This window comes from Myxocyprinus asiaticus, chromosome 34 (genome assembly GCF_019703515.2).
Source record: "Myxocyprinus asiaticus isolate MX2 ecotype Aquarium Trade chromosome 34, UBuf_Myxa_2, whole genome shotgun sequence".
Lineage (NCBI taxonomy): Eukaryota > Metazoa > Chordata > Actinopteri > Cypriniformes > Catostomidae > Myxocyprinus > Myxocyprinus asiaticus.
Window position 1 is genome coordinate 33,640,262 of NC_059377.1, and position 72,089 is coordinate 33,712,350.

The 72,089-nt window shown below is 36.1% G+C and overlaps 6 protein-coding genes and 1 pseudogene across 9 annotated transcripts in view; 5 read left to right on the forward strand and 2 right to left on the reverse strand.

Moving 5' to 3' along the window:
• The window catches only part of LOC127425678 (growth factor receptor-bound protein 10-like), an 80,735-nt gene extending 73,892 nt beyond the window's left edge, over positions 1–6,843 (reverse strand). Inside the window, exon 1 of one of the 2 annotated variants that reach the window (XM_051671887.1) lies at positions 6,724–6,843. The gene's annotated coding sequence lies outside the window, so the exon portion shown is untranslated. The remainder of the gene's footprint in view (positions 1–6,723) is intronic. The other variant, XM_051671888.1, reaches the window with a different exon arrangement.
• An 11,410-nt stretch (positions 6,844–18,253) lies between these two features.
• Positions 18,254–22,176, forward strand: irgf1 (immunity-related GTPase family, f1). Its single transcript, XM_051671892.1, has 4 exons — positions 18,254–18,508; positions 18,822–18,884; positions 20,284–20,848; positions 21,093–22,176. The coding sequence occupies exons 3-4, from the start codon at positions 20,284–20,286 to the stop codon at positions 21,719–21,721; spliced, it is 1,194 nt and encodes a 397-aa protein (XP_051527852.1). The 5' UTR covers positions 18,254–18,508; positions 18,822–18,884; the 3' UTR covers positions 21,722–22,176.
• A 3,757-nt stretch (positions 22,177–25,933) lies between these two features.
• LOC127424982 (interferon-inducible GTPase 5-like) lies at positions 25,934–26,519 on the forward strand (annotated as a pseudogene).
• Positions 26,520–26,897: 378 nt separating this feature from the next.
• On the forward strand, positions 26,898–34,025 carry LOC127425680 (interferon-inducible GTPase 5-like). The gene is made up of 3 exons (XM_051671891.1): positions 26,898–27,025; positions 32,308–32,878; positions 33,059–34,025. Exons 2-3 carry the CDS (start codon positions 32,308–32,310, stop codon positions 33,682–33,684), a joined length of 1,197 nt encoding a protein of 398 aa, XP_051527851.1. The 5' UTR covers positions 26,898–27,025; the 3' UTR covers positions 33,685–34,025.
• A 10,510-nt stretch (positions 34,026–44,535) lies between these two features.
• Positions 44,536–47,678, forward strand: LOC127425684 (translocon-associated protein subunit beta-like). The gene is made up of 6 exons (XM_051671905.1): positions 44,536–44,661; positions 45,442–45,599; positions 45,801–45,899; positions 46,285–46,393; positions 46,954–47,031; positions 47,132–47,678. The coding sequence occupies exons 1-6, from the start codon at positions 44,656–44,658 to the stop codon at positions 47,240–47,242; spliced, it is 561 nt and encodes a 186-aa protein (XP_051527865.1). The 5' UTR covers positions 44,536–44,655; the 3' UTR covers positions 47,243–47,678.
• Positions 47,679–48,559: 881 nt separating this feature from the next.
• si:ch73-109i22.2 (SH2 domain-containing protein 2A) lies at positions 48,560–56,455 on the reverse strand. 2 transcript variants are annotated; one of them, XM_051671890.1, is made up of 9 exons: positions 56,351–56,442; positions 55,240–55,442; positions 53,863–54,038; positions 53,608–53,697; positions 52,116–52,290; positions 51,678–51,968; positions 49,659–49,992; positions 49,251–49,399; positions 48,560–49,150 (listed from the first exon to the last, which is right to left on the reverse strand). In XM_051671890.1, exons 1-9 carry the CDS (start codon positions 56,376–56,378, stop codon positions 48,989–48,991), a joined length of 1,608 nt encoding a protein of 535 aa, XP_051527850.1. In that variant the 5' UTR covers positions 56,379–56,442; the 3' UTR covers positions 48,560–48,988. The 2 variants fall into 2 exon arrangements, with proteins under 2 accessions (XP_051527850.1, XP_051527849.1); XM_051671889.1 differs by having other exon boundaries at positions 48,561–49,150; positions 49,251–49,402; positions 56,351–56,455.
• A 3,276-nt stretch (positions 56,456–59,731) lies between these two features.
• The window catches only part of LOC127425682 (death-associated protein kinase 2-like), a 28,097-nt gene continuing 15,739 nt past the window's right edge, over positions 59,732–72,089 (forward strand). The window contains exons 1-5 of one of the 2 annotated variants that reach the window (XM_051671893.1): positions 59,732–59,877; positions 65,617–65,794; positions 67,185–67,406; positions 68,052–68,190; positions 70,626–70,830. In XM_051671893.1, the coding sequence (XP_051527853.1) occupies positions 65,733–65,794; positions 67,185–67,406; positions 68,052–68,190; positions 70,626–70,830 (628 nt within the window). In that variant the 5' untranslated portion in view covers positions 59,732–59,877; positions 65,617–65,732. The remainder of the gene's footprint in view (positions 59,878–65,616; positions 65,795–67,184; positions 67,407–68,051; positions 68,191–70,625; positions 70,831–72,089) is intronic. The other variant, XM_051671895.1, reaches the window with a different exon arrangement.

The window sequence follows — 72,089 nt, forward strand, 5'->3', positions numbered from 1 at the left end:
AGGCATAAGAATTCAACTTAGAACATGTTTATAGTTTTAAAAAGACACAAATTAATGAATAATAACAGTAATACAAACAGTACAACACCTCACATATGAAGGTACAAACGATTTCCTAACTAACTTATTTATATTTGAGGGAAACTAAAGCTATGATCTGACGTAGGAGCAACAGAAATTCTCTTCGTAGAAGAGGCAATGGTTTCTATACAAAGACTCGCTTTAGGTACAGATCTTGCAGACTGGATTTTAAAGATCTTGACATTGATTTTCTGACAGAGCTTTTCTTTCTTTGCATGTTTGTTTGAGAGAAAATCATGAGTTCTTGTGATAACAGGCATCAAACCAATTAAACATTAAAAAGGTCAGAAGATTTTCTTCTGAAGATAACTTATAGAAGATAACTTCTATAATAATAATAATAATAATAATAACAGTCTATTAGTCTACTGGTGTTGGTAAAAGCACCAGAAAATAGATGGTTTTCTAAGAAAAGAGAATAGGAAAGGTTCTCCTATGGCATCAGACTGTAAAAACAATTCAGGTTCTAATTATTTCAAGAAATAATGGCAAAATATAAAATCTGAATATCTATGAAGATTTTGTTTGGTTTTAGAAAAGTTAACTTGAAGAAGGGGCTGGTCACATAACCTTCCTCATCTAACTAGACAATGTAGATGTAGAAACACTATTCATGAAATATTCACATAGCATATTCAGTATATACTACAAGTGTTATGCACTCATGTTCTCCTTTTTTTATACCTTAAATACGCTGATGATCAAAATTTTGATGCCATTATAATGAATTTGCTACACCATACAAAATCAATTTAAGCGCTTGTCTCCAGTTTGTTGGATGGCCACGAGGACAGTAATTCCCAAAGCTGTGTGGGTGTTGAGAGGCCCAGCATGTTAGGGTTGCTCGAGATTACACAGCCATCTATGATACACGCCTCTGGAATTCCAGGAGAAGCGGTTATAAGATGCACCTCTGAGATACTGTAGATAAGCTGATACTCAACACTTTTCTTGTTGAGGGATTGCATAATTCAGATAGCATCTCATCTGGTATAGAACTGATGCCTCATATTTGATATTTGAAGAGGTCTTCATGGAGAGTGTTTGGTCAACACTATCCCACAGCAAAGAAAAATCACAAATGAGACCTCTTCAATATCTCAATAGTTTCTCTCTTGCTTCTCAGATTTATTTCCCCTAAGAAAAATACACCATTAAGCTCACATGTGTGTCTCTTCTTGAGTTTCAGAAGAGATCTGAACATTGTCTTAAACTGCACTCAGATTTGTTCAGAAACCAAGTCTGCAATCAAATGTCAGAGAATTCAAAAATGTATCATCAAATTCTTTTAAGACCAAATTATCTGAGCTATGAAATTCACATTACATTTCTACCTATTTACTCTATCTGGAGGTTAACAATTGTCTCAACTGCATGTACTTTAATTTCCTAACAAATTTTAGGAGAAACATCTGAGACAGCATTGATACATACATAAAACATAACTGAGAACTCCACAATGTCTCCTGAGCTATGAAAGTACAACCTCTAAGCAATAAAATGTTCCTCTGTGCATGGTCTCAAGCAAAGCCAGTTTCTTCTAAGGGTTAAATTTGACACAAAGGCCATTGAAGGTATTCTGAATTGAAATTTCCCACTGAAAGACTCGAATGAAAATGGTTTAACCACATATGTAAACACTCATTTCCAAACACTGGGTAGCCATGTTATGTAAAAATTCCACTGCTCATGTTTGACAAATCTTTGGAGTATACAGATGTTTGGTGTACCCTGTTTCTCTTTTTTCCTCATTTAAGAATCAGAGAAAACCTTAAGTGAGTGACTTTCAGCATTACCACAGAGGAGAGCCACAGTCTTAACCTACCCTGTAAACACAAATTACACATTAGTCATGTTTAAGGGGCTGACAAGAAAACATTTGCACTACTTTAGCTTTCTCAAACATGTAGACTGGTAAGCCACAAACAGCAGTGTATTACCAGAGCTATTCAAGTTATTTGAAGTGGTCGTGACCCACAGAGATGTGTGTCAGCATCTTCGAAACGTTCAGGTATGCAAGTACATATGGATTTTATGGAATGGTATGACACATACCAAGTGTATCACTATGTGTTACTTGCAACAGCTGTTACAAAGACTGTAATATTTGCCATTCAGGCCTTTAACCAATTATAAGTGAGTTGATGAAGTGTGGATCTTCAGATTAAGAAGTTGACAACTCAGCAGAACCAATCTGATTTTAAAGTTTTTTTGTAAGAACTTCAATTTCAATACATCATATCATTATAGTATGTTAAATGAAAAGATGACCCAAAATTATTCATTCACTCTCATGTTGTTTCAAACCTGTAAACTGATATTTTTTCTCTGTAAAACAAAGTAGAAATTTTTGAAGAATCATTATGTACTGTAGCTCTTGCCATACAACAACAGTTCATATTGGCCGGGTGCTGTCAAACTCCAAAAAAGGAGTGAATAATGACTTAAATTGCTGTCTTTTCCTCACACAAAACTATCATATGGCTTCTGAAAATTTGAAATGTAGAACACAAGTCATTTGAGCTCATTTAGTGGTTGTGCTTTTTGGAGCTTGAGATCCGTGGCAACTATTATACAGAGCCCCTGGCCTAGAGGATAGGGAGAACATTTATTTTCTGAAAGTTTTGCTTACCCTCACAAGAAGTTTTGCGTTCCCTCTCAATAGTTTGCATTCTATGGCAAAAAATGTGCGTTCCCTAGCAATACGTTTAGCATGCCCTCATAATTATTTGGGGTTCCCTCACAATAAATTAGCTGTGGTTTTACTACAGTGCTATGGTATTTGTAGTAACAAAAAAAACAACAACAACAAAAAAAAAAAAAAACCATAGTGACCACAAAGATTTACCATGGTTTACTACAGCAATGTTTTGTGGTAAAACCATAGCCACTAAATTTACCATGCTAAAAACATGGTTACTACAGTTAAACTAGAAACACCATGGCTAATTTTTGGTAAAAGTATGGTTTTTAGTTTCCACCAAAAATGCTCTTATTAAAGTTAACCATAGTTTCACTATATTAAACCTAGCTGTAAACCCTAAGAAATTAGCAGAACTTTTTTAAGTTAATAAACTCCCAGGTTTAAGTGAATACAACTTTCATATTTTAATTTGGTACCCCACATGCATGTAAATTGCTCATAACTTGATATATTATGTAAGGTAGTTCTAGCTAGTACTAGCTAGGTTTCCTCTACTTGAAGTAATTAAGTTGAGATTACTTGTTAATTGTAAACTCAGCCAAAGAGTTCAATTTAAAGTCCCATCAAAATGTATGAGCATTTTAATGGCACTTTAAGTTGAACTCTTTGACTAAATTGAACTCTTTGGCTGAGTTTAATCTCAAGTTAATTAATTCAAGTAGAGGGAACCTAGCTAGTACAGTGAATTCAAACATACTGTAACACTATGCTTTAATTGCAATTACTCAATGAGTACAGCAATGTAGAACATTTCTAATTTGTATCTGTCCTCAAACTAAGCTCAATCTCCACTATTCACCATAATGGTAACCCCCAAAACTCTAATAAACTCTTCTTAATACCAGTAACTATGTAGCTGTAGTAAAATTATGGACAGGGTTGGGAGTTTTACTTTTGAAATGTATTCCACTACAGATTACAGAATACATGCTGTAAAATGTAATTTGTAACGTATTCCGTTAGATTATTCAAGGTCAGTAACGTAATCTAAATACTTTGGATTACTACTTCAGCACTGGTAGATTTTTTTCACTTGTTTTGACTATAAAAACTCCAGAACAGTAAGACAAAATACACACGTTAAAAATACATTCTCTGAAAAACCTAAATATCTTATGCAGTGTTGTTTCTAAAACAAGATAAATCAAACTGATCTTGTTTTAAGGATTTTTAGATATTTTTACAGGAAAACAATACAAAAATTATTATCAAGAATATGATTTTTGCCCTAATATCAAAAGTCTTACTAGAAAAAAAGAAATTATGATCCAACAAATTTTCTTTATAAAAAAATATGATCGTGCCTGGTAACGTGCATGTAAAATGGCTAGAAATAGCATTTTAGCTTAGCATAAAGCTGACAGTTTACACAAGGTTTATTTCTATTTCTTCTGCTCCAAACTTACTTCAAACGTACTTCTCTGTCTGCTCATATGAATGTAACACATCATAAGAAAGTGTTTCACCGCTGTTCAAATGCACTTTTGATCGCATCATTTATATGTATAAATGTTTTCCATCTGAAAGGACTAAATATTAAATGAAACAAATGAAAATAAAATGCAAAGTAATCTCTTCAGTAATCAAAATACTTTTTGAATGTAACTATTCTAATTACCAATTATTTAAATTGTAACTGTAGTGGAATACAGTTACTTATATTTTGTATTTTAAATACGTAATCCCTTAACATGTATTCTGTTACTCCCCAACCCTTACTATGGAAAATGCTGTGGTTATGGTTTTACCATAGCTAAACCTAACATAGCAAATCCATAGTTAAAAATAGTTACTAAAAGAACATGGTCAATTTAGTGGTTACTTTGGTTACTATGGTTACTGTAGTAAAACTATTGATTGTATCCAAACCATGGTTTCTGCAAAAAAAAAACATGGTTACTACCGTCATGTTTACTACAATTTTACTATAGGAAGGAACCCAAAATAATTATGGGGAAATGCAAAATGATTTCAGAAAATAAATTCCCTCCCTGTCCTCTAAGCCAGGATCTCTGTACTACTGTTGTTGGCAAGAACTGCAAATATTCAAAGATTAAAATGTTTTCCTGTTGTTTCCAATGGACAACAGGTTGTACAAGTTTGGAATAACATGAGGGTGAGTAAATTAATTCTCCTTTTTGGGTGATCTATTCTTAACTTCTTAATGGTTTTGATTAGCCACCGCTGAACTCAAACAAAAAGGCGATTAGCTTTACCAGATTCAGTCCTGCTTACAATCAAAAGGTAATGCAAGCATGCACAACTGCCTTTAATCAAGAGTCTAATCTTTAAGGGCCTAATATAATCCTTTTTTTCAAGTTTTAATTAGACATTAGTAGTCAGCATGACTTGGACACAACCAAGTAAGTAACGCTAACTGTGCTGCATCTTAAAATCCCATATCAGTGTGTGTCAAGACACAAAGAGGTTTCTATCTGCTTTCTGGCCACCCAGATCCAGACTGATCGCTCTCCAAAATTCTTCACCCTCTGCTAAAGTTTACAGGCTTAAAAGTGAACAGCACATGGAGTTTCCTCCAAGATTCAAGGCTACCTCGAATCCGTTAGAAGATCAAAGTATTTTTAGCCCTCTGCTAATCCACAGAACATGATCTTTTTCTCTCTAATAACACTGCATTCCTCTCATTCCTGTTGGTGTCTGGCAGAGGGGAACTCAGGAGGCTTCAAACCCACATTGTTCTTGTGCTCGGGGTGCAAGGCCCACAGAAATGGAGAGTTATGGCAGAAGCCGCTGTTTGACTTGGCTTATGAAAGGGAGACTCTGCTCCACCCTGCCTGCCATCTGGCTCAACCGGCCTTTTAAGAATAGAGTACTGAGAAACACAAGAACAGCATTACCATTTTTCTGACAGGACTGCAAAACAACACAGCACACTTTCCCTCGCACCTGCAAGTCATTCGTCAACAAATCAGAGATGCCATAAAAAAGACTTGTGCAATAATCAGCTCAGAAATTAAATTTTCACCCGAAAGGAAATTCCTCCATGTATTACGGTCTCCAAGACTAATTTAGGCTCTGACATATTGTATTTCCATCTTTGAAGTTTCACAATGTGGATTTATGGACAAAGCTCTGTTGGTGTTCTGGCTGTTATTTTAGATCTTTTATCCAAGCCAAGTAATCATATTTATCACAGGACATAAAAAACGTTGCACAAATGCAGCTGTATATAGTGTATTTCATTCTTGGATCATCAAATATTTGACGACTCCACTCCTTTATTAACTTATTAATATATTCAGTTATACTTTAGACATACTGGCCAATAATATAACATCCAAAAGATGTTACTTCTTACATTAATTAATGTGTGAAACAATGTCTCTGTTCTTTCTCCAGGACAACAGTGTACAGGTTTGACATGACCTGAGCAAAAATTCTGTATTCTTCATAAAGAATTCATAAAATAACATTCAATCATCATTTACTCTCATGTTGTTAAAAAAAAAAAAAAAAAGTTTATTTCTTCTGAAGAACACAAAAGAGATGTTAGGCAGAATGTTAGCCTCAGACACCATTCACTTTCATTGCATTGTTTTGTCCATGCATTGAAAGTGAATGGTGACTAAAGCTGTCAGCCCCAAACATTATGCCTAACATCTTTATCTGTATTCCATGGAAGAAAGACAGTCATACGTGTTTCAAAAATCATGAGGGTGAGTAAACGATGACAGAATTTTCATTTTTGGGTAAAAATACATTTAATACTCTCAGATCAGAGAGCTTTCTTGTACAATGAACTTGCAAGAAACAATTAGAGACACAGAGAAGGAATACATAATATAATGCCCTATAAATAAACAAAGAAATTACACATTAGGCTTATGACAGTATTTTAGCCAGCTGCAACTATCAAGATCAAATTATGCCCGTGCAAGAGATGGTCTTATAAAGCTGTAAGAAGTAGATTTTGTTACCTAGATCTCTGACTTGCGCATTTCTGTGATAAATAGACGTCATACCCTTTTCCAGACATCCTTCAGCTGGTCAGTTCACACAGATTGTTTCCCGTCCCTTCCCCACAACTCCCAGAGAGGTTATCGCAAAGTGACTTTGAATGAACTCTCTCACGTCAGTATAATATACACCACATAAGCACAGGATAGAAGGTTATCGCCTGTTATTTCCGTGTTCTCCACCAGCTCTTGTTGTGCGTGATCTTGTGGCCTGTTGTGCTGACCCAGTCTAACAAACTATGACACATCCTGCATGCCACAGAAACACGTCTTTTAATAAGCACACATTAACAACACAATGTATGCATGTATGTGTGTACAATAATTTTTCATATATATATATATATATATATATATATATATACAGGGTTGGGGAGTAACAGAATACATGTAATGGGATTACGTATTTAAAATGCTAAATATAAGTAACTGTACTCCACTACAGTTACAATTGAAATCATTGGTAATTAGAATACAGTTACATTCAAAAAGTATTTTGATTACTGAAGAGATTACTTTGCATTTTATTGTCATTTGTTTCATTTAATGTTCAGACTGTTCAATTGGAAAACACTTATCCATATAAAAGATGCAATCTAAGGAGCTTTCGAACAGAAGTGAAATGTGTTACATTCATACAAGTTCATAATGTTGTGAGTGAAAAGGTGGATATGACGTCATTGAGGAATTTTCCCTTGGGAGCTTAATAGGGGAGCTACATCACGTTTCTACAGCTTAACAAGAACACAGTTAGAAACACTTTGACAGATGAAACATAAATCCAATAAATACATGATTACACGCCTTGTCAAAGTTTTTTATGAGGTTAGTGTATTTTTACAAGAAATGCTAACCAATGTAGCTTTTAACATCATATAGAAAGCTACAACCAATATATCTATGATGAAAATGCATGTTGGAGCATAACTTTTCTCTAGTAAGACCTTTGATATTAGAGCAAAAATGTACTGCAAAAATCTTATTCTTAATGAGAATTTAAATATTCTTTTTCTGTAAAAATATATTTTTTAAAATTCCTTAAAGCAAGATAAATTTAAGTACGTTTTCTTACATTATTTACTTGTTTATAGTCAAAACAAGTGAAAAATTTGCCAGTACTGAAGAAGTAATCCAAAGTATTTAGAATACGTTACTGACTTTGAGTAATCTAACAGAATATGTTACAAATTACATTTTACAGCATGTATTCTGTAATCTGTAGTGGAATACATTTCAAAAGTAACCCTCCCAACCCTGTATATATATGTATATATATATATATATATATATATATATATATATATATATATATATATATATATATATATATATATATATATATATATATATATATACAGGGTTGGGAGGGTTACTTTTAAAAGGTGTACCTGGTGCTGTTTTGAAGGCAAAGATGGTCACACCAAATATTGATTTAGCTTTTTTTTATGCTTACTGGATGTGACGAGGAGGAGGGTGGGGCACTCACTAGGGCTAATCAGCCGAGGAGAGGGATAAGGCCGAGCTGGATGTGGCAGTTCGGGAGAGAGAGAGCCACATGCAGCTGCCGTGTGTGTGTTTGTGTTTTGTGTCTTTTTGTTTAATTAAACATTACTTTGACTGTTCAGCCAGTTCCCACCTCCTCCTTGCCCTTTTGAACCGTGTTACACTGGACTTTGTATGACGTTAATTGATAAATTACAATTATTTATGGCATTATATTTGAACACATACTCATTATGCAACATTTTTCCCAAGTGCCTAAAACTTTTGCACAGTACTGTGTGTGTATATATATATATATATATATATATATATATATATATATATATATATATATATATATATATACATACATACACACACGATAGATTTTTGTGTGGGTGCACTGCATCTGCAGGAGCAAATGTTACTGATCTCTCTGAGGTGTGAATAATAGCCTATGTTAGGTTGTGTGTGTCACACATCACAGTGAGCAGAGAGTTGGGAAACAGTGCTAAAGGAGGACAGAACATTCTAAAATGCTGGAGACACCTTTCTTGGAACACAGTGTACACAAATGTGTGAGTGTAGTAAGAGAGAGTGATAGGCTTTCAAAGTTATTTTAGTGTGATATGATATCTATTCCCAAAAGCCACTGTAATTTTTAAACACTCCTTAAACAAAAAACAGAGTCCACTATAGGTTTCAAAATAAAGCTTATAACAGTTACAGTGAAACATGCGCGCACACAGCTGTGAAGTTTATTGATGTTAGGACAGAGGTTCAGTAAACAGAGAGGTCAGATAAGGCCAGAGCTGACGAAGCCCCACTGATTACGATTTCCCCCTCTTTTCTCCATGTTCTTCCCATCGAAAGCCTCACTTCATCAACAAAAGGACAAATGGCGGATATTCAGAAACCTAAAGAATAAAAATATCCTCCTTGAGAGATAAGAAGACCTTAATACAGGTGTCTTTGCCTGTTAATTAATCAAAGGTGTCCAAACGAGGTAAGCTATAAAAGTCCAGACAGCAAATCTTCAGAAAACATACACTGAACATGTACATAAATCCAGAATGCAACAAGGTATAGAAAATACTGTACTTCTATAATAACTCTTTATACTCTTTACTATATAAAATACTTTACAAGACACTTTAGATACAAAATATTAAACCCAGTAAATTACTTCCCTAAACAATTTTTCAAATGACTTTTAACCATAGATGTTGCTAGACACTATAATGTTATCTCAGCCCCCTAAAAATCTATGACTCTGCAAACAGCATGCAAATCTGTGATCACCCATTGTAGCTTTAGTTTGCAGCGCAAGACCGCTTTGGTGACTTTTCTTGTTTGTAAAGACTGACTATAGCCCGAGCTAATAGCATTTGAGTGCAGGCTGTGAATGAGCGTTTCATTGGTTTGACCCACTAAATGAATATTCCCCTTCACTGAACGAGCAAGGATCAGGATCTGCTGACTTACTGAAGGAGAGGAGGAGGACATTTGTTAAGTTCGGTAATCTCTTTTAACAACTAGAGAAAGGGACTGGATAATTAATGAGTAAAAATTAAGTTATAATTTTTTTTAAGGCTAATCTTGTTGTCTTTTTGTGTAGTCATGCACGGCAGTTCAAAATATGATAGAAATGCTTTGATGTCATTAGTGGGGAAAACGTTTATACTCTGCTGAATTCTCTTAGTAGAACTATAGACATGCAAATTATAATCGTGAACGACTCGATGCTTTATCAATTGTTTAATGACTCGCTCAAAACACATAAAAGATGCTCATTTGTTGTCACCTACATTTTACATTTCATTTTACATTTATTTTACATTTAGTCATTATGCAGATGCTTTTATCCAAAGCGACTTACAAATGAGTTGAAATATGAGTGTAAGTAACTACCTACTGGTTAAGGTATGATTTAAATAAAAATCAGTCCACAAATCTGAAAATGACAGAGAAACATCATCTGGAGTTAATTTACTCCAATAAATAAATGTGACATTTTTAGTCATAGGATTTTGTGGTGTTTGAAATCACTTTAATCCAGGGCCGTAGCTAGTGGGGTGAAAGGTGTTAACAATTCTAGGGGCCCAAAGTTCCAGTGGGCCCACAACAAATTTGAAACTGTATTTTTTTAATAGATAATTGGCCCAGAGCAATATACAGTCAGGGGGCCCAAAATTCCTTGCTACGGCCCTGCTTTAATCTAAAAAATTAAATGAAGAAATTATTGATTCATGTTCTATTTTTTGTTAATATATGTAGAACAAAAAGGAATGGTTAAGACATATGAAATGTTTCCTACTGCCAGTAAATAATCAGATACAATAATATATGGTTTGTCTATATTCTTTAAGCAATTTGGGTTATTTTTATAACTTAATTCAATGCTTATTATAGAAAATTACAATATTCTGAATGAATATTAGCTGGCAAGCTTGAATGATGTAAACACACTTTAAAATAACAAAACACTGTCTTTGCAGTAGAGTGGAATACATTAAATGTGAACATAGTGTCATTGGGGGCTGAGCCCTCCAAGATTGAAGTCCTAGAATCACCCCTGCTATTAACCAACTGATTTCAAGGAGATTTTTAGTGGATGTATGAAGCCAAGCCAGTCATATGTACAATTTATAAAACCACTTACATTTACACATACTGTATATACATGTACATCTAGCTATTTGTTCTATGATTCATAATGGAAGCCTGTTTTCTTTTTCCAGTCTTCAGTGTTTTCACTCACCGGTACCGGTCTGTATTAAGCAGATATTGTGATGTTTTGCATATTAAATTTGAAAAACTTGCCAAATAAAAAAACATATGGCTCCACAAGTGGCATGATGACCATCTTTTGACAATGTCCCACCTGAGTGGGTTGACGACATGAAGTGATGGCCCGGGTTTAGTTATGTTGATATCACTAACATCTTAAGTTGTTATGGCAGTCCTGCACAAGTGCACAAGTTAAAGGAATATACCAGGCTTGATACAAGTTAAGCTAAATCGACAGCATTTGTGGCAAAATGTTGATTACTGCAAAAATGTATTTTGATTTGCCCCTCCTTTTCTTTAAAAAAAGCAAATATCTGGGTTCCAGTGAGGCACTTTCAATGGAAGTGAATGGGGGCCAGCCCATAAACATTAAATACTCATTATTTCAAATGTATAGCCACAAGACATAAACAATATATATGTTTACATGATTTTAGTGTGAGAAAATCACATAAATAAAACACACACTTCCAAGCTCCCCATGTCATGAAGGTAAAATAGTGAGCAACGATGCTCCCTGATTTTTACTTTGCATTATGGAATTGTTTTAGGGAGCGAACGTTACAGTGCACTGGAATGATTTTGCGCTTGAGATGGCCCTTAAAATGGCCGACTCCCTTATTAGTGCCCTAACTACTTGCTGACTGAGCTGATTGTACACACACACACACACACACACACACACACACACACACACACACATATATATATATATATATATATATATATATATATATATATACATATATATACACACACACACACACACACACATATATATATACACAAGGGCCCAAACATTTGGAATAATGTACAGATTTTGCTGTTTCAGAAGGAAATTGTTACTTTAATTCACCAAAGTGGAATTCAACTGATCACAAAGTATAGTCAGGACATTACTGTTGTAAAAAACAGCACCATCACTATTTGATAAAAGTCATTCTAGACAGGCCCCATCACTGCCAACACCTTATCCTTGAGTAATTATGCTAAATTGCTAATTTGGTACTAGAAAATCACTTGCCATTATATCAAACACTGCTGAAAGCTATTTGGTTCATTAAATGAAGTTTAACATTGTCTTTGTGTTTTTTTTTGAGTTGCCACAGTATGCAATAGACTGGCATGTCTTAAGGTCAATATTAGGTCAAAAATGGCAAAAAAGAAACAGTTTTTCTAGAAACTCATCAGTCAATCATTATTTTGAGGAATGAAGGCTATATATTGCTTGAAATTGCCAAAAAACTGAAGATTTAATATAAAGGTGTACATTACAGTCTTCAAAGACAAAGGACAACTGGCTCTAACAAGGACAGAAAGAGATGTGGAAGGCCAGATGAACAACTAAACAAGAGGATAAGTACATCAGAGTCTCTAGTTTGAGAAATAGACGCCTCACATGTCCTCAGCTGACAGCTTCATTGAATTCTACCCGCTCAACACCAGTTTCATGTACAACAGTAAAGAGAAGACTCAGGGGTGCAGGCCTTATGGGAAGAATTGCAAAGAAAAAGATACTTTTGAAACAAAAAATAAAAAGAAAAGGTTAGAGTGGGCAAAGAAACACAGACATTGGACAACAGATAATTGGAAAAGAGTGTTATGGATCTTAACCCCATTGAGCTTTTGTGGGATCAGCTAGACTGTAAGGTGCATGAGAAGTGCCCGACAAGACAGCCACATCTATGGCAAGTGCTACAGGAAGTGTGGGGTGAAATGTCACCTGAGAATCTGGACAAACTGACAGCTAGAATGCCAAGGATCTGCATAGCTTTCACTGCTGCACATGGAGGATTGTTTGATGAGAAATCTTTGAAGTAGTTTAAGAAGTTCTGAACATTTTATTCAAATTTGAATAGTAATATTTCACATTATTAATGTCCTGACTATACATTTTAATCAGTTGAATGCCACTTTGGTGAATAAAAGTTCCAATTTCTTTCTATAAGAGCAAAATCTGTACATTATTCCAAACTTTTGGCCACCAATATATATATATATATATATATATATATATAGTGTGTGTGTGTGTGTGTGTGTGTGTGTGTGTGTGTGTGTGTGTGTGTGTCCATGGAGTGAATTAACCAAACGAAGTGCCACAATAAAATGTTGCTGATATGCTGAATGTCAAATTTATCACTAAATTGAACCATGTTTAACTGAAATCTTATATGTGACTGTAATTGGATTATAACAGTTTGGTTTGTAATCATTACATTTCATGATTTAAATTGTCCTTCTATTTATATTCTATTTATATTTAAGATTTTGCATTTCTATTTTTTGTAGCCTTCAATTTGCACATTGTTTGAGGACAACATTCGGCAAAATGTGAAATAATGTTTTTAAAATACAGGATATTAAAATTGGCTTTCTCATTTGATTATCCAAAGAATTAATCAACTGAAAATAACCTATTATCAAAATATTGTTTTATAATGTGTTGTATTAAATCATGAGTGATTTAATTATGTCATACCAGCTGGGACATATTACCCTTTGCAGGCTCACTATTGGCTGATTCAGTGTTTAAAGGTGGCCATTTTGAGTAAATATCCCTGTAGTCCTTATTTTACAACACTTAAGTGTCACCTTGGTCAGCACTTAAGAATTAGTCTTAGACTTTGCTGAAAGTTGCTTTTAGCATCTTTATAAAAAGCTCCTACTCTTAAGAAAGTCTTACTCTTTGCTTATAATTTTTGGACACTTAAGTCAAAGCTTAAGGCTATTCTTGAGAGCATTTTTGAGAAGTTTTATACATACAGCCCTTGAACTCATTTTTCTTTTAATTGTCCATTTGGATCGCTCATTTCGGTAGTTTTTGCATTGCTTCTTATGGAGACCAGAAAATACAAAACAACATTACAATATTGTGTACACTGAACAGATTTAGAACACCCAGCATTCCCAAACCGATTCGTATTCTACTTCTAACAATAAGCAACAGTTGATTGAGCAGCTAGTGTAGAACTGTTCCTCCTCAACAGCCAACACACTCATCAGGAAAACAAACTGTTTAACCATGACACCCTGTCTCTTTTTCCTGGTCCTTGGTGGACCTGTGTTAGATGCTGAAGACAAAACTTCTTTGCACTTCCATGTTTTAACCCAAACACTGATAGCTTCACAATAGAATGGAACACAAATTCTTCATCAGTCTGATGCCATTATCCCAAACATAAATCTGTGAGACCCATGGAACATGAATCCATTTGTAGCGGTCTAGCAATGTAGGTAGTAGTACTTGCAGGGTTGACCCTTCACCCTGGTCAAGCCCCTTTGTAATTTATGGTCATGGCAAACAATATACTTTAAGACACCTGTGTTGCTTTTAGACTGTAGGAAAATTATGTGATACATCAGCACCCAAAGGCAGCAAATGGGACAGCAAACATCCTCTTAAAAAAAATAAATAATAATAATTATGTATGGTTAACACATAAGCCTGTTTTTTAACAGTGTAGGCAATCTCTACTTACATGAAGAAGAAAATGATCCCCAAGGAAAATTAAGGAGCATAACAACAACAGGGGTTAAACTCACCACCAACTGTTTGGGCGTTGTTATATTCATCGCTGAGTTTTTTGTCCAGAGGGCACCCTGATGTATCAGATGGCACAGTGATTTTCATCCTGTTAATCCTAAATGTTCCTGATCATCTGCTAGCACATGGTGCTACTGCTAGCAAGGCCAAAGTAATGGGTTTGATTCCCAGGGAATAGACATAATGATAAAATGTTTGCATTGAATACAGTGCAAGTGGCTTTAGATAAAAGTGTCCATAAATGTATGGTTGCAGCCATGTTGCAGATCCATGTCTCAGTACACTCTCCATCATGGTATTAAACAGTCACATTTGTTCCACTCCATTTACCTTTACAAGGGGCAGTCACAGGCTATGAGCTCATTTTCCCCTTCTCAAAGTAATTTAATGACAAACTCTTGATTTAACAGAAGCTTTTAGCAAAGGTCATTGTGTCATCTTTGCTGTAAAATTATTGAACACCACCTGAGTCCAGTACCTCCACCTTACACACACAGAGAGTCTCAGCCATATCAAAAGAGAAAGCAAATTTAGAGGTCTAAAACATAATTTTAAAAAGGTAATCAACAAGGGAAACAAACCATAAAGATTTCAAAGACTCAGCAGGCAAAGGACTAAAGGGTTAGTTCACCAAAAAATTAAAATTTTCTCATATGGGGAGTTGTTAGATGGGCTATATCTCAGTTAGTTTTTGAGTCAAAAGTGAAATTACGCAAATGCTTGTTTTCTCTCGCAGTGATTTAATCTCATCTTAAAGGGTTAGTTCACCCAAAAATCTCATCATTTACTCACTCTCATGCCATCCCAGATGTGTATGACTTTCTTCTGCTGAACACAAGCAAAGATTTTTAGAAGACTATATCGGCTCTGTAGATTCTCACAAAGCAAGTGAAAGGGTACAAATATTATGAAGTTCAGAAAGCTCATAAAGGCTGAATAAAAGTAATCCATATGACTCCAGTGGTTAAATCCATATCTTCAGAAGTGATATGGTAAGTGTGGGTGAGAAACAGATCAATATTTACTGTAAGTAATTTTTTACTGACAATCTCCACGTTTACTTTCACATTCTTCTTCTTTTGTTTTTGGCGATTTACATTCTTTGTGCATATCGCCACCTACTGGGCAGGGAGGAGAATTTATAGTAAAAAAAAAAGATCTGTTTCTCGCCCACACCTATCATATAGCTTTTGAAGATATGGATGTGACGAGGAGGAGGGCGTGGCCAAGCCGTGAGGGTGCGCGCCCGGCGCTGAGTTGGCCAGTCAGTGGGAGAGGGATAAATGGGAGCCGGAGACGCCAGTTCGAGAGAGAGATAGAGTGAGAGAGAGGCGCACAAGCTGTGTGTGTGTGTCTGTGTGTTTTATTTTGTATTTAAGCTCCTTTGTCATTAAAAGTTTACGTTGATTGCTTAGCCAGTTCCCGCCTCCTCCTTGCCCATCTTGTGAACTCGTTACATTGGTGCCGAAACCCGGGAGGGAGGAAGGATGCGCTGTCAGAGAGCCCTCGTCACTGATATAGGGTCACAGCGCTGTGAAGGTATGGTCCAATGGTACTGGAGTGGTTCACCAGAAGGCGGAGGAGCCCGCTGCCATCCACCAGGAAGTGGAGGAGCTGTTGCCGGATGCCAGGGGGCGGAGGAGCACACTGTTGTCCACCAGGAAGCGGAAGAGCTGCTGCCGGCTATCAGGGGGCAGAGGAGCCCGCTGCCATCCACCAGGAGGTGAGGTCCAGTGCCATCGGCCGGCATCGCGGAGGACCGCTGCACAGTTGGCTGAGGACCAGTCGACAGTGTGTTCGGGAACCAGCGAGCCAGTATTTTTCTCTCTCTCCTCTCTCTCTCTGTCTCTCCCGCTCGGACTTTCTCTCTCCCTTCTCCCTCCCCTCATCTCTCTTAAATTCTCAAGAGGCGAGGAGGACCATCAGGTGGCGGAACGGCCAGAAGGGCAGTGTCTCCCCTCCAGAGATGGGGGGGAGTAGGCCAGTCCGGATGGTGCCCTGGCCTGAATCGGACGGTGGAGGAGTGTGACAAGGAGGAGGGCATGGCAGGGCCGTGAGTAAGCGTGCCTGGCACTGAGTTGTCCAGTCAGAGGGAGAGGGATAAAGGGGAGCTGGAGACACCAGTTCAAGAGAGAGACACAAAGAGAGATGCACGAGCTGTGTGTGTGTGTCTGTGTGTTGAAGATCCTTTGTGTCATTAAAAGTTTACATTGATTGCTCAGCCGGTTTCCACCTCCTCCTTACCCGTCTTGTGAACCCGTTACAATGGATTTATCCATTTAAATCATATGGATTAATTTTGTGCTGTCTTTGTGTTTTTCGGAGCTTCAACATTTTGATACCTATTCACTTGTGAGGACCTACCAGTGGCGGTTCTGGCTTACTTGAAGTTGGTGCCCTAGGCGAGATCCGACGTGGTGCCCCCCTTAACTTCCGAACCCCTACCCCGCCCCAAAAAAACACAACAAAATTATTGATTTTATAATGTTAACTTTTTTTTTACAGAACTATGCTTTAACACAAAATATATAAGAGGGTTAGTTCACCCAAAAAATAAAATTCTATCATCATTTAATCACCCTCATGACATCCCAAATGTGTATGAAATTCTTTCTTCTGCTGAACACAAATGAAAATATTTTTTTTCATTCAGATCTGAAAGTGTAAGTGAAGATTTAGAGTAAAAAGGGATTTTCGATCTATTTTTCACCCACACCAATCATATCACTTCTAAAGACATAGATTTAACCACTGGAGTCTTATGGATTACTTTTATGCTGCCTTTATGTGCTTTTTGGAGCTTTAAGGTTCTGGCCAACATTCAATTGCATTGTATGGACCTACAGAGCCAAGATATTCTTCTAAAAATCTTAATTTGTGTTCTGCAGAAGAAAGCAAGTCATACACATCTGGGATGGCATGAGGGTGAGTAAATTAATTTTCATTTTTGGGTGAACTACTGTTTAGCAATAACCACCTTAACAGAAATGTAATAATGTGACAGGGACATCTGGTGGACATTTTTGGCATTTTCATGACATTTATACTTCATAGGTTGCTTTTTGGGTATTTGGAATATTTATAAAAGATATATTTATGCATTGCAGTATAACAATTTAAGGTATTAAATGCATTTTAGTCTTTCCTAACATGCAAGATCTATTTATGTACTTTTTTATGTTTACTGTATTTTACTGTATGTATACTCACAAACATTTTTAGAACAATTTACTAAAAAGGATTGCATTCTTTCCACTCTCAAGCATGCCGCAATGTTTTTCCATTTGTAATTAACTGCAAACTTGGGCTTGTGCGATCACACCACTGCCCTTTGAACATATGAAGTGTCTTTTAACGCTCTGCATCAGCAAGAATAGCTGTGATTGCACAACAGGTTTAAAACCTGAACAATATATTTAGATCAGGACGTCAACACTCTATTAATAAGAGATTTCACATTGGATTCCCCTTCTATTAACGATAAAGAAGGTCATACATAAGCATAAGGCTTTGAATCATGTGTCCAAAACCATATATGGCAGGTTCTAAAACAGGGTTGGAATAAATTAATATTAAAATAGTTTACTTTTTTTAACAATCCCCGCCCCCCCCCCCCCCCCCTTGGGCTTGGGTGTTGAAGAATATTCTATCAGTCTAAACCTCATTTACAATACGCTAAAAATGTTAAGCATCAAAGCGAAAGTTCAACCCTATGCACGATAATGTCTTGATCATTTTGTTTAACAAATGATGACGCCAAACCCGGGTCAATATTTATTTGACTAACTATTTTTTTTATATAGTGATTCATATCAGTGAAAGTGAAAGTATGAGGCTTGGGTGGATCCTGTTTTGTAGCTGTTGCTTAGAAAAGACTTTGCAACGGCCTTCATCATTTGTGTCATTGTGTCGCTTGCTCAGAAAAATTTGGTAAGAAATACAGCCTACTGTATATACCTTTAATACTTTTTCACTGATCGAACTTAGAAAAGCTCTTGATAGCGATATCGTTCTTATTGTAAACTGAAACTATCAGAATGACTTTTCTTCATTTGTCAGAAGCCTTGCTTTTAAGTAAACAAACGTAACATTGAAAATGCATGACAAAGTAAGCATTATCCAAAATACTATTCATGCATTCACTGGAATATGCTTGAGGTATGCTTACTATATACATTTACACATATTGAAAGCCCTGATTAAATATACTTAACGTCTATTTGTGAATTTGACATTTTTGAAGGAAACAACACTTCACTTCTTGGTCTGACAGTTCTTCTTGGGTTGCTTGCTCTGAAGCATAAAGGTAAGATTGTGCAATTTTTATCATGATTTTATCATAAAAGTAAAAAGGGAAGAAACTTGCAAAAAACAAAAAAAACAAAAACAAAACAACAACAACAACAAAAGAACTTTGATAAAAACACATTAAACTAATGGAAATTTTAAAACTCAATAGCCAAAAGGCTATTATTAACCCTTAAACACCTGGGTGCTTAACCAAACTTTATTACATACTCAGGTCTTTCAAGACCCAACATATACTTTATATCAATCACAAATTGATCTACAAAATGCCCAGATAGTGTCAAATTTTCAAAACATTTTCAAGACAATTAGAAAATAATAAAATAGAATATATTCTGATATATTTTGTGTATTATTTTTCATATATCAAAGAAATATATGAAACATATAAGCAACACATATGCATGTTCTCAGGCATTTTTTGAGTCTATATACACACAATATGCACACAACTTCAATAAGTTCAGTAGTGCACCCAAATGATCATTCATGCGTTACACTTGCTATAGTTTACTTCTACACTGCTCCTTCATCAAATATAAATATCAAATGTAAATCAAGTCAATCACTGACACATCGGCACCACCTTGAGTAAGAAAAAACATGTATGATATGTATGTGTACACGCACATGGAATATTGATAATTACATATTGCCACACAGAAAATCAACGTGTTATAGCAGTCATTTGTATGAATATAGTACTCATTTGTCTTGTAATAAACAAAGAAATACACAGTATGTGTTACATTATAAAAATATGGAATCAGTAAAAAAAAAACAAACAAAAAAAAACAGACATTATTACATATCTCAGGTCTTTAATGACCCTATACACTTTTGGTAATCAAGCAGTTATTTAAAAAGAAATCGCTTTTTTTTGGGTGGGGGGGGGGGGGGGGGGGTTACAATATTAAGAAGAGAAAGGTTGAGGAAAATGAAAGAGGTGTGGGCACACTTCAAAAAATGGATGAGATACAGGGGGTAGAATGATATCCTGGGTCATGAAAGACCCGAGGTATGCATTAATCAGAATCAGCTTTATTGCCAAGTATGCTTACACATACAAGGAATTTGTCTTGGTGACAGGAGATATGTCTGTTATAACTTGATGATATGACTTATATGATAGTTGTAGAATGACCATATGCTGTTTGCACAATGTTATCAAGCTAAACTGTTTGCACAATTTTATCAAACTTATCAAGTAAAATAATTGTGTTTTAAAACCTATGTGGTTTCAAATCTAAAGGGTTACATTTGCATTTTATCTTATTTACACTCCCGAGAACTGGCAGTTCTAGGGCCAGTGGATATTCAGTTCAGTGGTTTATACCAGTTTACTTTATGGTGCTTTGTATAATACTGTTGATACATTTTTATTTTTATTTTATTAGATGTCATTTGAGGATTACAGTGTAATAACTCAGGAGAACCTGGAAGACCTTAAAGAGTCCATATCTACTCAAGATCTCCCATCAGCGATAAACACAATCAAAGATTACCTCAAACAGCAAGATCTTGTAGAACTTAATATTGGTGTGACGGGGGAGTCTGGTTCTGGAAAGTCCACATTTGTCAATGCTTTTAGGGGCTTAGGGGATGAAGAGGAGGGCTCTGCCAAAACTGGTATAGTGGAGACCACCATGGAACCTGAGGTTTATCCTCACCCAAACTACAAAAATGTGAAAGTGTGGGATCTGCCTGGCATTGGAACACCAAACTTCAAAGCCCATGAGTACCTTAAACTGGTTCAGTTTGAGCGCTATGATTTTTTCATCATCATTGCTTCAGATCGATTTAAAGAATGTCACACCCAGCTGGCCAAAGAGATCAAGAGAATGGGAAAGAATTTCTATTTTGTTCGTTCTAAGATCGACTTTAGCATTACTGCTGAGAAGAGAAAGAAAAACTTTGACCTGAAAATGACTCTGGATACAATCCGTAAAGATTGTGAAAATGGTTGGTTTATACACTTAATTACATAACAATGTTTTGACAAAAACAGACTTTACTTTCTGAAGTTGTATTTAACATTGTGCTTTTTTATTAATAAATATGTTTTTCTTATGTTAAATAATTATAATAATATTCATGATTGCACTATTAATAATGCAAAAAAAGTTCTGTGTGAATGAATCTCAAAGTGTTAATAAAAAAATCACAACTGTATTTACTGTATTATGCCTTTTGTGTTTCTGTATAGGGCTGAAACAGATTGGTATAGAGGCTCCTGTTGTATTCTTGATCTCTGGCTGGGAGCTTGGCAAGTATGATTTAAATCTGCTGGAGGAAAGAATGGAGAAAGAGCTCGATCAACATAAGAGACATGTGCTGATGTTGGCATTGCCGAATATCACACTGGAGATTAATGAGAAAAAGAAGAAAGCTCTTGAGGACAACATTGGAAGGGTCGCCTTCCTATCTGCTTGTGTGGCTGCAATTCCTCTTCCTGGCCTCTCTATTGCTGCAGATGTAGCCATCATAGCAGAAGAGCTAAGAAAATACTACAGTACCTTTGGTCTGGATGATCCATCTCTGCAGAAGCTCTGTGAAAGATCTGGGAAGACCATAGAGGAACTGAAGAGTCTGATGAAGTCGCCTCTGCATCAAGGGATAAACCCAAGTTCAATATTAACCTTGCTGGGTGCTGCATCTCTTCTTATATCAGAAGATGCTGTTGAGTTCTTTGTGAGCCTCATACCCATTGTTGGCACTGTGGTGGCAGGAGGACTGTCTTATTTGACCGTCTCAAGATTGCTGAAGAGAGCTCTGGATGATATAGCAGAAGATGCCAGGAAAGTGCTAATGGCTTCACTAGAGACTGGAGTGTAATCAAAGATGTGTAATTGGAAAGGCTTAAAGTATAACAGCCTCATTCAACTGGATTTATAATTAAACAGTTGTTATAAAGGTCTACGCTATTCAGTTTTCTTTTTTTTCTCTGAAACACCATTTATCTAATAAAAACTACATATATATATATATATGTGATTAATGATGGATACTTGTAACATTTATTTAATGAAATGTTAATAATTTTAGTAGTAATTAGTTACTTAAAAAGTTAAGTTACTTGCTTTGGGCATACAACTTAACATGTTTGCATTCACATAGTGTCCTCAGCAGATCAGGATTATTAAATATGTAATTGAATGAAAGCATTTTGTGAATGGGAAATGTGCAGTACAGTATTTGACATATACATATGTTAAACTTGATAATCCTGTAACATTCTTTCATTTGTTTCTTTGTTTTCAGCTGAAATAAATTCTCATTATATAATAAAATGAGTTGCTCATGAGTACAATGATTTTTATAATACACTCAAGCAGTATAACGTTCAGTTTATAAAAGGTATCTTTATGCACTGAAAAATGTGGTAACCTGCAATTGTTACCTTGATATCTACTTTATTGGTGGAACACAATTTGTCAAATTAAATTTGACTGATTAAATAAAATTTCTGACTTGAATAAAACTAGTTAATTTAGATGTTACCACATAAAGCAACATTTTTAGGTTACCTGACAAAAATTATTTTTCATTGGTGTATACCTATGAACTATGAAACCCCTTTGACTATGGACTATGGACTATGTTCTGATAACGTTGAGCAATATTGTTCTTTGACTTCATTTTGCAGCACACAAAAACAGGAGTTTGAGTCCAGCAGTACAATCACCTTGTTATACATGATTATGCAGCACAATCTCATGGCAAAATAGTAAGGATTCGTACAACTTTTCTACATCTGGCTAAATTTAGACATCCAGGCATTTGCATGTGATGAAATCATACGAATTTATCCAAACAAAATTGTACTAAATCATACGAAATATCCAACTCGTAAAATATGTACACATTTTCATGAGATCGGGTTGGATTATTTGTATAGAATGAATAACAGTAGCCATGTTCTTCTTTTTACTGATGTGTTCATCTGTAAATTACACATTTACATTTAGGTTTGGGAATATAATATTGTGAGGTTCAAACACATCAGCTGGTGCTGCAAACAAAACATGTCATCAAGCTTGTTCTTTGGAGCATTGTGCTTCAGCATGTATGTGTCTGAGACTACATCAAAACATCAGCTGGAAGTTCTAGGTTCTGTTCAACACAAGATGACCCCACCTGGTTCACATGAGACATTAGAATTCCATTCTGCTTGATCATATGGCAAAAGTGTGCAACAATGCCCTCGCACTTTTTCAGCCATCTGGGTTCCAGAAGTATTTTTCCCATTCTTTCTTTTCATAGGCTTCTCATAAAATCCTTCTTAAAAGAGTTTTAAGACACAAACTAAACCAACCAGCTCTGAGGCGAATCTCAACATCACAGACTTCAACTGGACAAAAAGACCATGGTACAAGACTGTATTTACTGTCTTTTACAAGGACACAAACTACAATCCCATGAAGCATTATAGATTATGTAACTGAATAAAACAATGGAAATATATAAATCTATTGATTTTAGATTGTTAATTATGAGTATAGAAACGATATATTTGATGTTAATTGCAAAATATTTAAATTTTTGCTAATATATAAGTAGTTTCAGAGTGAAGGGAGATCGACACGATTGCGTCATTCACAGTGCGTCATGGAAGTGGGCAGTCGCTGCTGGGTTCATTTGGCGGGTTTTGTTGGTCATGGTTCTCTCTTCTCTGATTGGTGAATCTTTCTCTGCTGGGCCATGGGTAGTGTAGTAGTTGTTCACCAGGAATTCTGCTAATAAACATGATTTTTAAACAATGAAATAATTCAGACTGGTAGCTCAACAAAGCATATCCTTTCTATGAAAGACCTCAGAACTCATGGTAGGTCTGTCTTTAAATGTTTATAAGTTATAAGTTATCGTTAAATTTTTTTATTAATCTCTGAAAAAAATGAATGGGATTTTTTATACTAAACACAAATGAAATCACTGTAAAAAATACATTTAAAAAAGTGGAAACGCAGGCTATGTTTACCTTGGGTCTAGAAGTTGCTGTTGTACCAAACATTTGAAACAAAACTATAAATCAGATTATAAAATGCACGTATCTATATTCTATTTCACTACTCCGCTTCTCTTTCACCGCACCCTAAAGCAATGCATATGTGAACAGCAGCAGGCTTGTGATGAGCTTATGATTTTGCTGCGTGAAAGAGATGCTGCTCTATACAGAAAAATTATTTTTAGGTTTGATGCAAAATGTTTATCCATTTAAGATTAATTTAGGCTTGTGCAATCACAAACCAGTGCCCTTTGAGATAGTGCCTTTTGCATCTCTACTACATAAGAATAGTTGTGAGCTGCATAATAGGTTTGAAACCTGAACACCTGAATAATATCTTTTGAGCAAGATGACTAAACTTATAAAGAGATGTCACACAGGATTATGTTAGACTAATTTGATTGATTTGTTCTGTTGTTTTGATTCTCTCATGGGGCTTTTTATTCAGAAGTTCAGTTGCTCTCACACTACACTCTCATAACAAAATGTCACGCTAAAAAGTGTTAGTCTGGTTGTTGAAGAATTATTTTTAATTTCAAACAGAGCAAATTAAATAAAACTATTAAGATTTAATGACATGTGAACAGTTACAGACAATAGAGCAGCACTCCTAGTCCTTGTTCAGCTTCGAAGATAAGAATCATAAAGATCATATTCATGTTGCCTTTGCATGTAAACATTTGCATATCAAACATCAAAGTGAAAGTCCTATATGGACGATCACTGTAATGCCTTAACAATTTACTTTTTAACAAATGTTCTATCAAATCCAGGTCAGTATTAACTTGCTTCTGACTCTTGTTATTATGGTGATTCACAACAGTGATTATGATGATTCGCAGCAGTGAAAGTGAAAGTATGCAACTTGGGTGGATCCCCTTCCGCTGTTGTTTAGTTTTAGAAAAGTTTAGGCGTTCATATTTCAGGCCCTATTCTCTCAGTGCCATCTTGCTACAGTATATGTCACTTGCCTCACAGAATTTGGTAAGAAAGATGTACCCTATACCTGTCTCCAGTTTTTGATGGCAATATCATTCAATAAACTGAAATGGTTTAAATCAATCTCTAAGGTCTATGGGTCATATCCACAAAAGGTGATTAAATATAAATTTTCATTAAATGTATTCCAATACTGTAACATAGTATATTAATTTTTCAGAAGCTTCTTTTGTCTTTGGCAAACAAATAAAATATTGAAAATCTTTGATGAATCAAGTATCAAGTAGGCTTCACATAGTTATAATATTCAACGGTATGCTATACACCATTACCCTGAATTAATGTAATTAAAACTTCTATTCGTAAAACAGAGAATTTCCCATTTGTGAAAGAAACAAGAATGTTTGCTTCTCTTCTTGCTATAATAATTCATCCCGTGTCACGTTTTCTGTAACAAAGGGTAAGATTGTTCAATTTTGTCTATCCATCTTATCACTACTGTACATCCACATTTTTTAGTCCTGCTAAATACAGAAATTACCCCACCCAACCAACACACACCCATGTGGCTATCCTTATGAGGACTCTCCACAGACATAATGATTTTTATGCTGTATGAACTATAGATTATATCCCCTAACTCTACCCCTAAACCTAACCCTCACAAAAAACTTTCTGCATTTTTACATTTTCAAAAAAACATTGTTTAGTATTTTTTTTTAAGCAATTTGAATTATGGGGACACTAGAAATATCCTCATAAAACCACATTTATAGCATAATACCCTTGTAATTACCAGTTTGTAACCTAAAAAAATGTCCTCGTAAACCACCCAAACCCGCCCACACACAAACATGCAATGAAACATTTTGTTTTCTGTTATTTTGTTTCGTGCTATGGTTATTTGTAGGTCATGCATTTACATAACAATCTATGATCTACAATGGTGCTTTCATGTGGAGCCCCTACTGTATGCTTTGAACATTGCATACCCCATTTTTGTTCCCCTAGATAATGGCAAGTCAATGGAATTGCGAGGGTTGTTTAAGAAAGTTTATTTAAAATGCTTTTTATAACATGGTTGAAACTGTTAACTTTGTTAGATGGCTACATTTGAAGATGACTGTATAATAACTCAGAAGGAGTTGGAAGAACTTAAAGAATCCATCTATACTCAAGATCTTCCATTAGCAATAAACACAATCAAGGACTTCCTGAATCAACAAGATCTTGTAGAACTTAATATTGGTGTGACGGGGGGAGTCAGTATCTGGAAAGTCCACATTTGTCAGTGCTTTTAGAGGCTTGGGGGATGAAGAGGAGGGCTCTACCAAAACTGGCCCAGTAAAAACCACTGAGGAACCTGAAGTTTACCCTCACCACAAATACAAAAATGTTAAACTGTGGGATCTCCCTGGCATTGGATCACCAAACTTTAAAGCTCATGAGTATCTAAATCTTGTTCAGTTTGAGCGCTATGATTTTTTCATTATCATTGCTTCAGATCGGTTCAAAGAATGCCACACTGACCTGGCTAAGGAAATCATGAGAATGGGGAAGAAGTTCTACTTTGTCCATTCCAGGATTGACATTTGCGTTACTGCTGAAAAAAAGAAAAAAAAAAAAGCCACTGGATATCGTCTGAAAAGATTGGACTACTTTTGGGTCCTTTTTTATGCTTCAAAGTGATGCACTACCTTTCACTGCTATTAAGACGGACGCATTCATTAAAAGTTTAAAAGTTTAGTACCAAGGATTACACATACAGAAGTGATCACCTATCATATCTCTTCTGAAGATATGGATTTAACCACTGGAGTCTTATCGATAACTTTTATGTTTCCTTTATGTGATTTTGGGAGCTACAAAGGTCTGATCACCATTCACTTGCATTGTAAGGACACACAGAACTGAAATATTCAGGTAAACATCTTTGTTTGTGTTCTGCTGAAGAAAGAAAGTCATACACATTTGGAATGGCATGAGGGTGAGTAAATGATATTTCATTTTTGGGTGAACTGGCCCTTTAAGGAAAATAGGATTATCGTTCTCTCTAGACTGTTTTCTGTTTAGGACAGCCCACTTTGATGTAAAAGCAGATTTTCCCTTTAGCATGTAAGAGTGTGTTAAAGGCAAAGGTACTTGTAAAAGTTTCTCTTTAGTACAAATCACATTCAGTGGCTTGCATTATAAAGGTAAGAATATTACATTTCTAATTGACCCCAAAATTAACCAGCGCAAAATGTGCTTGAGGAAGCTACTGCTGTATTGACTGTCGACTACATATAGTTTATTTAGTCATTTTTAATATATTATTAATATTTTATATTATATATAGCATATTTATAATCACGTGTTTATTATATATAGTCTACTTTAATATATTACAAATATTTTTACTTGAATAAAACTAGTTAACTTAGATTTTACCACAAGAAGAAAAATTCTTTGACAAAACATTTTTACAGTGTGGAATATTACCATGGAACAATCAATAAACAACAGTGTGCGATTGAAATAATTGTATAATTTCAATTGCTATGTGCATTAATAATCAGTTGCTTTCAAACTAATATTTTAGTGTTTTTACTCTCATTGTCATTGTGGCGTTTAGGTTACCTTTGCATTCTTAAAGACACTGACAAGTACATCCTAGTCCAGCGATCTCACAAATTCGCGTTTAATGAGTATTATGGCAAAAGCAAACTGTCTCTTGAAATAGGTGGAACGCAGGTAGACTATAATACGTTCAAATATTTTCTCCGGATGCGTTCCAGTAATATCGCAGTGCACTTGTGTTTTCTTCAGACACAAACGTGCAAATCACGTTTTGTTTCCTTCGGAGGCTATTAAATTAGTAGCTTTTACAAACCATTCATTCAGCATGAAAATACCACTTGATTGTGATAACAACCCCCGTAATAAAACAAAATTAATCGGCTAAAATCTGATATAGGGCCTAAAACTAAACCGAAAGTAAAACAGTAAAAACAGTAAAACACTGAAAACAACTAAAACAGTCACATATTGAGAACGAACGAAAATTAATGTAAATTAAAAGGACAAAATGAACATTATATATATATATATATATATACACACACACACACACATTCTAAAAAGAACTCTGTTCGTTTTGATGTTTTTTTTTTTTTTTTTTATTGTTTGCTAACTCTGCAGTGGGGGAGGGGCGATTTGAGAGCAAGGTAAGGTTTTGTTGCCAGGCTGCTGTTGAGCCGAAATCTGACTCCCCGAAACAGGTGAAACAGAAAATGCAGCATATGGTCTCAGTAACTAAGACTTTAAGTCAAAAGTTAAAAAAAAGAAAATAATAATAATAATAAAAAAAAGAAAAATTAAAAATGTGTGTTTGTTTTATTATTACAAACACCTAGTTCAAAACCCTCTTAAATGAAAATATTTTTTTGTGAATTCTATCCTCTAACAAAAAATGTAAAATTATCATATATTTTTTTTAAAGACAGCTGTTTGGTGAAAAAATGAACACAATAAAACAACACTGGCATACATTTAGGCAAGGGTCATTTATATAATGCAGGTACATTTTAATAGAGGGTTTGAACTATGTTCTCAGAACAGGTTTTTTTCATGATGTCAGGTCGGGCCAAATTGCCACATTTTTAATTGAGCAGGTTGTCGTATGTTTTAAACGGGTCATGAAATGAAGAATCTAAATTTTCTTGATATTTAGACATAGAAAAGGTAACTGTAGGCCCACTATAAAAACATACTGTACATTTCATAACTCAAAACTTCCTCCCCAGTCTAAAAAGAGCATTTATATTTCCCACCCTGCTCAAACATCTCCATTTGAAATCTGTGTGTTCGTGTCATCACGAGACATTGCTCATTTGTATTTACACATTCTACAACATGTGTCATCACACCCTTGGCCCCGCCCACTGGCGCTTTTCCCAAAAGCATTGTAAGCCTAAGTAGTTCGTAGAAACCATTGGTGCCAATGGTCTCTACTACAATCAACTTAAGCTTGTGATTCCTTTTGGGTAACTCAGCCCAGACCTAGTGTGGCTAATTATTCCTGAACATCAAAGGGAACCCATCTGGACTATTTTGAATTATTTTTGTATATAAACATGTATTAGACAGATGTCTTTGACCGCCATCATGTATCTTGCCGCTTTTAAAAGACGCGGTGTCAAGTTACATCTCTGAAGAGGAGAAGCCATTCGGTTTCATTCAGCTGCTCTGCCTCTTGCTGTTTTGAGCACAAACTCATCCTGGACGCGTTCTTTTGCACATCTCTGCTATTTTTATTGTTGTGATGGTTGTCTTTCCCCCCCCTTTTTCTCCCCAATTTGAATGCCCAATTCCAAATGCGCTGTAAGTCCTCGTGGTGGCATAGTGACTCGCCTCAATCCAGGTAGCAGAGGATGAATCTCAGTTGCCTCCACGTCTGAGACGTCAATCCGCACATCTTATCATGTGGCTTGTTGAGCGAGTTACCGTGGAGACATTGCACGTGTGGAGGCTTCACGCCATTCTCCGCGGCATCCACGCACAACTCACCATGCGCCCCACCAAGAGTGAACCACATTATAGCGATCACGAGGAGGTTACTCAGCACGCCTTGGACTTGAACTTGTGACTCCAGGGGTGGTAGTCAGCATCTTTACTCACTGAGCTACCCAGGCCCCCCTCTAAATGGACGTCTTTGACCGCTTTGATGTGTTTCCAATGATGTGCGCCTTTGTGTGTGCATCATTTCCAGTGTTGGTGGTAAAGCAATAAAAATAACGCGTTGTGGAGAGTCGGGAAATGGGGGTGCGTGGCCAAACGATGAGGGATGGCTGGGGGAGAATGATCGCAATCAGGGAGAGGGAAAAGGTGGAGCCGGAGCCACAGTTATAGAGAGAGAGATACACAAAGCCTGTCTGTGTCTTTATGTTTACACATAGCTGGCTGAAAAGCAGTGTGTGTTTTAATGTGTTGCTGAAAAGCAAAGTTTTTGTTATACACTCTAAATTGTCCATTAAATGTCTGACGTGGATTGTTCACCCGGTTCCCGCATCCTCCTTTCCCGAATTGTTACACTGACAGGCTTCGTGAATCTCTCTCTCTCTAACTGCGGCTCCGGCTCCACTTTATCCCTCTCCCGGCTGATTGTGATAATTCTCCTCCAGCCATCCCTCATCGCTCGGCCACGCACCCCCATTTCCTGACTCAGGCCAGGAAGCCATCTGGCCTGACTTACTTTCTGCAAGGGAAATATTGCCCTTTCGGCCCGTCCCACTGCCGGATGGTTTTCCCCACCTCTTGGGAACAGGAACAGGATGAGGGGGAGGAGAGGGGAGAGAGAGAACAAGATAGAGTGAGAAGGGGAGGGAGGGAGAAGAGAGAGAGAGAGAGAAAGAGAGAGGGAGAGAGAACGATAGAGAGGAGAGAGAGAGAGAGAGAGAGAGAGAAGGGAAAAAAACTAGCCGGTCCCCGTACACGATGCCAGATGGTCCTCAGCCCGCTGTACTGCTTCCTTCTGTGATGCCGGCCAATGGCACTGGACCCCTCAGCCGTCCTTTTCGGTTGCCGGTTGATGCAGTGCTCCTGCACCACCGGATCGAGCTCTCCCTCAGTGTCGCGATCCTCAGTCACCGGCGAGGACTCCTTGACAGCGCATCTTCCTCCAAAGTCCTGTGTTTCGGCACCATTGAAACAGACCAACTTCTTAATGTGGAAAGGAGGAAGCAGGGACCGTTCACCGACCCTTTGGTGGAATTGACCGACAATTCACCTCAGACATTTAATGGGAACTTTACAGTGTATAACAAAAACTTTGTTTTCAGCAACACATTAAAACACGCACTGCTTTTCAGCCAGCTATGTATAAACATAAAGACACAGACAGGCTTTGTGCATCTCTCTCTCTCTCTAACTGCGGCTCCAGCTCCACCTTTTCCCTCTCCCGGCTGATTGCGATCATTCTCACCCAGCCATGCACACCCCCCCCCACCACACATGCGTTACATAATCAGATTACTTTTTCAAGTAACGAGTAAAGCAATATTTTTTATTTTAGACCATTTTATTGGAGTTACTTTTTAAAATAACGCGTTGCTTTTGTATACCTCTACTGTCCATGTATTGTGAGAAATCAGGAGTAAAAGTGTGCAAACTTCAGGGAGGAGACGTAGTGCATGATGGGCACTGTAGTTCTATAGAGTGTGAGGCCAGATACTATTTAGCAGAGACGAGTCACTTCTATTTAAATAAATGGGAGAAATTGGAACGCCCAACCAAGAAGCTCTAGCACCCAACAGTCAATAGATGTAGAAAGGAAGTCCCGCTTTGCAGGTAAAAGAGCCAATAACCTTTTAGATACAGACATTGCCTGTCAATCAACTCACTAACACTCATGCGCATATCGTGTTTTAGCGTAATATGAGGTCAACATTCGGTTGAGTGAAATGCGATTGATTCATGTGTTAATGCACACTGCATTAAAAAAAATCAGTAAATGCATTTAGGCAGAGTGATTATAAGACTAGTCTTCCATTGGCCACGACATGATACACAGGGTGAAATACTCGCTCAATTCACAGACTTATGCAGCCGAACTGCTCCGTGTTACAGTTCCCCGTAACTAGGAGAATGGGATGAGAAAAGACTCTGGATCATTCACTCTGAGCAATGTTGTACATCAATTGTGTACGCAGAAAAATGTCTTAGTTTCTAAAAAGATTCTACATTTTTGTTTTATAAGAAACAAATAGATTTAAATACAGCTTAAAAAATGGCTGTATTTAAGGGGCTGGATGATGTTAGCCAATCATAACAGTGGGTGTTTACATTGAAGTTTCAAGGAGGCGCTGATGACAAAACTGAGCATTTTAGTCAGAGGGCCAGAGACAGGGTGGAAAATGATCACATATTACTAAATTATGACTGTTTTGGTGCAAGCAATCTTTATTAACATTATCAGTGGACCTCGGGGAAGATAATCAAATTATTTAAAACAATTGCATTTCATGACCCCTTTAAATAAATGCATAGGCTACAATTGATCAATTCAGTAGTGGTTTTTCAAACAGTGGTTTCCATTTTTATTGTTTAATAATTTTTTTTTTACTTTGTAAATTAAAAAAAGAGGCAATAATATGCTGTTTAATGCAGGAGTGTATCGAAAAATAGGTGTAGATTTTGTCTTGGTGGTGGTGGTGGTGGTGGGGTGGGGGGTGTCTCACATGAAACCTACTCCACTGGTTTAATGTCTTAACATTGCATGGCTTAACTAAAGCACCAGTGAAACAACTATATAATAATATTAATAGGCTAACAATAATAATAGCTCAGCTATAGCACTACTATGTTGAATAAATCAAAAATGAATGAACATAAACAACTAAGAGAATTGTTATTTGTCAGTCAAACAGTATTTTTGGAAGCTCAAAACAAACATGATTGATTTAAAAAACACAACCTAATGTACCTATCTGTTTTGTAGATGGACTCGCTTTTGAATGAGTATGATGTGATAGGACCAGAAGAGCTGGAGGAAATTAAAGAAACCTTGTCCACTCAAGATATGCCAACAGCCATTAGCAAAATCAAGAATTTTCTTGAGGCGCAAGATCATGTTGAGCTAAATATTGGTGTGACGGGGGAGTCAGGATCTGGGAAGTCCACATTTGTCAATGCTTTTAGGGGTTTAGGTGATGAAGAGGAGGGCTCTGCCAAAACTGGTCCTGTGGAGACCACAATGGTACATGAAGTTTACCCTCACCCAAAATACGCTAATGTGAAAGTTTGGGATCTCCCTGGAATTGGAACACCAAACTTCAAAGCCGATGAGTACCTTCAAAAGGTTGAGTTTAAGCGCTATGATTTTTTCATCATCATCACTTCAGATCGGTTCAGAGAATGCCACACCCATCTGGCCAATGAGATCATGGAAATGAAGAAGAAGTTTTACTTTGTTCGTTCTAAGATTGATTCAAACATTTATGCTGAAAAGAGAAAAGCAGGCTTTGACCAGGAAAAGACACTAAATATAATCCGAGAGGCCTGTAAAAAAGGTATGCTTTTAGTTTATCGTTTTTCATTCAAGTTATGTGATGTGTTGGCAGCAATAACCTTGTCTTATTTTGTTTTGTTGTAAAAATATTTTTATTGTATGCAATCTCTTAAATTGTTTGTTGGTGTGATCACGTCGTAATAACACAATTGGGATTGGGATTTGTGATTTTTTTTTCTAGAGCTGCAAAAGATTAATATAGAGGCTCCTGTGTTCTTGATCTCTTGCTTTGAGCTCGGCAAGTTTGATTTCAATCTGCTGGAGGAAAAAATGGAGAAAGAGCTCCCCCAGCATAAGAGACATGTGCTGATGTTAGCTTTGCCGAATATCACGCTGGAAATTAATGAGAGAAAGAAGAAAGCTCTAGAGAAAAACATTTTAAGGGTCGCCTTATTATCTGCTGGTGTGGCTACAATTCCTGTTCCTGGTCTTTCATTTTTTGTCGATATAACCATTATAAAAAATGAGATCGAAAAGTACTACAGTGTCTTTGGTCTGGATGATCCATCCCTGCAGAAGCTCTGTGAAAGGTCTGGGAAGACTATAGAGGAACTGAAAAATGTGATGAAGTCACCACTGCATCATGGGATTAACGCAAGTTCAGTCTTAAGCTTGCTGGGTGCTGCAGCCCTTTATGTATCAGAGAATACAGTTGAATATATCGTCAGCCTCATTCCTCTACTTGGCACTGTGGTGGCAGGAGGAATGTCTTATGCGACTGTCTCGAGAATGCTAAAGAAAGCTCTAAACGAGTTAGCAGAAGATGCCAAGAATGTGCTGATTGCGTCACTGGAAACTGAAGTGTAATAAAATGGCATGCTGCCAAATTTATTACAAAGAATGTACATATGTTTACACCAAGTATACAAAATTAATTTCTAACAGTTTTTATAAAATAATTTAGTTATGTGAGAAATAAATAAATAACACACTTGATTCTAACAATAATGATTCCATTTAAATGTTTTAATGTATGGAACTTCTATATAATATCAACAATTGGTAACAAAAGGTATAACCTTTTTATAAAGTTTTTCTTTTTTCATGTCCATTGAAATATATCATTATATCACTTCAACATAGTTGTAATATTAGCCTATATTTTCTCTTGCATTATTTTTTTGTCAATTTTTATATACAATGAAAAATAAATGGAAGAAAAAAAAAAACGTTTCCTTGTCATTATTACAGAAATCACATAATATATATATATATATATATATATATATATATATATATATATATATATATAATTCCTTAAAACTTAAAATGTTCCAGCACACATTTCATATAGGATCATTTCTTTGCATTATTTTATATTAAACTTAATTTATTTATGTTATTAAATTTAGCAGCTGTTCCCAAAGTTTCATGCCAATTTAAATCTCTAAATAATGACCAAATTATTTGATATTGTTTATCATATTTCTGATTATACTATTATTTAAAATGTTGTCTTGCAAAATGATTTTACCCATCCGAGGGTAGTTTACCCTTGGGTGGGTAAAATGGGTAAGTGCCAATTCCTCTTTTGCATTGCATTTACAATTGCAGATTCCTTAGGTCTGACTCTAATTTCAAATTTGTTCAGAAATTCTGTAGCAAAATGTTAACAACAGACTTCTAGACCTGCATAATATTACTTTCCTCAAATAACATGGCTTCTTTCAAATAAAATCAAACAGCATTTTACACTGTAAGCCCTAAAATTTTCATTGCTGGAAATATCAAGTTGTCTAAATTAAGTATTACTTAAAATGTCAAGTTTTGGGCTCATAACTTAAATATTAAATTTATTGAACTCATTTATCTTAAAAAAAAAAATCCATAGGCTTTAAATTTTAAGTGTTAACAACTCAAAATATTGAGTACAAAATTGAGGCTATGGGGAATACCCACAATACCTTCCGCTTGAATTATTTAATTATGCTTTCTTGGTTAAATGGAATATATGGGGGTATTTAATAGTTGTTATTAAGAATTCATAGACGTTTTAGCTCTATTGTTGTATTTTTGTTGTTTTGTTGAAAATAGTTATTTTGTGTGATGTCACCATTAGGGTGATCTGTGTCCACTTTGGTCAAATTGGACCCTGTTAACACTATATCAGTTTTCCTTGTGCATGTGCAACTTAAGTAGGTGTCTATGCATTTGTTTGGGGAATTAAGTCTACTAAATGACTGACCTAGAATCAGTTATCATCTTTATTTGAGCTGTACTATTGTTTGATCTAAAATTGAATCAATTCAATTAAAAATATTAACAACAATTGAAACAATGATATTCAAACAGCAAATCTGAGATAAGTCTGCTAACTCAACCTGATAAGTTAAGTTCATTCTATATGAACTCTAAATTAACTGAACAGAAAACCCTAATAAGTTGACTCTACTCATTTGATTGAGTAAACTCGTTTCCTCTATTGAATTGAGTAATGGTGTCTCCAAAACTTTAAAAACTTTTGGAGACACCATTACTCAATTCAATAGAGGGAACGAGTTTACTCAGTCAAATGAGTAGAGTCAATTTATTAGGGTTTTCTGTAACATATTGAGTCTTAATTTTGATTTAGTTTTTATTTCTATATTAAATTCAATTTGTCAGTACAGTTTAGTTTAGATTTCATTAGTTTTCACAGTTTGTCTGTTTGTTTTAGTTTTTGTTTTCTCAGCATTTTTTAGTTTCAGTTTATTATAATTTTAGTATTTTTTATGGCTGCCAATGCTGAGCATTTACCGGTGTCATTTAAAAAGTCTAACATCATTACATTTCACTGGGCAGTCTTGTGTTACGTCTGTCTGGTGTTTTCATGTTTAATGTGGATTTAAATTTTTTCCAAATTTTATAGGCGAATATGAGCAAAGTCACAAAAGACATTTTAGCTTGATCCACATTGTATCCATATGTGTTTCATTATATGATTATAAATCATTACTAAACTACACTTTGGGGTGTACACGATTAAAGGGATAGTTCACCCAAAAAATTTAAGTTCTCTAATAATTTACTCAACCTCATACCATCCCAGATGTTTATGACTTTCTTCTTCTGCTGAACAGAATATTTCAGCTCTGTAGGTCCATACAATGCAAGTCAAAAGGGGCCAAAAGTTTGAAGCTCCAAAAAGCACATAAAGGCAGCATAAAAGTTATGCCTACGACTCCAGTGGTTAAATCCATATCTTTATAAGCTATATGATAGATGTGAGTGAGAAACAGATAAAAAAAGTCCCTTTTTACTGTAAATCTTGACATCAGCAGTCTCCTTGGCAATCATGATTTCAAGCACCATTATATTTCCCAGCGCCATCTAGCGCTCTGCGAACTGTACTAGTAAGTGTAATCGAGCTTGAAATCATGATCATTCCTGTAGACTGCAACTGCAAGATGTACAGTGAAAAAGGAGTTACATTTTGGTCTGTTCTCACCCACCTGTTCTCAACTTCAGAAGACATGGATTAAACCACTGGAGTTTAATGTATTACTTTTATGCTGCCTATGTGCTTTTTAGAACTTCAAAGTTTTAGACCCCATTCACCTGCATTGTTAGGACTTACAGAGCTAAAATATTCTTCTAAAAATCTTCATTTTGTGTTCAGCAGAAGAAAGAAAGTCATATACATCTGGGATGACGTGAGGGTGAGTAAATAATAAGGGTCATCTATCCCTTTATTTTTTTGAGGTTTAAAATTGATGATTTTACTTGGGATGTGTGGCAGAACTCATTCCATGGCCACTGATGGGAAAAGCAATGGTAAAGAAAATGACAGAAATTTGAGGTAAATCTAGTTAATCTTATAAACAAGTAAAAGTTAACTTAATGTTATGATGTGAAAGTGTAGAAGAAAATATAACGATTTATTTGAAATATATATATTTTCTAGAGAATAATTTTTCCTCTGTCCCACTTTACCAGTAGGCCCTGCTACTTAAACACATCTTGGGATTTGGACAAAAGAGGATCTTCAAAAGGTTCTACTTCCCAGTATTGAATATTTCTTAATTGTTGCTTTTGACTAAGATAGAAGACATCCTAAGTTTTAATCAAATGTATAATGTTGGTTATGTGTCATTTGATCATAATGTAAAGGGTCAAGAAATTGTCCCACTTTGCCCATATTCACCATATTATGTCAAAAACTAAAACTAAAATGAATTCGAGATCATTTTTATTTTATTTTTATTTATTTTTTTAGTTAACAAAAATTATTTTAGTTAGTTTTAGTTTTCTTTAACTATAATAACACTGTTTGGACTCTTATTTTGAAAATAATTTTGGTTTCCTGACTTGTCTCTGTTTTCTGTATTCCGCTTGATTGATCCCAGCTGTGTCTTGTTACTCTTGTTAGTTCTTGTGTATGTCCACCTTATTTTTCATCTAAACTAGGGCGCTTCCATTATCAACCTTGAATGTGGACCACTTCCTGTATAAGCCACTTACAGCTATTTTAGCTATATGAAAATACTTCATTATGCTGCTTTATATTACAGGCTGGCAATAAATGGTGACATATTATTATCATAAATTATCAATTAATTAATTTCATTGGTTATGAGTACATATAGTTTTACCATTTTGTCATCGTTTTATCACACACTGTTGCACAGGCAGAATTAATGAAATCAGGCGCTGAGAGGACAGTCCTTCACAAACTTTATACAACCAGCGGAGAGCAGAAAGCTGCTGGGAAAATGCTGCTTCAACTTTCTTTGCATTAAAACTGCATCTGGTTTCATATTGGCAAAATAATAATTGCACAAATATCAGAGAGCATTTCTTATCTTTCTTAGCGGTGCATGGTAAACAGACACGCAGATCTACTTCAGGCTTATGAATCATCGCCTCTGGAAATAAATAAAGGCATCATCGGAGGTTATGCAGGTACATACAGTATATGAATGGAGGTTTACATGGAGACAAGACAGACTGCATCGTCACGATCTCGGTAAAGAAAGAATCAGATTTTATTACTTTCTCTTCAATACAACAACACAGCAACAAGTGAATGATTTACTTTTTTACTATAAATACTGATGTTAGAAAATTATCCGACATTGTCACATAATTCTGCTGTACATCCTGTGATGGTTTATAAGCCCATATCATTAACTTCTGGTATTTTAACCTTATAGTTATTACACTGCGGTCAATGCTAGCAGAACTTTGTCACATTTGCCAGAAATGCAAATGTAAAACTTGAAAACATAGTGTGAGAAAAGTTGACCTTTTAGTTGATATACAGTTGCAATCGAAATTATTCAAACCCCCCCCACCCCCCACCCCAAGACAGTAAGGCTTTACAAAGGTAAGCTTTTCTGATGACCCAGAATTTTTAAACTTTACATCTACTGTATATCAGTTGAGTGACACATTCAAAGTCATAGTGTGAATATATAACCTAATATTTCTAAATAGCAGGATTTTTTAAAAATACAGCCATGTCATAATTATACAACCCCTATTGCATGTAGCTGTTTCTTAAATATGTAAGGCTACACTAGTAATTGTTTTAAAACAAAATTATGTCATCAGTCTACAATGGCACTTATTTAAGTTTTAAAATTTAAGTTTAGCGTTGTAAGCAAAAATGTATTTCTATGCAAAACATGCAATTAAAAATAAGCTGTCTCAAAAGCCAATAGAGGAGATTATTTCAATAGACAAAGTTGGCAGCACCATTAATATATTTTTAAATCTTGGGGTGTGGAAGAAAGCAAAACTTCACCAAGGGAAATGTTGACTTGAATAATCAAGAAGTAATTAGGAAAGACCTGTGGAGTCTTGGAAGAAGGTTTTATATACGTATGACACTAAACTGAAAATGAGTTTTAGACCCATGGGTCAGCAATACGTCTGGAGTATGATGACAAGGTGATGACAAGAACGACACCATCCCCACAGTCAAGCTTAGAGGTGGGTCAGTCCTGTCATGGGGGTGTTTTGTGGCTGCAGGAAACGGCTATCCTGACTATGTGACTGACACCATGGATTCTTTCAGGTATCAGGCCATTTTGGCATGAAAAATGTGATGCCTTCAGTGTGTAAATTGAAGCTCGGTGATCACTGGATTTTCCAGCAAGACAATAACACCAAGAATACATCCAAGTTGTCCAAAATCTGGTTCAGGGATAGGTCGTCAAATGTCCTTAAATGGCCTTTTCAGTCCATCATTAAAATCCCATTGCAAACCTTTGTTGGGATTTCAAGGAAGCAGTGGCAGCACAGAAACCAAAGAATGTCAATGAGCTGGAAGCTTTTGCTCATGAGAAATGTGTAAAAATTCTAATAGAGAGGTGTCTGAAGCCTGAGAACACTTACCTGAAACATTTATTTGCTGTTATTAAGGATGAAGGATGCTCCACAAATGATTGACTTTGGGGGTTGAATATTTTTGACATGACATTTGTGGAGAGAATTTATTATTTTTTATTTTGAAATTTGGGTAAACTGAACTCTTTGTTCTCAAAATCACTCAAATATGTATTAAAAACTTACTTTGACTGTTTACTGAGGTTTCAGTTGATGTGTTTTAATTAACATCACCATAATGTATTGCTGGTCAGGGGGGTTGAATCATTTTGATTGCAACTGTATATTTAAGCAAGCTGACATTTCACAGCTAATACTAAGTAACTATTTTCATAGTGTGTGTATCTGTCAGTAACGGAAATCATGTGGAAAGGGTTCCCTGTTTCACTCAGAATGTCTCAGGTCAAAAGTTGAACATCACTCCTCGGTTCTAGAACATTTTGTTTCATTTATATAATTAATGCAGAATCTGTATGTGTCTTTTTCAGATAAGGTAAAGATTGATTTCATTGGATAGTGTACTGCTTTTCCTGTTCTTACAAAGATATATAATGCTGTGCTGAACAATAAAGTACGAGAAATCTCTGATGCTTACTGAAGTGTCTGTGTTACTCGTTTCTCCCCTCAAGGATCCTAATCGAGACAGCAACTGCAGACCTGACTTGATACTTAGGGACCAATCCTGAAAATTCCTAACATATAGCTATATTACAGTCTGAAATAAACAGAACAAGAACCGACCAAGCCAGGGAAAACATGAGTGCATTATATCCACAGTTTTCCTGGGCGGCGCAATGATGATTCTAATTGCCTGTTTTGTATTTCTGGTCTTGAGACGCCAAGTAAAACCTGCCAAAATGAGCGATCCAGAGGAGAACAACAACCATTTAAGGGTTGCTTGGTGTAAAAATGAATTTCAGGCTCAATTTGTGCAGTTGTTGGCTGTTATAACAACTCAGAATAATTCATTATATCAATGTGACTAACCTCGGACCATTGCTTCTTGTCATCTACACATCAAGGTACCGAGGCACTGTCTATAAAAAAAATGGTCACCTCGACTCTGTGAAGTATCTGCTTGTTTTTTGATGATTTTTACAAATGTAATACCTTATCCATTACATTACAAGCTAAGAATATACGCCGATGCGAGTGAAAACACTAGAGACCGGAAATTGAAAAGGGTTGAATAGCAGAACACTTCTGCATTCAGGAAAAAGGTGGATACATATTGGATAAATTTCCCGCCAAAAGTATTGCGGTCACGGATCCAAAAATAATAAGCGTTAATCAAAAATTAAAAAACATATTTAAAAATATATTGCCAAAAAACAGAAAAATGAAAGCAAAGTCATCAGAATTTAAAACAAAATCGTGCTTTCCTTGGTTATATTACTCTGTTTTCTGTGCTCTGACATTTTTTGCTCATATTTTAAAAAAATTAACGTTTGCACTGTATTTTTCTTTGATCTTGTTTCCAAGTTCTTCACTTGCACTTACAAATGTTGCAGGTAGAGTTTCATGCTAAGCAGGGCGGGGTATAGCGTCCCCATTGGTCCACTAGTTCTAGATTGACAGCTCTCCTTTAGTCAATCAATCTAAGAGGAGAGTTGACGTCACGCCAATGCGACTCTGGTTTTCTGCTCATGCGTGAAACAGGTGAAGATCGTTGCGACAGTGGTGAAATCTCACTGCGATTTAAGGTTTGTCAAATTTCTGTTATTTTAACCAAGAACAGTGTCTCTTAAGTTTAAAAAAAATTTCACAATTTTAAATGTGAAAGTCCTGATAAAAGCAGTTTGCTGAAAAGACCAGCTAAACATAGCTTTAGCTGTTCGGCTGCTTTTACCTGGTTGCCCAAGCTGGTCAGTTGGCTTTTGGTTTTAGCGGGGTTTGAACACTTTAGCTGATAAGCCTGGGAGACCAGCTAAAAGTGATTGTGTCGAGGCACAGATCTTGGGAAGGCTACAAAATATTTCAGTTGCACTGAAGGTTCCCAAGAGCACAGTGGCCTCCACAATTCGTAAATGGCAGAAGTTTGGAACAACCAGGACTCTTCCTAGAGCTGCCTGACCAGCCAAACTGAGCAATCGGGGGAGAAGGGCCTTGGTAAGAAAGGATGGCCATTAACCCGATGGTCACTCTGGTTGAGCTCCAGAGATCATGTGTGGAGATGGGAGAAACTTGCAGAAGGACAACCATCACTGCAACACTCCACTGATTTGGGATTTATGGCAGAGTGGCTAGACAGAAGCCACTCCTCAGTGCAAGACATGTGAAAAAGCACCTAAAGGACTCTAAAACTCTGAAAAACAAGATTCTCTGGTCTGAAGAAATGAAGATTGAACTGTTTGGCCTCAATTCCAAGCGTCATGTCTGGAGGACACCAGGCATCACTCATCACCTGCACAATACCATCCCAACAGTTAAGCATGGTGTTGGTAGTATCATGCTATGGGGGCAGGGACATAGATTCCAGGGGGGATGTGGGGGAGATAACCCCCCCAATAATCAAAACAAGCAAGTACAACACCCCCAATATTTATACCATGATCAATGGAAACATGTAAATGCTTCACGTTGCAACACCCCCACCCCCTTCCCCCCAAGGTTCATGCCAAGCAACTTGAATGCCAAGCAACTTGCATACAGTAGTTAAATTTTTTTCTGAGTGAACTTTGTGCCACAGTAGCATTTCCAAACCAGCAGATGATACAAAAGTCATGACACTCTCAATAACTTCAGTCCATTTATCCCACTGCAACCTATAATCTAAAACAACCCCAATATATTTATTCTCTGTGACCATTTGAATTGGCTTTCCTTTGATAACTGTAACTCACACTGAGGACTCTTTCCTAAAATCTATACACATCTCCCTAGTTTTTAAGGCATTTAGAAGCAACACACCAAGAGATAAACTCATCCAAAACAGGTCCGTGACTGTCCTCCTCCCCCTGGAGGAGACTAACTAATGCAGTATCATCTGCAAATTTTATTAAATGTCTTCCATAAAAAGAACTTACAACTATTTGTATACAAGATAAACAACAAGGGTGAGAGGACACAGCCTTGAAGGGTACCTATACTGGTAATAGCTTTGTCAGACAAGGAGCAACCCACGCGCACCTGCTGTACTCTCCAACTTAAGAAGTCCAACAACCACAAGATCATGCCTCCATCTAGGGAAAACTCTGTTGCCAATCTTTGCCTGAAAAGATTGAAAATGGCTGTCCACAGACATCCAACCTGACAGAGCTTGAGAAGATATGCAGAGAAGAATGTGCAAAAGCTTGTCGTATCATACCTAAAAAGACTTGAGGCTGTAATCGCTGCCAAAGATGCGTTAATTTAATTACTGAATACTGAATACTTATGTCAATGTGATATTTCAGTTTTTTATTTGTAATAAATTTGCAGTTATCAAAAATCATTTTTTTGCTTTGTCATTATGGCGTATGCAGTGTAGATTGTTGAGGGAAAAAAACATAATTTAAAGCATTTTAGCTTAAGGCTGCAATAACAAAATGTGAAAAAATGAAGGGGTCTGAATACTTTCTGAATGTACTGTATACTGTATATATGTATATATTCTTGTTGCACACTAATCTGTCTTGGATTCTGTTATTCTGGTGCAAATGAAACTTTGTAATGCAGAATTTTCATAATACTGTCTCTTTAAGATGAATCGCTTATGATATTAATATTCCTCTTTTGTAAGTCGCTTTGGTTAAAAGCATCTGCCAAATGAATAAAAGTGCATGCAAAATATGATATACAAATATTTTTAATAAAAGACGTTCTACACATATATATTGGGGCCCAATTGCAAGAAACCCCTTTAGTGATAGTTATAACCCCTTAGTAATAATTTGAAGGCTATTTTCACTAAGACCGTGTCTCGTTTCGAAGGCTGCGTGCTAGCTAGGATACGTCCTTTGAAGGCTGCAGTATACCGAGCATCCTCCTTTAAACAAGCCTCATTTAAATGAGACAGACTTCATAGGACAAACGGAAACAGAACTTAACACGGTTGCTATGAAAGCACACCACTCTTTAGCAAGCATGAGCGCTTTGAATGAGAAGGGAACAAAGTCACTTTGGAAGGAAATGTAAGAGGTAAATTTTAGGAGAGTTATAATGATGTAGAGATAAAAGAAAATAGATTTTACAGGGGTACTTTTAGTATAATAATACTTTATTTTAATTATATATTACTATAATTATGTATATTTTATTCTCTGTCTGCACCCATCTACTGAGGTACTTCAACTTGGGAATTAACATTACTTGTGCTTGAACATCATATTTTTGGGCAAATTAGCATCATTTTATTTTTCAGACAAATTACGTTCATTTCCATTGAAGCAAAGAATTGTGGGTTGTGAGTGCCCACGAAGGATACACCTCATGCATCCTCTGAATTCCCATGAAAGAAGGTCACATTCGAAGGCTGCATTCGGAGTGTCCTACTTGCTTTTCTGAAACTAGTCAGCCTCGATGACGTATGCTGCTAACAAATGCAACCTCTGGAGGATGCCTCCTTCGAAACCAGACACAGCTTAAGGTTTTTTTTACAGGTGCACATGTCATATTTGTCTTACACTGACACCTAGTGGTGTGGATACAGCATCATTCAAACGCAATATTTTTCAGGTAAAGATGCAACTGTAGAAATTCACTATTTACTGTCATCCATGATTAATTTACTCCAAGAGTGAAAATGTCCAATAATAGGGTGGTTACAGAGATTAAGCGAGTAGTCTTCAGCTGGTCATGTGATTCTAACATGGCAGCCCCCATGAAGGGACCCATTCCATGTAGAAAACAGCTTTTATAAGGCTCCTGATATGACTGAAATCCTCATATTATGTAAGTGCTCATGATTTTATTTATATGTATATATATTGTCCTCTGCCACTCGGATTGAGGTGAGTTACCGCGCCATCACAAGGACCTACTAAGTAGTGGGAATTGGGCATTCCAAATTGGGAGAAAAAAAAAAAAAAAAAAGAAATAAATATATATATATATATATATATATATATATATATATATATTATATTGAAACAGCAGTAAAATGCTAATGCGCATGCGCGTTTTCAGATTGATTGACAGGTGATGTCTGTATTTAAAAGGTGATTGGCTCTTTTACCTATAAGGCAAGACTTCCTTTCTACATCCGTTGACCTTTGGGCTTTCCAATTGCTCTCATTCATTTTAATAGAAGTGGCCCGTCTCTGCTACATATTCTCTGGCCCTACTTTTGGTTTTGTATGGACGACTGGCCTCCAAAAGAACGACCTTTATGAAATAACGTGCTCACAAGGTCCTATCCCGAAGCAAAAGGGGGCGCTATGACATCATGGGATTGCTGCAGACACACGGGACACGTCGCGCTAGCGGAAGACTAAAACCATCTGCGCCTGCGTAGTACTGTCTTCATAATTTGGGGACTGAATCAACCGGATGAAGGTAAAGTAGCTGCTTAACATCTCATTCCATAAAATAAATACATGCTGAGAATATTACATTAAAATCACATTTTAGTCTCTGTTTGTGTACAATCAAGTTGTTGACGCCACGTTGGCGCGAGTGATCAGAATAGTTGAATCTAACACGATTGCAAAGTACACGTAATCACAGTTAGGTACGTTGTGTCATTATTTTAATAGAAATGTTGTTCTTATTAGAATTGGTCATTTGTGCTCTCCTGATTATCTTAGTGCAATTAACTGTATTCAGTGCAACACTGCTGCTCGAAGTCAATAGTTCACTTTAGATAAAATTCGATGTACACGTAAGCATCCTTAAATGGATTGGATTGAATGTATTAAATATATATGATAGAAGTGGTGTTAGATTTGAACTGTTTGTGTGTTACGGCCTGTTCGTCATTAATTTGTACACCTTGTAACACCTTGTTCCTTCTCTTTGGAAATTGGTGTTTTGTGTTGAGACATTCATTCATTCAGTCATTGAGGTGTTGCTGTACTGACTGACAAGTTATTATGCATGCCACTATTTATGACCCTTTACACCGTAGTTTGTATCCTAGCTGATGTGGAGTGGCGTTTGATGGGATTTTTGAATGACTTCAACAATGTTCAATTTGTCCACTTATGTGTATTCCAGAACTTTTGTTATTTTCTGTAATGTTTTGTCCTAAAACTAAAATAATAATTTCCTCATATAGGTACTGTGCACAGTTTGTCATCTTAGTGCGTGTTTTAAATGTACCCTGCCTTTCCACAGATGAGGGTTCTCTGTATATTTGCTCTGGTTGCTGTGGTGGGTCTTGTGGCAGGAGAAGAAGGGGCTCGTCTGTTGGCCTCCAAGTCCCTGTTGAACCGTTATGCTGTTGAGGGACGAGATCTTACCTTGCAGTACAACATCTACAATGTGGGCTCCAGGTATTGTCCTCTCTCTCTTTCTCTCTCCCTCCCCCTCCCCGTCCCTCTTTCATCATTTGTTTGTATGTATACAACTTCTGTTCTCACAGGCTTTTAGGTTAAGTTTGAACCAAGCACGCAGTAGGCAGCAAATGGGAGCATGTCCATTCTAGTTCATTGTTGTATTTAACATTTCAAAATCTCTCTTCCTGCTCTCTCAAGTGCTGCCCTGGAGGTCGAGCTGTCAGATGACTCCTTCCCCCCTGAAGATTTCGGCATTGTCTCAGGAATGCTCAATGTGAAATGGGACCGTATTGCACCGTATCCTTTTTTCTGGTCTTTCAACCAGAACACTCAACCCCAGTAAACAATAGCTGTTCATTTAAGCTTATCGCTTTGTTAATTTTTCATTGGACTTTCATAATAACTAAAATATGCTTATTAGCTTAATTTAGTATTATAAGCTTCAAGATGTGATCAAAATTCCTTTAAAACACACGCATCCTTGAATTGTTTAGGTGGTTTAAAATCCAGAATTATGCTCGTCATCTTTTAAACAAGAAATCTCAAGTCAGTCAATCAATTAGCACTTTATGATTTTTCTTCCTGATAACATTTAGCATCATCAGTTCTGTTTCACTCAGTCAGGACCCTTTATTTACTCCTGTTCATCAGTAGGTTATGTTCCCTAACTCTTCCTCCACAGTGCCAGTAATGTTTCTCACACAGTGGTTCTGCGGCCACTGAAAGCTGGTTACTTCAACTTCACTTCTGCTTCTGTTAGCTACCTGGCCCAGGAGGGTGGACAGGTTGTGGTGAGTGGAGTCCTACAATACCTTTCAAGTACATGGAGAAGATAACATTTCTGTAGAGCTGGAATGATTGGGCTTAGTTTCCATGCCTGAATTAGCCCTGAAAGGAAAATGGCTTGGGTTGCGGATGTACACATTTTCTGGATGATATTATAGTTTTCTAATTCAATCCAATACACTTGACACAACCAAAGTCATTGGTGCATTTTTTTTTCTTTGGATATTTTTAGTGCAATAATAATGTTCTGCAAAAATCTGACCATTCTCTTTATTCTGATTATGACAATGTATTTATTTAAGGATGAGGTAGGATCTACCTGATGATAATGCATGTATTGTCCTGTGGTATGATTCCTTGTTTGTGTAGTAAAATACTGCAAAAATTAAAGAGTCTTGGGTATATTTAGGTGTCTTTAATAGTCCATTAAAATGTAAATACTAAGCATCTTAATTTATGGCATCTACATATTGAGTTCTTATTCATAATATTGTCGAATGTTAGATTATTGCGATCAGTGTGTATTACCGTTTAGCTAAGTCGGTCCCATTCTTGCATCTCTCAGGTTGGTTACACAAGTGCACCTGGTCAGGGAGGCATTCTTGCCCAGAGAGAGTTTGACAGACGCTTTTCTCCACATTACGTAAGTAACTCTAAGCAATGCTTTAATAGGGAAAATTTAGTAAATTGGTCTTCGATTTATAGCAGACTTTGTTATGATGTATAATTTCTGTCTCTCATAGCTGGACTGGGCTGCTTTTGGAGTTATGACCCTACCCTCCATTGGCATTCCTCTGCTCTTGTGGTACTCTAGCAAGAGAAAGTATGACTCATCGAAAACAAAGAAGAACTGAGATATCGATTAACAGGACAAAACAGATCAGGCATAATAAGAGTAAATGGTCCGGGGGGTATTTTAATTGTGGTGGGAGGGATGGGTTGAGAATGGTGTTTTATGGATAAATAATTACCCATATTGGGGGTATGTCGATCAATGATTGAATCTGTTTTTAAACAGTGTTGATAGATGACCCGTCTTTATCATCTTAATTTTGTTTGAGAGATCTGGGGACTGAAGCATTATAAGTAAGAGACTCAAGAATGGCATCGACTGCCTATGAACTTAATGTTGCCATTCCAGGGTGCCTCAGGTGGACCACCTCAGTTTTGTTTGTTTTGTAAGGATTTCCTGAAGCCTAAATGCCTGTTGAACCTAAAAAGGACTGTATAGCCTTTCATGATTTGTGTGGGGCTAGTTTGTGGAATTAAACAGAGGGTTTTACAAAGATGCTGTATGTTGTGCCTCATTGTGTTGGGTGTATGAAATATGCTTTCATCAGTGTGTCTGCTGTCTTTTTGAACTGAGACATTTTTTTCTCCATGTAGTGATTAGAGGATTCTTATTTTCTATAATGGATAGTCATTTTAGGGGAATATCATTGATCAATGAATGCAATGACCCAACTACTGACAAAGCTTATTAGATTACGGTCTAGCACCTCACTTGAACATATTATCTATAATTGGGTTGTTTAAAATGTGCAGGGCAGTGCAATCCAATTTACTCCATTAAAGGAATTTTCTGGGTTCAATGCAAGTTAAGCTCAATTGACCGCTTTTATAGCATAATGTTGATTGCCACAGAAGATAATTTTGACTTATGCAAAAATCACAGTTACAGTAAGGCCATTACAATGGAAGTGAATGAGCCCGGTCCATAAACATTAAAATACACACCATTTCAAAAGTATAGCCACACATTTTTGTGTGCTAAAATTGCTTGCAGGGTTTACTGGCATTGTGACATCATGGCAACAAAGTTGAAATATTGGTTATAACTTGACCGTGATAAGTTTAGTAAGCAATTTTATCATAATAAAATCATGTTAACTCAATGTTCACCTCTTTTTGAAACGGTGTGTATTTTTATGTTTACGGGCTAGCCCTATTCACTTCCATTGTAAATTTCTTACTGTGATATTTGCTCTTCATAAATACACTAAATGAGGTAACCAACATTATGCTACAAATGCTGTGGATTCACCCAAAAATGAAAATTCAATATTTAGGTCCTTTTTTTTACTATGAATCTCCACTTTCACATTTTGAAAGTGAAAGTGGATATTTATGATAAAAAAGAACTTGGAAAAAGGACTTTAACCACTGCAGTATGGATTACTTTTATGCTGCCTTTATGGGATTTTTATAGCTTCAAAGGTATGATCATTATTCACTTGCATTGTAAGGACCAACAGAGCTGAGATATTCATCTAAAAGTCTTTGTGTTCAGCAGAAGAAAGAAAGTCCTACACATCTGGGATGGCAGTAGGGTGATAAAGCAAAAAACAATAACCATTGGTTGGCTAATGTCAAACATTTATTTGCAGTGTAATTATGTCTCTGCTGTGAAGGATTTTATAAGAACATATGTTTTCAGGATTAATTTAAATAGATGACCCCTTGAAGCTGATGCCTACGACTATTCCATGGGGGGATCAATATTTACAAGCCTGCAATCATTCACATTCATGGTGCTGACTGCTTATTAATTTTAACGCTTCTTTAATTTTGGGATTTGAGGGGTGTAAACAATCTTGAGGTCAGCGTTTTGGGTTGGGTGGGTGCTGATTTGGTCTAGAGCTGGTTGGTCTTGCTGGAATCTGCTCGTAAATAGAGCTGGAGGAAATCTGCAGAGGTGCATGCTCTGAATGCTGGAAACCAGAGTGTTGCGGCTGAACCATCAATGGGGACACGCCAGAACTCTGGAAAGAAACGTTTCTTATTTTTAAGTATCATCTTCTATCATTTGAACACATATATGACACAATTTAGGCTACATGAAATGATCTTAAGGATATATACCTGCCCAGCACTCTCTGGTCTTAAAGGACCAAGTGCAGGTCTTGGAGGTGGCCGAAGAGGAAGGATATGTCTGGGTCTTGGTGATACAGAATGGCCATCTTGGGCACCCCTTATGTTCACCTCTGAATATAGATGATGTTTTGGTTGATCTGCTAAAGAAATGTCACATGGGTACAAATATTGCTATTGATATACAACATACATTATATACAACAATATATAATTTCTGCAATGAACTATATTGAATACACAACTCTTTTTCTTACACTTTAAACAATCTATGCTAAACCTATAACTTCAAACCACAGACTTTTTATTTATTTTCATTGTTCATATTGATAATGTTCAGACAAAACCATCTTAACAAATTACCTCATTGTTACCTTATTGTCGTTAATCATCTCTTACCTGCATCCCCTGCCGCCTGCCTTTTCCAAACCACAGCATAACAGTCAATCTCCTCAGTACGACTGCATGTATGTGGAGTCTCCTCATAAGTGTGCATGGGCTCCAGCTTCCAATATTTCTGATCTGCTGCTGTCATGTCAAAGCTTGGGAAAGTTGGAGGGGTAGATGATGCTGTTGCCCTTTGAAGGTCAGAATGGTCATTGACGTTGGGGATATTTTCTGACACAGCTCTGGGTGGTTTGTTGACTCGGGCATATGGGACATCTATGGTTGGAGCTTGATCCCCTGTTAAACTCAGATTGATGGGTCGTTCAACAAGTTCAGAATTGCCATTCTAGAGGGAAACAAGAGAGTATTGCATGTCCTGTTAGCTATAATAATATAACTTTCACATTTTCAAGTTACATTAAAAGAGTCACACAACCCAATGTTAAGCTCCTTTTCTATCTTTCTCCTCAACACATCCCATAAATTTACCAGTAACAAGGAAAAGATGGCACAAGTCAATATCAAATTTGTACAAAAGCAATTGTTCACCAGATTTGTACATTCTCTGAAGAAAATGCATTTAGTGCTCTCCTGAACCAAATTTGCTGCCATTAAGTTATGGTGTTGTAGGTGGTTGCCAGGACATTGCTATGCAATTGCTAAGGTGTTCTGGGTGGTTGCGAAGGTATTGCGAAGTATCCGTTTCACCGATACTCGCCTTAAAGGAATAGTTCACCCAAAAAAGTTAATTTATTACGCAATGATGTCATGACATTTGGTCACAACATACAAAAGAACCAGTGAGGTTAAGTGTTGTCAATGTAGCCATCATATTGAATTCACCATTGTTTACTTAATTTACCAATGATATGATTTGATTTGAGAGTGAATATTGACTTAAATTCTGTTCTGTTCACCATACAAAGTAATTGTATGCCTTCAGACGACATGTAAAAGGATGCATGAGTTGCATGATTTGCTTTTATTACACTTTTTGTTGTTTTATTGAATGGTAAAGTCAGACCCTTTGTTTCCCATGCCATTGTATCAAATTCAGCCAATGTAATTATCATTCAATTATTTTTCATTTCTGGGTGAACTATTTCTTTAAAGGTGCCCTAAGCGATTTTAGTCATTCTACTTCCATGAGACTGAGCCATTGAATTAGCCACTCCCCTCTTTCCAAACCCAGCTCTCCAAAGATACCAAATTAACTTTATTGAGCCCAACAATGTGCAGAAGTGTTTGTCATAAACAACAGCAGCAAAATAGCGCCCTCAGCTGACAACTCTGCTGACAATTGTTATGAGCAATATGGCATAAAAATGGCTTTAAGACTTAATAATTTGCTGCTACTACAATACTATGAGAACTCGCAAAATGATTGACAGGTTGAAAGTGTCAGAGACCGTGGCCTGCGGACACATTTTTGTTTGCAGTTTACAGAGTCTAAAGCTGTCACCATATGTGAATTACGGGCTGGGCCAGTGCCCAGGGGCCATTGAATACCAGGGGCACGGGAGGGCCCTAGGCCTCAAGGTTTTGCGGCCCATCTACTCTGAAAACAAATATTTCATATAAGCTTCAAAATGTGGGCCCCACAGCTTATACAAGGCCCTCTCAATAGATCTTGTGGTTTTTTATATTTCATTTTGTGTGGTACAAAAGTACTGATTTAACTAGATACGTAAAGTTTGTTGAAACAAAATAAAATGTTGGCTTGACAAAACCATGTCTTAAAGTTTTAAATTGTTTTAAATAGGGTATAAATAGGGTATAGGGATGATCATTTCTGAATGGAATGCTGATGAGTTAGAAATCATCTTTGGCCCCAGGGCCCTTACTAGTCATAATCCACCCCTGGCTGTCACAAAGACTAGTGAGATATCTCATGACACTTACTTCATTAATATCTTTCAGGGAGTAGGAACATTTTTTTGCATACCTTTCCATGGAAAAAACGCTTACAGCACCTTTAAGCACCAGTAATGAAAAATCTGGGATTGTCTTTCTTCATCTATAATTACTCACTTCTAGGCTAGGAGGTGCTGTGTCAGGTCCACACTTGCACTCTGGCAGCGAGTAAGTCTTTTTTAGTGGTTTCCTCACTGCTGCATACTGCACACACTCTTCTCTAGCAGAGGTGATCTGATTGGAGGAGTTTGATGGTAATGGATCTAGAACAGCCTGACCCGTGGCCATGGGTAGTCTGGTTTGTGCGTCTTGATTTATCTCTTTTCCATTTCCTTCTGCTTCCCTGTCCTTCACTCCCAATTCTGCTTCCCTGTCCTTCACTTCAATTTCTTCATAGCCACCATTATGCTAAACAGTAAGAAATTGACAGGATAAGAAATGAGAAGGTTTGAAAATTCTGTGTTAAAGAAATTGCAGAAAAAGTAATGTGGTCATGAGTATACTCTTATATCAAAAAGATGAAGTTACACAAAAGAAGAATATGTGTGTGTGTACCTGCACACAAGGCATGGTCAACATCTCATTATAGGGCCCCACAGGATTATAAGTATAATAGTTGATTAGGTCTTCCAGGCTTCGATGGTGGCTGTTTTCTCCAGCAATGAGATACACACTACCAGATGCTCCACTCTCCTCTTCAATGATGAAGTGACGACACCTATCCTCTCCTCTGGAGTTTGAGAGTATTTGTTATTTAGTGTAAGCAAGATGTTGCACATGTACGTTCAAATAGGTGCAGTGGCCCCAAAAATATTTGGACACAGATTCTAAGAAAACAGATACATTTTTAAGTCCTTTTTTGCTATAAAAAAAGGACTTAAATATGGATCTGTTTCTCACCCACACGTATCATATTGCTTTTGAATATATGGATTGAACCACTGGAAAACTTTTATGCTGCTTTTATCTACTTTTTGGACCTTCAGATTTCTGGCCACCATTCACTTGCATTGAAATATTGAGATACTCTTTTAGAAATCTTCATTTATGTTCTGCAGAAGAAAGTCATACACATCTGGGATGGCATGAGGGTGAGTAAATGATGAGAGAATTTAAATTTTTTGGGTGAAGTATCCCTTTAAGCCATCCTTAAAATGGTGTTAATGTTGTTGCTTGGTTTGTCAAACCAAGTGGTATTTATTTTTAAAGAAAGACCCCAAGCACACTTGTCAACAAATGATTTCCTCCCAAAAAATGTTTGTTAGGTTTTAAATGATAAAACAATAGATATATACGGTTCAAAATTAGAACAAAAATTATTTGGACACTTTTTGGTCTCTCATCCACTAAAAGTCACTTTGGGTCCATTTGGTTAGAAGTAATTAAAAAAAGGACTATAAAAATAAAGTTTATTCTGAGAAAAGGTCCAGCATGCTTTGCAGATGGCAATTGGTAAATGTTTACAGTTAAAAAATATCAATTTTTTACGGAATATTTTTGTCTTATTTTCCGGTAAAATTATCTAAACATCCTTAAAACAAGAAACATTTACTTGAGAAGCGACATAAGATACAGTGTTATGTCTTGTTTTCAGAGAAATCACACTAAATTTAGTGTGGTTTATGCTTAAAACGGGAAAGAAAAAAGCTCTGCCAATGGGATAAGAAAATAAAATTGTTTTCCCTTTGAATACATTTCTTTTCTTATCCCATTGGCAAACTGTTTTTTATTGTTATAACTATAAACGTAACTAAACGTTGTTTGATTTATCTGAAAACAAGACAAAATTTGAAAAAAGTAAATTTACAATGGTTCAAGAATATTTCGATATTGTTATTGGAAAACAAGATAAAAATATAGATTTCATTACAGTGTTCTGAGGCTGTCATTCTGAAAAACATCTTTTGTTTACCACGGAAGAAAGAAACTCATACAGGTTTGTAACGACATCGGGGTGAGTAAATGATAACAGAATTATAATTTTGGGGTGAGCTATTCCTTTAAATGTCCAAATTCATTTTTGGGGTTAATGTATGTGTGAAAGTACCTGTAAGAGAGCACAAAGCCAATCTTGGATTCACTTAGCCTCAACAGGAAACAGCCTTGTGGCTTATCCTGCAATAGCTGCTCTGCTTCCCTGAGAAAGGGTGACAGAAAGACAGGATTTGAAAGAACTTGAAAAAACAGAATATTATGAATGCCTTGTTTGTATGACACTGTTTCACATCTGTATGTGTGCAGCTTTGCACGTGCACCTGTTTTTGTGTCATGTTTTTATAGAACATATAGATGTGGGTGTAACCTGCGTGTAGCGAAACCATGGAGCCAGCAGGGAAGAGGGTGTCCGGGTGTTTGCAGTCGAGGCAGCTGTGTTCTTTCAAACCACAGAAGTGTGTGAGCACGCAGAGATGGAGTCAGGGGCTCCAGGGGCCCCACAGGGCCCAAAACAAGAGAAGGAGCCATTCGCTTCACTGTCATCTTAAAAAGAGAGTATCCAAATATGTCATTTAGATAGTTAACATTTTTTAAACAAAAAGTGAAACATATTTCAAAAGTGTATTTGCTTTAAAATCTGTATATAATCTACAGTATGTAATTAATGCATTAGAAAAATTCAAGTCTTCAAAAGTTTTCATGCCAATACTAGTCCTATGTTATTATACTGTACCATCATAATGCACATACTTACAGCTATAAACTTAAAACTCATTGCATTTTGCATTGTTTTACAACATAGAAACAGACCTAAAGATGGATCCTTTGAGATCAAAAATTTCAAATCTAAATGTGGGGGCATTTTGAAAATAGCTTCAAAAGCCCCTATGTGCATTGTTCTGATGTGCAAATTTTAATTTGGGTGGCTCACTTTGTAGTTAAAGAAGCGATCATGTCCACAACAATACCCAAACACACAACACATGTTAAACATCACATAAAGTCTAACCAGCTACACTCAGCAGCTATTATTCGAGGCTATTTAAGTGTATGTAGACGCCCGATCAAAGGCAAACTCTATGTATAAAATACTCATTGCATATTCTTTACTCAATCTAATGGTTGAAAGTATTCTCAGTGTAGACTGTACTGAAATTCTTGCATCTTGCACCTTGCATTGCTTCAAAAGGCTGTTTAGAGATAATGTAGATAGCAAAACTGCTGTTAGTGTTTTATTTTGCATTGAGGTAAATAATGTGTATACATTTTTTGTCTTTGAGGATATCAGAAGTTGTACTTCTGCCTCTTTTTTTATTTCCTTTTTTATATTCAGTGTGCATCCTTTTTAAAATGAGATAAGCAATTTTACCAAAGTAGCTAAAATTGTTTGGGCATTTAATGTATTTTTGTTTAAACTATAAGAACATCTGTACAGATAAATAATATATTTGAGGTCTCACGGGTTGCAAATGTGCAGTAGTTCCTTTAAGAGTGTCTAAATGGCTTTCATTGATGTAATCTATAGTCAGGTTGATTCAGTCATATTACGTAAACAACTTATTAACTTAAAACTATGTTATCATATGAAGCACATTTTTAAGATACCTGATAAAGCAGTTTTTACATTGTATTATTTACAGTAATTCAGATTTGTTTATTTCTTAAAATATATTTCTTAGAATAGGGTCTTTCCAAACCTTTTGGCAGTGCTTGTACCATAATATCTGTTACTTGAAAGTGTTACCTCATTTTCCTTCTGCTGGCCCTGGTTATTTAATTGCTCAGTCTCTTGCTGTGGCGTTGGGCGACCCTTTATGCTGCGCCGGGGTTTAACTGGAGGTTTCTTTATTGCAGGTTGCTCTGGAGCAAGAGATGGATGGGGCATTGTTCTTGGTTGATGGACTGGAAGACACTTCAATCGCTCGTCTCTCTGTCGAGATTCAGCATCTGTACAGAAACAAAATACAGTAAATGCCCTACAGGCTAAGTGACTGCAGTTTGATTGTTAAACCAGACACTATCTAGAAATCTAACACTAATAAATTAAAGATGGAAATCATTCTCTTGAGAAAGCCTTCAGCCTTCAAAAAAGAGATTGACAGTTAAATGTCTTTCAACTGAGATTACCATTAAATACATATTAACTTTTAATATTATAATTTTGTAGATACTAAAATCTATATATCATATCACTATGCCACGACTGAGAAGTTCAGATGTACCTAAAAGCAAACCAGTGAAAGACTTCAAATAACACCTTGAAAACGGAAATGTAACTTTATCCACAAGTACAACAGCATGCATTGCAAACATTCAACCAAAATCAACACTGTAATCGTGTTCAGAACAATACGGAACACTAATACTGTGTTTCATAATCTTGTTGAATTTTTTTTTAATCATTCAGTGAAAATCAATGTCAGATAATTCATTTTGGATAGTGAAGAGTAGGTTATCATATCAATATTAGACTTCTATTGTCAATCTGAAAAACAAGCAATCTACAATTTAATTTATAGATCTACCTGCAAACAAACTCTTGTAATATAAACTGTAATAATTCTACTTTGTGAAAAATCTATACTAACTAAACTGTAAAACAGATTACAACACAGTAAAAACACCATACTGGCTTTTCCAACAGTAATCACCACAATATGTTCCAACATGCAAGTAAACATGGTTTTGTGTTTAAACTGTATAAATGTTGTAATATCAAAGATATTTAAGGCTAAATAATACGCTTTGGGTGTACTGTAAAGAGGAAGCACAGCATCTTAACAACATCATGGAAACGATCATTATGAAAATTCAAAAGATGTTCAGTGGTGTTCAAGAAAATAAAGAAAGCTGACCTTTAATCTTTTTGTAGTCAAAGTCCATGCTGAAATGCAGGATGTAAAAATGCTTCCTCTTCCTGTCAGCTCTTGACTGTATCTGCCTTATCCTGTTTAAATGTGTGTGTTGTGACTTAGAGAAAGAGAGAAAAAGAGAGAAAGTGGAAAAGGTCACAGACACAGAATTAGTTATGAATCTTGAATCTTTATGATTGTGTGAAGATTTCTCATCAGTCATCAGACATCAGCTGAAACATCATAACTGAGCTTAAACACATATAAACAACCTGACAAACTACACTCATTTCCAAATGCTGCCATACACTGCAAAATAGCATTTTTTATCATGTGAACCACTCTATACATTTACATGGTGTCGCTCTCAAAAAAATAAAGCTACAGTATATAAGCAATTGCTATCAATTAAATTGAACATTAGATCATTTAGTTTGATTAACTTAATTAGGTTGAGTTAAAACTACTATAGTACATTGATTTGACCGAATCCAACTAAGTTATGTTTGGCAGGATTAAGCTGACTTCATCTGAACAAAAACAAAAAAAAAATCAATTCAGTTCAAATTAAGTTCTCAAATTCGATTAAGTAAGGGTAAGCAAATTCTTGAAAGAAATATATTAAAATCACAAGTTGCTAAATTAATTTAATTTGCGTTCTTGTATTCGAAAGTGAAGCTAACATTAAAACAATGCAATTTAAATCATAAGTACTACAGTAGTTTAGTATTTCAAAGTTTTTAAGATGGTTAATATCAAACAATCTATAAGAAACTCCTACTCATTTTGTTCAAAGCTGTTTATTTTGGAAGGTTTCCCCTCTTCAACACAAATTGGTATATGTTAAGGCTGGTTTTATCTATGTAAACCTACTTGTGCTACATTTAAGCTCTGAATGTTGTTGGTAAAAAAATAAATAAATAAATAAAGAGGCAGTTGGGCCATGTGACCTGCTCACCACAAGATGAGAAAGGTCGACCACAATGAACAAGAGGTTTGGAAAATAAAGTTTGATGACAAAAGAAGTGTAGAATTAGCAAGAGTAGATATTGCTCAACCGTCCTCAACACCTACAAACTAATTTCTTTATTTTTTAGGAGAAATGCCAAAAACTCCTAATATAAAGATTTTATATATATATATACACAGTGCTGTAGATTGATTTCTTGTATTTCTGATTTCTTCGATTTTTGTGTATTTTTCATAATAAATTGTTTTAGATCTTCAAACAAGATATAACATAAATCAAATGCAACCTGAGTAAACACAAAATACAGTTTTCAATATATATATATATATATATATATATATATATATATATATATATATGTATTTATTTTATTTTTTTATTGAAGCAAAAAAGTTATCCAAAACCTATATCACCCATGTGAAAAACTAACTGCCCCCTTAACCTTAACTGCTGGTTGTGCCACATTTAACAGCAACAACTGCAAACAAACGCTTCCGATAACTGGAGATCAGTCTTTCACAACACTGTGGTGGAATTTTGGCCCACTCTTCTTTGCAGAACTGCTTTAGTTCAGCCACATTGGAGGGTTTTCGAGCATGAACTGCCGTTTAAGGTCCTGCCACAGCATCTCAATCAGGTTCAATTCAGGAGTTTGACTAGGCCACTCCAAAACTTTGATTTAGCTTCTTTTGAACCATTCAGAGGTGGACTTACTCCTATGCTTTGGATCACTGTCTTGCTGCATAATCCAGCTGCACTTGAGCTTCAACTCACAGACTGATGACTGGACGTTCTCCTTTAGGATTTTCTGGTAGAGAGCAGAATTCATGTTTCCCTCAATTATTGCAAGTCGCTCTGGCCCTGAAGCAGCACTTTTGACTCATCAGTCCACACAACATTCTCCCAAAAGGTTTGAGGATCATCAAGGTGTGTTTTGGCAAAATTCAGATGAGCCTTAATGTTCTTCTGGGCTAGCAGTGGTTTTCGCCTCGCCACACTTCCATGGATGCCATTTTTGGTCAGTGTCTTTCTGATAGTGGAGTGATGAACAGAGACCTTAATTGATGCAAGAGAGGCCTGCAATTCCTTGGATGTTATCCTCTGCTTTTTTGTGACTTCCTGGATGAGTCGTTGCTGTGCTCTTGGAGGAATTTTGGAAGGTCGGCCACTTCTGGGAAGGTTCACTACTATGCCAAGTTTTCTCTATTTGGAGATAATGTCACTCACTGTGGTTCTTTGGAGTCCCAGAGCCTTTGAAGTAGCTTTGTAACCCTTCCCAGACTGTATTTCAAGCACCTTTTTCCTCATCATTTCTGGAATTTCTTTCAACCTTGGCATAGTGTGCTACTGGGTGAGACCTTTTAGCTGAAAAAAAACAAAATAAAAAGCTGCTGAAAAGGTTATATTTAGGTGTTGATTTGATTCATCAGGGCTGGTAGTAATCAGGCATGGGTGTGTCTAGTACAGCTTATCCCCATTATGAATGCAATTTCATAGATTTGGGGATTTTGTAACTAAGGGGCAAATACTTTTTCACACAGACCCATCTGGTATTGGATAACTTTTTTGCTTCAATAAATAATACTATAATTGAAAAACTGTATTTTGTGTTTACTCAGATTGCCTTTGTTTTATTTTAGATTTTGTTTGAATTTTTGAAACAATTTAGTTGGAGAAATACACAAAAACAGAAGAAAACATCAGCACTGTAATTAGAAGGCCTCCCTACTTTACTCTTGATCTTCTTTTGTTTCTTTATTCCCTATATTATAATGCCCTCTAAGTAAAAAACAAATATCTGTTCTTTTTTCAATGTAATACTATTTTTAATTTTAAAAAATTCACTTTGGACCTTGAATTTGGTTACTGAGTTTCTATGTAAATTTGTCTCCTTTTGTAACTCTTGTTTTTATGAATTCTTAAAGTTCAAAGGTTAAAACCTAAATATTTGATTTCATAATATTTTAATTTGTGATTTTGCATAAAATGGCAAACAGGACAGTTACACAATACATTCACTAGATGGCATGAACACATTACATTTGGCATAGACTGGCTCTATTTGTCTCATTTCCATACGTTTTACTCTCTGTATGCGTAGAAAAGCAGGTTTATTATGCGTACCTTTCCATCTGATAAAAAAAAAAAGCCTGTTTTCAAAAATCTGTTGATTAAGATAGGCTTAAAAACTACTGTCCACCTATTTGACCTGTCTGCTCTCACACCTTTGTCTGCAATGCAACTGTCATCTTAACCAATACTCCCAAAGCCACGTTTCACCTTTATGTTTTGCTGCATGAATGAATCATTCCAAGCATAAATCTCTCAACCGTGAATTCCAGTGGTTTTATGGAGCTGCGGAGTGTTACCTATGATACATCCAACCCCCCTCTTCTTGTTCACAGGAGGCGTGCACTGCACTGACATGGTCAAAACCAGCGTTTCCTCATTTCAGCAAATGCGCGTCCTCAGCGAGCGGAGGTCCAGAGGTAACACCACCCGTACAGCAGACATAACGCAGGCTTCATGACGGCTTAGACGGCTTGTTCATCCCTGCCAGGTACGTTACATAAACAAACCGTGAGGATCTAAGGAACTTCACTTGGAATAGACTATTCTGTGTCATAAAAAAAATAATAATAATAATATTAGGCCATATGTCGCAGCGTATGGGAGAAGTTGTCCTATAAGGAAATCGACCTGTCATCACTGTGTCGTGTTGATCGTGAGGGGTTTTCATGGTTTTACTGTAATAGGTATGTAAAGTGCGGTTTGGGTCGCAGTGGAATACTAAATAGACACGACGCGCAAGAATGAGGCACGAACAAGTTTCCACAAGCAGGTTTCAGTCGCTTTTAATGTATGATGAGAACAGAGTTGACGAGACATTTAACATGCTTGTATATGTGGAGCTGTCGTGCTTTTAATTCCGTGTGTGGTATTTATGATTATTGTTTGAACAAAGCGAAATTGAGCGCACGAAGAAAATTGCCCTGCATGCAAAAAAAAATAAAAATAAAAAATAAATAAATAAATAAATTAATTAATTAATTAATAATAAAATAAAAAATAAATAAATAAAGAAGAAGAAGGAAAAAAAAGGCGTTTTCTTAATATATATTTTTTGTCATATTTTCCAGTAAAAATAACTATAAATCTAGATATTTTTTCCTTCTTCAGAGAAACCTTACTAAATTGAATTTAAACTTAAAACAAACAAAAAACGTATAGTTGCAACCCTGAGTTCTGATTGGATGAGCCGCGTTCAAAGCCATTGTAAAATGACTATAAATGCACACCTGGAATAGTACATTCTGTATTAATGCAATTCCTGTATGCTGCCTAACAACCTCAAACAGTCTATAGTTATAAAAATGCATGGTCCCACTTTATATTAGGTGTCTTTAACTACTATGTACTAACATTAAAATACATAGAATACAATGTATTTATTGTGTTACAACTTATTCTGCAAAATTCTCACAAAATTCACAATTGCTGCTACTGAGGTTGAGGTACGGGTAGGTTTAGGAATAGGGGTAGGGGAAGTGTTTTGGGCTAGGTAGTCTATAGTGTAAGGATTAGGATCGGGGTTAGGTTTAGGGTTAGGGGTAAGGTTAACAGTGTTCAGCTATAATTAAATGCAGGTACTTGTAAGTACAATGCAACAACATGTATGTACTTAAAAAGTACATGGTATCAAATGGTAAAGTACATAATAGTTAAAGACACCTCATATAAAGTGGTTCCGAAAAATGCACTATATTACTTGGAGGAAGAATTTTTTATTCAGATTATTATAAATAATACATTGAACTCCTTTTTAAAAAACGGTGTCTTCATCATATTGCTGTTTCTGCAGTTTTATAAAAGCATTAAGTCACTCGAGTCCTTGCATTACAGTAATTTTATTGCTTTATTTGCCAATGGGGTATGATTTTTTTATTTTTATTTTTATTTTTCATTTGAATTCAAAAAAAAAAAAAAAAAAAATGTTTTACCCCATTGGCAAATATTTATTGTTTTAGGTAAGCCTATAAACCTTACCAAATTTAGTTAGATTTATCTGAAAGCAAGACTTAGTATTGTATGTCATCTTGCTTGTAAGTAAATCTTGTTTTAACGATGTTTAGGTATTCTTATATGAAAATTAGTTAAAAAAATTCAAGATTTTTTTTTTTTTTTTTTTTTTTTTTTTGCGATGTGATACAAACATTCTGACTTTAAACAAGTGCTAGAATTGAGGGGGGCTGGGGGGGGGGGGATCCCCAAATATTTGTATTTTAGTAAAGATAATAATGACAAATACTATTTAATTTACACAGTAAGGATACGGTACATTTCGTGAATTATTTATCATAATCAGGGCTCTACAGTGCAGCATTTTACTCGCATTTGCGAGTGAAAATTACTGCTTGTGAATGCAGAAAATTATTTGGGTGCCAGGCGCGAGTAACAGCTGATCTAACGCCTTAAGTTATGAACTTACTATTGTAGCCTACCATCAGAATTAAAACTCCCTAATGTATCTTCCCTCATATACGAAATACGTTTAAAAGAAGCGCGTTAGTTATTTTTGTATTAAAAGCACCTTTTTTTCACTCTCACATGGCTGCGAGTGCTGTCCTCTCCCTCCCTCTCTTTCTTTCATGCACACGCAGAGACCAAGGGAGAGGTATACCACGCACACCAAATTTACAGTAGTCTGCTTCTAACGCAGGTGCTCTGGCTGTCGCGTGGACAAGTGCTTGTGGGTTTCTTTTTCTTGGATCTTTAATGATCATGAAAATTCTGTAACATCATAACCACGCACTACAAGACTGTAAAAACCTCTTAAAACAGCATACCTTGTTTATGCTTTATAACGAGACCATCAAGCAGCTGCATGGCTCTGTGTCAGTGTGTAATAGACCAGTGGAAATGTCTACCACTAGAAATGTATCAAGTATCATGTCTATCACGGTTATGCAAAATCCGTAGCAATGCACGTTCCCAAAAATCATTGTATTATAATCGTAATTTTGCATTTCTCACGGCCATCGATGATAGTGCTCTCTCTCTTGCGTGCACAGGAGCAAACACATAGAACGTGAGGAGAGAGAGAGTGCATCCATGACGGTGATATACTGTATGTGTAGACTTGTATATAAGCAGAGGGGGCTTCAAGGTAAAAACATTGGGAACTACTGGTCTGGCACATATTTCATAAAAAAAAAAAAAAATTATAAAAAACAACAGCATATACAGATGCAGAATTGCTTCTTTGTGGTAGTTTATGTCATATAAAATATATTACCATTGTATAAATTTCACGAATAACCCATTAAGCATTATTGCATTATACAATATTTAGCGAATAGATAGTTAAAATTAAAATAAATGAATGTTGTTATGAATGTCAAGAAAGTTTGATTTGAAAGATTTAACTGTTGATAAACTAGCTACTAATCTGTTAAGAATTAGGCCTACCTACAGTATATGTTTGTTAATGGCAAATGGAAGTATACAGTGTCATCAATATATTATTAGTTTATTAGTAGCTTAAGGAGATCCGTCAGGACTGATGTGGTTTGGTGTTGCCTGTAAGGTTAATTTAAGAAATAATCATTTGAAAAAGGTTTATCAGAGAAAACTTCCTTTGTGATGTATGAAGAATCTTTTGTTAATGAATTCTGTTGTAATTTTTTATGCATGCATGCTCAGTTGTGATACATTACCAGTTGTATCAACCTGAACACAGACTGTGCCCCTAAATACCACTAAGCACAACAGCCCCCAATCAAATTTTTTTAAGAATGGTGTTTGCAATTAAACAACCAAATAACACACATTTTTCAGTTGGTGGTTGTGATTTCTTGCTAGTTTCTTAGGTCTGGTTAGAAAATTACCCTGCCCTTTGAGTAGACAGCTAGATCTAATCTTCCTTCCAAATTTAGATTTTTCAAAAGACAAGAAAGACAAGTTTTCATTTGTCCATGTTTGGTTTATAGCACATTCACTTAAGTAACTGAAAGCTAGTTGTTACTGATTAGATGTGTAATTTTGTCCTTAGCACAACAGTAGGTGGGACATTTTACACTGCATTGGTCAACACGTTTTCCTAAATTAGTTTTCAGGCTCTAGGGTGCGATTGCTGTGATATAGTAGACCGTAAAATGTTGACTTTGGATAGGCATTTAGTATTGGATAGGCATTTAGTATTTAGTTATCCTGTAACAATGTCTTAATAGCAAATATAAACGGTCAAACTATAACAATTAAAATTTAAATCTAATTTTAAAAACATATCTATCGTTTGTAATATTTCACAACTTTTGCATAATGTAAAATTGAGTTTGAATACTCATCATGTGGGTTACTCTTGTTTGCTAGGTGGGTTTTCCTGAAGCTCATTAGGTAGATAAAAACAACAACATTGCTTCTAATTTCCATTCTCACAGATGCATTAATTTCTCCTTGTCCATTTTGTTCTCAATTGTTCATTGCCACCTGGTCAATTTCCTTTGTTGTTTTTCTAATTTGTATGTTGTTGCAGAGGAAAACCTGAGTCTTTGGGGACTGTGATCCAAATAAGAAATGAAATCATTAATTTAGCTTCATGATTGTTAGAGATTTGATCCTACAGTAGATCCAGCAGGCAGTACTGAGTTTTTAAATTGAATTTTTGAATTTCTATCTTTCATCCTGGATAGAATAGAATGAAGGCACTTCTTAAATTTCAGAATTCACATGCCTGAACCCGAGGCTGTCAGACACATTTTGCTTAGTTAAGTTTACACAATAATGTAGTGTATCCAGCAGTATTTCAGCATGCACAACATTTACAAAACAAATGCGTCCATCCATCATGTATATATATTCTTCTGTATTGCATTGAAAGAGATATGAATATTCATGTGTATAAATCCACTTTTTAAGCTTAAGCTAAACTGTTGTAAAATTGGTTGCACTAAATGAGATACGAACATGTAAACAATTCATACAAAACAACATGCATCCAAATGCATGCAGAAACAGATTGTTCCACCTAGTTTGACTAAATGTGAGTCTGTAATTTGACACAGCTGAGTGGCTGTTGCTCCAGTGAAGCAAGGGGAGTTTTTGTATTGCAACGAACACCATTGTTCTGCTCTGTGGCTGCTTTCCTGGTATGATACTGTTGGAAGCTGAAGTGAAATGGGGAGGGGAGGGGAGGGGAGGGGGTTGTTTAGGAGTGCAAAATATTTTACATTTTATAGTACATGTGCATGTCAGTGTTAGAACTGTATATATTCACCTGCGGACAGAAACGTGTTGGTCCAGCTTGTATGCAAATCGGATAAACTGCCATTGTTATTTGATTTCAATTTCAAGTGCTTCACAACAATACTGTGTTGATACAATGTGAAAAAAACATGAGCTTTCAGTATAAAACCCTTCCATTTAAAGTTATAACACTTTCTCAGCTGAAATGGATAATGGGTTTACAGAGGATTTGTTGGATTATGATCTGAAAAGAAGGCGATTATAAAGCTTAAATGTTGTTATATTGCTATATATATATATATATATATATATATATATATATATGTATGTATGTATGTATGTATATATGCCTTTATCCCGGAAACCCAAATGCCATGTGCATTTAAGCTGTAAACTTTGACTAACAAAACCCAAACCCAGAGATGGGACTTTTCCTCCTCATTTCACAGGTCCACCACATGCCACTGATTGATAGATGTGCCAAGACAAGACCTTGTTTGTCATGTCATTCCATAAATAATCTCTCTTCTGTGTATACCAGTATCTCCACCCTACCCACATTTATTTTCTCATACCTTCCTCCCCTCTCTCTTCTTAGTAACAAGTTGTTGAGCCATTCAATACTAATTACAGATCTACAACTGAATGTGGGAAATGGGCTCATTATTCAAGAATTTGTTAACGTAACTATGCATGGGAGGATGACTTAGTTCTGTTTGGCAGTTTCTCACAGTATTTCAGCATTCTGGTGCTCTTTGTTCCACACTGGTATGTAGTTTGTCCAAACTTGGCTGGAGTTTAAAGGATTGACTTGTTTACTTGCTATATCTTCAAATGCGACATTCTTACTCATGTTTGTAGTTTGGGAATAAATGTGTTGCCACAGCGGTCTTTAGAAAGTCATAAAATAGTTATAATACCAAATGCTGATGCAAAGATAGTTCAGTGCTGAAATGAATGTTTTCCTTAATTGTGGATGGTTTTAAGGGGAACATACTCCCAGACTGTATGTATGGGAGATGGCCACTAACTTCTACCATCTTCTGTGTTTCAGGTGTGGACCTAATACTAAACCCAGTATGAGCACTATAGCCTACTGGAGCTAATAGCTTGCTTTTGAACATTTGTGGACTGAGAACAGTGGTAAACGAGAGAGAGAGAGAGAGAAACATGGCTGTATTTAAGCTGGAAAATGTTGAAGACCTTTATGAGATCGGAGAAGTTTTGGGAAGGTAATGAGATTTAAAACTATTTATTTTTCGATTTGTTCTTACACGGTTCTGTGGTACAATAATGGTATTAACTGGTAATGCCATGGTACTTTGATATATGCTGTGGCACTAAATAAATACAATCTTCATAATATACTGTATCATAGTATTTACATGGGACTCCAAGGCACTTAAAGGAATATTGAGGTAATACCATGGTACCGTGTGCAAAAAAGTATACATTTTCTGTAAGTGTTAAAAACACAGTATAAATGTATTTTGATTTGGTGGTTCTAATGACGTAATCTTACGATTCAAATGAGTCATAATGAAATCAAATCTTTAGTAAAATAAAATGATGACTGTAATACATTGTTATTAGGTGAATAACATTGTTAATTAGGTTAATTAGGTTAGTTCACCCAAAAATGAAAATTCTCTCATCATTTACTCACCCTCATGCCATCCCAGATTTGTATGTCTTTCTTTATTCTGCTGAACACATTTTGAACATTTGAACATATTTGGAAAAATATCTCAGCTCTATAATTCCATACATTACAAGTGAATGGTGGCCAGAACTTTGAAGGTCCAAAAAGCACATAAATGCATAATAAAGGTAATCCGAATGACTCTTGGTTAAATCCATATCTTCAGAAGCGATATGATAGGTGTGGGTGAGAAACAGATTTATACTTAAGTCCTAAAAATCTCCACTTTCACTTTCTTCTTTTGTATTTGGTGATTTGTATTCTATGTGCATATTGCCACCTACTGAGCAGGGAGGAAAATATATATAAAATATAAAAAAGGACTTAAATATTTATTAGTTTCTCACCCACACTTGTCATATCGCTTCTGCAGATATATATTTAACCACTGGAGTCATATGGATTACTTTTATGCTTCCTTTATATGCTTTTTTGGAACTTCAAAGTTCTGGCCACCATTCACTTGCATTGCATGGACCAAAAGAGCTGAAATATTCTTCTAAAAATCTTCATTTGTGTTCTGCCGAAGAAAGAAAGCCATACACATCTGGGATGCATGAGGGTGAGTAAATGACGTGAACATTTTCATTTTTGAACTATTCAACAATTTTTTTAAGAAGTAAAAATTTCTACATATAAAAAATTTAAATCTACAGCCAGCCCAATGTGTACTTTGCATTGTGCTACAGTATGTATGCTATGTACAGTTTATACTATTTGTATCCTAAGCGTTTTTTCTCATAGAATTGGCCATTAAATGTGATGTGGTTAATTATCTGATTTGATGTTTTGACCAAGCTTTTTTTTCCATTTCATAGACCCTTTGTAGTTGAATGACTTGTATTACTTAGTTTGTTGGCTTTAAGTTCTTATCTGAACTTGACACTAATCTCCATTCATGCTTTCTATCGCTGCCCCAGTGGTCACTTTGGGCAGGTGCGTGAGGTGCGGGAGCGAGCCACTGGTGTTCTGTGGGCGGGGAAGTTCCTGAAGCTGAAGCGTGGTGCGGGAAGCAGGCTAGGCCTAGAGAGGAAAAGTGTGGAGAAAGAGGTGGAGATTCTTCAGGGCCTCCAACATCAGAACATAATGGCCATCAAAGATGTTTTCGAGAACAGGACGGAGGTGGTCCTCATCATTGAGCTGTGAGTGTGTGTGTGTGTGTGTGTGTGTCAGAGATACAAAAGGAGAAATGAAAAGCACATTTTTACGAAGCACATATGAGTGAAAGTGTTGAGTAATATTTTTACAGTAGAGGAGAATGGCTGTGTGAGGTCTCATTTAAAGCAGAAGTGGGCTAGTTCTGTAAAAAATAATTGGGGAAGAGGGAATGTGCATAATTGTTATGAAAATAATGTGAAAACAAAAATCTTAGGCTTCTTTTCTAAATGCAATATATAATTATTTTATATAAAATAAAATTATTAAAAAATGAATAATAAATAAAAAATATTATAAAAATAAATCATATAAAAAATATAATATTTTTGTTTTGTTTTTGTTTTTTGTTTTTTGACTGTTGCCTGAAGGCTTGTATTATAATCAATATAATAGTACTGAAACTGAAAATTTGTTGGAAGTCTCCAACATTTATCATAACTCTGGCTGGTGACTTGCAGTTCTCAATGATCTTGAAATATTTTTCTCTTTAGGTAACTGTTAAAAAAGACACAAGTGTATAATTTGATTTCTTTTGCTTCTTTGTCTGCATTCCTCTTTAAATCACTACTGCTCTTTGTTCATGTATGGTTCATTCTTCTATCTTGTCCACATTGTATTTTTGTCTACAGCATAAAGGGTGGTGAACTCTTTGATTTCATCGCTGAGAAGGAAAACCTCACTGAGACAGATGCCATTGAGTTCTTGAAACAGATTCTGGAAGGTGTAAGCTACATGCACCAAAAAAACGTTGGCCACTTTGACCTTAAGGTAGGACAGAAGTTTAGCTTGTATGAAAGCATCCAACTAAACAAGACTAAAAGGTCTTTGCTCAGAATTCTTTCGAGGTAAAACCAACAGATGAACAGTTTTCAAGTGTCCTTCAAAAGTTAATTTTTACTCTACATGTAGTTAGCGTGCCACTTCCTATGAAGATTTCAGAATGATAATGAGGAAGTAGACTGTGTATTTTGTCACAGAATGTTAGATTGGTACCTATGGGAAACATTAATTAGCCACTTTCTGGAGTATTCCCACAATTAAGGCAAAAGCTATTAACACTAATTGTGAAAATCACAATTGACAGATGCTATTTTCACCACTAATTAAACACTAACATACAGTATTGTGGCATTACTGCAGCATGTTTATTGTGTTTATTTAGAGTCCTATAGACACCCAACTGCTAAGCCTAACCCTACCCTTTCCCTACTAAAATTAACTATGTTTTTACTACAGTAATCTTAGAATCACCATGGTATTTTGTAGTAAAATCATAGTAACCACAAAATTAAACATGGTTACTATATTAACACCATATTACTGTAGTAAAACCATGGTTAATTGCATTAAAACTATGGCTTCCGCCAAAAAACTTGGTCACTCCAGTATTACTGTAGGAAAATGTTAGTTATTCAGTCTATTTACTTGTTGAATATCCTTTAGTTTCCATGTTGAAGTGCTGCACTTAGCCTCCATATATCCCTCTGAAACGCGTCTCATCGGAGTCACGTGAACATAATAATACGTTTATGGTCTCTGACTAGTCAACTAGTCGTTCAGACAACCCACCGAAAATTGGTAGTTTTGCACATCCCTAATTTTTTGTAATTTTTTCAGATTCAGTTTTCTACACAGGTTAATTGGTATATGTCTCATCACTGTCACGACTGCTATATTGATCGGAACTGCACCCAAGAATTTCACACACCATTGCACTTGTGTATATGGCTGTGTGACAATAAATATGATTTGATTTGATTTGATTTGATTTGATTTGGTCAATAACATTCTGGTTTTGACAGATTAGCTGAAAAAAAAAGTTTGATATCACAGATATAAATAAATATTACAGATATTGTGAATAAATAGTCTACTGGATATTCCAAATAAGGCATTTCCATGACATATATGTGACCAAATTCAAATGTCAATTAATTGTGCGGAGTGACTATTGCACTAGGTGTAAATAGCACCTGCCACACAGTGCAGATATTTGCACTCCAGTAGTCTAGTGAAAACAAAGAAATCAAAGACAAACTCCACACCAAAGTGTCACCGCAATGGCTTGGTGTGTTTAAATGGAGTGGATGTGCTTTTTCCATGTGAACGACTCAGGTTCAAGTCCCACTTTTCCCCATCCCGTTTCTTGTCTCCACTCTTAATATTTCTTTAATACTACTTATAATAATAAAAAATACAATAATATAAAAGTTGATTTCCTCACAGTGATTTGGTCACAGTGAAGGTTGGGGAGTTGAGAGAAAGGTTTGATCCGGGTCAAATTAACCATGGTTTTATTGCACAAAACTATCAATGTAAGAAAAGTAAAAAATAAGAAAGGCTCCAATACAGAATGGCACGAAACTGCTCATGTGCATCCTGAGCACAGAATGACACTTCAATGCAATCAGAGTGCTTTAGGGCAATCCCCGCTGCACATTTAAAAGCACATAACTGTAAGATTGCGGGTACACAACATCTAGTTCATGACATTAAGCAGTTTAAACCTTTTTCACATGCAACTTTTTATTTAAGCAGTGTCAGACAGAATCAGAAAAAAGACTTTAATCTGTCTGCAACACCTCACAAATATGGGAGCATTACTCTCAGCAGAGGACTTAAACTCCGGCAGTGATCGTCTTGTGTGATGTATTGTTGATGCAGTGCTTTGATAGCTGTGACAGCCATGGTGCATAAAAGGACTAAAGCATTAAAGACACAAAACTTCTAGCCAAGGGTTTTACCGTGCTGATTGTTAGTCACTGATAAGCACAGCAAGCTATAATCATGCAAAAACGCTCTCTGAGAAGCATGGCCACAACTACCTATTTTCGCCCCTATGCATTGTGTGGCACCCCTATGCATTGCATGCATTGCATATTTATTTTTTGCGCCTGTGCCGAGAAGTGCCATCTCTCAATTAATTTAAGAAATGTGTCTCCCATTAAAACCACCAGCACTAAAAATATTCATGTTAGTAGTCGACCCCACTAACCGACTAGTTGTTTGTTGGACGAACTAAAAAAATCTTCAGCCAACCCTAACTCTAACAAAAATGTAACTGGTGGCTCAGCAAAAAAAACTGGTACATTGATTTTGTGTTGTTCAGTAGCTTTTTTTGTTGAAGTGTTAGCTGTTCATTTTGATTCTCTTTCTGTTGTTATTTCTGTTAATGTGAGAATTTTAAGGGTTTTGATTTGCAGATGTCACAAAGAACAATGAACCAGAACATTTCCACAGATGTTTCACATGTTCTCATCATTCGTGTTGTTCTTCAGCCAGAGAACATCATGTTGTCAGACAAGCAACCTCCTAATCAACACATCAAAATCATTGATTTCGGCATTGCCCATCGCTTCATTCAAGGGGAAGAGTACAAGAGCTTAGGAGGAACCCCTCAGTACATCGGTGAGTGATGCAGTCTTATAATCAATATGTCAAGTCTTATATTTAAAGCTGATGTGTGTACTTTTTTCAAAGTTAACATTTGTTCTCATTTCGCAGCTTAATATGCAAAAACTGGAGTAAACCAATTCTAGGTTGATTTTACCAAAAAATGTGACAGTGTGGCTCTATGCTGCTATCAAAACATTCCTCAGTTTGTTTGAGCAGGCCATTCACTCCGACACAGCAACATTTGCTTGACCAATGGCGTGAGTTTGGGGTGGGACTATATGTTTGTACAACCAATGAAAGATGGGAGAGTTTTCTGTAATCTGTTTGAAAAGAGTGATTCCTTTTGCTATTCAATTTGGTAATGCTATTGCTGCAGAAATGATACACTTCCGCTTAAAAAGAGCAATGATAAGTTTTGCTGGCAAACCGGAGTGTGTGTATGTGTGAATTTGGGGATTCAACATTTATGTATGCTTCAACACTGTGTTGCCTGAGTTTCTCTGTCTCCTGTTTTTTGCATCTGCTTGAGTCTGACTCTATATCTGTTTGAGTCTCTGCATGTGTTATTTTCTGCCTTTTAGCAATTTTTAGTGGCTGGCTGTCTCCATAGAGACGGGTAAACTTTAGATGAAATGACACAGCTGTTTTGGTTCGCTTGAAAATCGAGTGGACAGGAACAAAAATAACTATTGCAAGGTCAATACAGTGATGTCACTGCTGATGTATAACATGTCCTCAGGTCACTTTCTTTCATCCTGCAGTATGTGTCTAAATGATGAGAATCTCTGGCTACACAGTGTTGAACCTTACTGAAATGTCTAAAGGGAAAGTTCACCAAAATATTTAAATTCTGTCAGCATTTACTCACCATAATGTTGCCCCAGGCACTTGACTTTTTTTTTTTCCTGTGGAGCACAAAAGGAAATGTTAGGCCGAATGTCAGTCTTAGTCACCAAATACATTTGTTACATCTTTTTTTCCATTCAATAAAAGTGAATGGTGACTGAGACTGTCATTCTGGCTAATGTCTACTTATGTGTTCCACTGTAGAAACAGTCGTACAGGTTTGGAACAACATGAGGGTGAGTAAATGATGACAGAATTTTATTTTTGGGTGAACTATCCCTTTGATATAAGACTGTCTGCAACAGTTATAAGTGGTATTATATACTGTATACTGTATATAAAATAGTTTAGGATGTTTTATCATGTCACACCACAAAACGTGTCAACTGTCCTAAAGTATTTCTTGACAACTATTTGTTTGCATG

Excerpts from the sequence above, each read along its gene's own strand:
- irgf1 (XM_051671892.1), top strand. The coding sequence starts at position 20,284 with ATGTCATTTGAGGATTACAGTGTAATAACTCAGGAGAACCTGGAAGAC. Across the intron at positions 20,849-21,092 it reads CCGTAAAGATTGTGAAAATG|GGCTGAAACAGATTGGTATA; the intron begins GTTGGTTTATAC and ends GTTTCTGTATAG.
- LOC127425680 (XM_051671891.1), top strand. The coding sequence starts at position 32,308 with ATGGACTCGCTTTTGAATGAGTATGATGTGATAGGACCAGAAGAGCTG. Across the intron at positions 32,879-33,058 it reads CCGAGAGGCCTGTAAAAAAG|AGCTGCAAAAGATTAATATA; the intron begins GTATGCTTTTAG and ends TTTTTTTTCTAG.
- LOC127425684 (XM_051671905.1), top strand. Across the intron at positions 46,394-46,953 it reads AGGAGGGTGGACAGGTTGTG|GTTGGTTACACAAGTGCACC; the intron begins GTGAGTGGAGTC and ends TGCATCTCTCAG. Across the intron at positions 47,032-47,131 it reads GACGCTTTTCTCCACATTAC|CTGGACTGGGCTGCTTTTGG; the intron begins GTAAGTAACTCT and ends TGTCTCTCATAG.
- si:ch73-109i22.2 (XM_051671889.1), bottom strand. The coding sequence starts at position 56,378 with ATGGACTTTGACTACAAAAAGATTAAAG. Across the intron at positions 53,698-53,862 it reads CATGGTTTCGCTACACGCAG|GGAAGCAGAGCAGCTATTGC; the intron begins GTTACACCCACA and ends ACCCTTTCTCAG. Across the intron at positions 51,969-52,115 it reads TGACCATGCCTTGTGTGCAG|CATAATGGTGGCTATGAAGA; the intron begins GTACACACACAC and ends CTTACTGTTTAG.